Source organism: Arachis hypogaea, chromosome 2 (assembly GCF_003086295.3).
Source record: "Arachis hypogaea cultivar Tifrunner chromosome 2, arahy.Tifrunner.gnm2.J5K5, whole genome shotgun sequence".
Lineage (NCBI taxonomy): Eukaryota > Viridiplantae > Streptophyta > Magnoliopsida > Fabales > Fabaceae > Arachis > Arachis hypogaea.
In genome coordinates, this window is record NC_092037.1 from 19,650,351 (window position 1) to 19,722,439 (window position 72,089).

General features: G+C 36.2%; 5 protein-coding genes and 1 non-coding gene across 6 annotated transcripts; 2 read left to right on the forward strand and 4 right to left on the reverse strand.

Annotated features, from left to right (window-relative positions):
- Nucleotides 1–3,517: 3,517 nt before the first annotated feature.
- LOC112766435 (small nucleolar RNA R71) lies at nucleotides 3,518–3,621 on the reverse strand. The gene has a single exon (XR_003184344.1). It is a non-coding gene; the product is annotated as a small nucleolar RNA R71 (small nucleolar RNA).
- A 29,122-nt stretch (nucleotides 3,622–32,743) lies between these two features.
- Nucleotides 32,744–33,384, reverse strand: LOC112722791 (uncharacterized). Its single transcript, XM_025773957.1, has 2 exons — nucleotides 33,318–33,384; nucleotides 32,744–33,225 (listed from the first exon to the last, which is right to left on the reverse strand). Exons 1-2 carry the CDS (start codon nucleotides 33,382–33,384, stop codon nucleotides 32,744–32,746), a joined length of 549 nt encoding a protein of 182 aa, XP_025629742.1.
- An 8,423-nt stretch (nucleotides 33,385–41,807) lies between these two features.
- On the forward strand, nucleotides 41,808–43,805 carry LOC112740956 (uncharacterized). Its single transcript, XM_025789707.3, has 3 exons — nucleotides 41,808–42,939; nucleotides 43,034–43,283; nucleotides 43,375–43,805. Exons 1-3 carry the CDS (start codon nucleotides 42,140–42,142, stop codon nucleotides 43,555–43,557), a joined length of 1,233 nt encoding a protein of 410 aa, XP_025645492.1. The 5' UTR covers nucleotides 41,808–42,139; the 3' UTR covers nucleotides 43,558–43,805.
- A 349-nt stretch (nucleotides 43,806–44,154) lies between these two features.
- On the reverse strand, nucleotides 44,155–50,516 carry LOC112740962 (histone-lysine N-methyltransferase SUVR4-like). Its single transcript, XM_025789719.3, has 6 exons — nucleotides 49,719–50,516; nucleotides 49,339–49,601; nucleotides 46,680–46,746; nucleotides 46,523–46,573; nucleotides 46,106–46,202; nucleotides 44,155–44,492 (listed from the first exon to the last, which is right to left on the reverse strand). The coding sequence occupies exons 1-6, from the start codon at nucleotides 50,514–50,516 to the stop codon at nucleotides 44,449–44,451; spliced, it is 1,320 nt and encodes a 439-aa protein (XP_025645504.1). The 3' UTR covers nucleotides 44,155–44,448.
- Nucleotides 50,517–50,555: 39 nt separating this feature from the next.
- Nucleotides 50,556–53,768, reverse strand: LOC112740968 (probable inactive histone-lysine N-methyltransferase SUVR2). The gene is made up of 6 exons (XM_025789743.3): nucleotides 53,635–53,768; nucleotides 53,373–53,496; nucleotides 52,223–52,480; nucleotides 52,048–52,101; nucleotides 51,614–51,944; nucleotides 50,556–50,867 (listed from the first exon to the last, which is right to left on the reverse strand). The coding sequence occupies exons 3-6, from the start codon at nucleotides 52,409–52,411 to the stop codon at nucleotides 50,587–50,589; spliced, it is 855 nt and encodes a 284-aa protein (XP_025645528.1). The 5' UTR covers nucleotides 52,412–52,480; nucleotides 53,373–53,496; nucleotides 53,635–53,768; the 3' UTR covers nucleotides 50,556–50,586.
- Nucleotides 53,769–58,362: 4,594 nt separating this feature from the next.
- Nucleotides 58,363–59,412, forward strand: LOC112722796 (uncharacterized). Its single transcript, XM_025773970.1, has 3 exons — nucleotides 58,363–58,662; nucleotides 58,752–58,977; nucleotides 59,078–59,412. Exons 1-3 carry the CDS (start codon nucleotides 58,363–58,365, stop codon nucleotides 59,410–59,412), a joined length of 861 nt encoding a protein of 286 aa, XP_025629755.1.
- The last annotated feature ends 12,677 nt before the right edge of the window (nucleotides 59,413–72,089 follow it).

The following is a 72,089-nucleotide window of genomic DNA, read 5'->3' on the forward strand; positions in this document are numbered from 1 at the left end:
GATAGTGTTAGTCCATAAATAGAAGGATGTGAGAAGAAGGGAAGTGATTTTCGAAAATTAAGTAAAAATTTTGAAAGCATTTTTGAAAAACATTACTTAATTTTCGAAAATGAAAGTGGGAAGAAATAAAATGATTTTTTGAAAAAGATTTTGAAATCAGAAATCAAGAAGATTTGATTGAAAAGTATTTTGAAAAAGATGTGGTTAAGAAGATATGATTGGTTTTAAAAAGATGTGATTGAGAAGATATGATTTGAAAAACATTTTGAAAAGATTTGATTTTGAAAATTAAAAACTTGGCTAACAAGAAAATATATGATTCAAACATTAAACCTTTCTCAACAGAAAAGGCAACACACTTGAAATGTTGAATCAAATCAAACTTGCTTATGTATTTTCGACGGTGGAGTTTCTGCACACCATAGATTAAGGGTGTGGAGCTCTGCTGTACCTCAAGTATTAATGAAATTCTATCTTCTTTTATTCAAATCTCTCTTATTCTTATTCCAAGATATTCATTCGTACCCAAGAACATGATGAATGTTATGAGTCAGATTACCCTCATTATCATTCTCACTTATGAATGCGCGTGATTGACAACCATGTCCGTTCTACATGCAACAGAGCTTGAATGTGTATCTCTTAGATTCCCAACAGAATCTTCGTGGTATAAGCTAGATAGATGGCGGCATTTATGAGGGTCCGGAAAGTCTCACCTTGTCTGTGGTATTCCGAGTAGGATCCTGGGAATCCGGAAAGTCCAACCTTGTCTGTGGTGTTCCGAGTAGGATTCCGGTAATGAATGACCGTGACGTGCTTCAAACTTTAACCTGCTGGGCGTTAGTGACAGACGCAAAAGAGGGATTCTATTCCAGTAGGAGCGGGAACCAACCGGTGATTAGCCGTACTGTGACAGAGTGCGTTAGCATAGTTTTCACTGCGAGGATGGGATGTAGCCATCAGCCATGGGTGATGCCTCCAGACTGGTTAGCTGTGCGAGTGACAGCCGCACAGGATATTTCCCCGTGAGGAATGAAAGTAGCCACAGTTGATGGTGAACCCCTATACAAAGCTTGCCATGGAAAGGAGTGAGAAGGATTGATTAGAAGCAGTAGAAGAGCAGGCGTCCAAGAGCTCTACAGCATCTCCATCCGCTTATCTGAAATTCCTACCAATGAATCTGCATAAGTATCTTTATCCCTTTCATTATTTCTATTTTCGAAAACCCATAAAACTATTTTAATCTGCCTAACTGAGATTTGCAAGGTGACCATAGCTTGCTTCATACCAACAATCTCTGTGGATTCGACCCTTACTCACGTAAGGTTATTACTTGGACGACCCAGTACACTTGCTGGTTAGTTGAACGAGATTGTGAAGGAAATAAACAATGCCCTCAGAGCATAAATCCAATTACAAGAAAAAAGGGAATCACAATTTCGTCCACCAAGTTTTTGGCGCCGTTGCCGGGGATTGTTCGAGTATGGACAACTGACGGTTCATCTTGTTGCTCAGATTAGGTAATTTTCTTTCCAAAAATCTTTTTCAAAAATTTTTCTTTTATTTTTCGTTTTTCCAAAAATATTTTCGAAAAAATTAATAAAAATACAAAAAAATTAGAAAATCATAAAAATCAAAAATATTTTGTGTTTCTTGTTTGAATCTTGTGCTAATTTTTAAGTTTGGTGTCAATTGCATGCTTTTAAAATTTTTCTTGCATTTTTCGAAAATCTCATGCATTCATGGTGTTCTTCATGATCTTCAAGTTGTTCTTGACAAGTCTTCTTGTTTGATCTTGATGATTTCTTGTTTTGTGTTGTTTGTTGTTTTTCATGTGCATCTTTGCATCCATAATTTCCATGCATTAAAAATTTCTAAGTTTGGTGTCTTGCATGTTTTCTTTGCATCAAAAATTTTTCAAAATTATGTTCTTGATGTTCATCATGATCTTCATAGTGTTCTTGGTGTTCATCTTGACATTCATAGCATTCTTGCATGCATCTTGTGTCTTGATCCAAAACTTTCATGTTTTGGGTCATTTTTGTGTTTTTCTTTAAAAATTTAAAAATAAAAAATATCTTTTCCTTATTTCCCTCCAAAATTTCGAAATTTTGGGTTGACTTGGTCAAAAAAAATTTTAAAATTAGTTGTTTCTTACAAGTCAAGTCAAAATTTCAATTTTAAAAATCTTATCTTTTCAAAATCTTTTTCAAAAAAATCATATCTTTTTCATTTTTTTTATAATTTTCGAAAATTTCAAAAAAATCTTTTTCAAAATATTTTCAAAATCTTTTTCTTATCTTTAAATCAAATTTTCGAAAATTAGCTAACAATTAATGTGATTGGTTCAAAAATTTGAAGTTTGTTACTTTCTTGTTAAGAAAGGTTCAATCTTTAAATTCTAGAATCCTATCTTGTAGTTTCTTGTTAGTTAAGTAATTTTAAAATTAAATCTTTTTCAAATATATCTTTTTATCTTTTATCTTATCTTTTTCAAAAATTTTATCTTTTTCAAAATTTGATTTCAAAATATCTTATCTAACTTGCTATCTTCTTATCTTTTTCAAATTTTGATTTCAAATCTTTTCCAATCAACTAACTAACTTTTTGTTTGTTTCTTATCTTTTTTCAAAACCACCTAACTACTTCTCTCTCTTCTATTTTCGAAAATATCTCTCTCTTTTTCAAAAATTCTTTTTAATTAATTAATTGTTTCATGTTTTAATTTTAATTACATTTTATCTCTAATTTTCGAAAATCACTAACCCTTTTTCAAAATTATTTTCGAAAATTCTCTTTTATTTTCTTCTTCTATTTAATTAATTAATTACTAACACTTCTCTTCACCTCTCTTCATCCACAAATCCGAACCTCCTTCTTCATTCTTCTACCTCTTTCTTCTTCTACTAACATAAGGGAATCTCTATACTGTGACATAGAGGATTCCTTTTTCTTTTCTTGTTTTCTTCTCTTTCTTATGAGCAGGAACAAGGATAAAGGCACTCTTGTTGAAGTTGATCCAGAACCTGAAAGGACTCTGAAGAGAAAATTAAGAGAAGCTAAATTACAACAATCCAGAAACAACCTTTCAGAAATTTTCGAACAAGAGAAGGAGATGGCAGCCGAAAATAATAATAATAATAATGCAAGGAGAATGCTTGGTGACTTCACAAAGCCAACATCCAAGTTTGATGGAAGAAGCATCTCCATTCCTGCCATTGGAGCCAATAACTTTGAGCTTAAGCCTCAACTAGTTGCATTAATGCAACAAAACTGCAAGTTTTACGGACTTCCATCTGAAGATCCTTATCAGTTCTTAACTGAGTTCTTGCAGGTCTGTGATACTGTAAAGACGAATGGAGTTAATCCTGAAGTCTACAGACTCATGCTTTTCCCTTTTGCTGTAAGAGACAGAGCTAGAATATGGTTGGATTCACAACCTAAGGATAGCCTGGACTCTTGGGATAAGCTGGTCACTGCCTTCTTGGATAAATTCTTTCCTCCTCAAAAGCTGAGCAAGTTGAGAGTGGATGTTCAAACCTTCAAACAAAAAGATGGTGAATCCCTCTATGAAGCTTGGGAAAGATACAAGCAGTTGACCAAAAGATGTCCATCTGACATGTTTTCAGAATGGACCCTATTAGATATATTCTATTATGGTCTCTCTGAATTTTCGAAAATATCATTGGACCATTCTGCAGGTGGATCTATTCACCTGAAGAAAACGCCTGAAGAGGCTCAAGAACTCATTGACATGGTTGCTAACAACCAGTTCATGTATACCTCTGAGAGGAATTCTGTGAATAATGGAGCCCCTCAGAAGAAAGGAGTTCTTGAAATTGACACTCTGAATGCCATATTGGCTCAGAACAAAATGTTGACTCAACAGGTCAACATTATCTCTCAAAATCTGAATGGATTGCAACATGCATCCAACAGCACTAGAGAGGCAGCTTCTGAAGAAGCTTATGATCCTGAGAATCCTGCCATGGCAGAGGTTAATTATCTGGGTGAACCATATGGAAATACCTATAACCCATCATGGAGAAATCATCCAAATTTCTCCTGGAAGGATCAACAAAAGCCTCAACAAGGCTTCAACAATGGTGGACGCAATAGGCTGAATAATAGTAAGCCATATCCATCATCTTCTCAGCAACAGACAGAGAATGCTGAACAAAATAATTCTAATTTAGCTAATATAGTCTCTGATCTGTCAAAGGCCACTTTCAGTTTCATGAATGAAACCAGATCCTCCATTAGAAATTTGGAGGCACAAGTAGGCCAGCTGAGTAAGAAAGTTATTGAAACTCCTCCCAGTATTCTCCCAAGTAATACAGAAGAGAATCCAAAAGGAGAGTGCAAAGCCATTGACTTAGTCAACATGGCCGAATGCACAAAGGAGGAGGAGGACGAAAATCCCAGTGAGGAAGACCTCCTGGGACGTCCTCCAAGCAAGAAGGAGCTTCCTAATAAGGATCCTGAGGAATTTGAGGCTCATACAGAGACCATAGAGATTCCATTCAATCTCCTTCTGCCATTCATGAGCTCTGACTATTATTCATCCTCTGAAGAGGATGAAGATGTGACTGGAGAGCAAGTTGCTCAATATTTAGGAGCTATCATGAAGCTGAATGCCAAGCTATTTGGTAATGAGACTTGGGAAAGTGAACCTCCCTTGCTCATTAGTGATTTGGATACTTGGATTCAGGAAACTCTACCTCAAAAGAGACAAGATCCTGGCAAGTTCTTAATACCTTGCACCATTGGCACCATGAGCTTTGAAAAAGCTCTATGTGACCTTGGGTCAGGAATAAACCTTATGCCACTCTCTGTAATGGAGAAGCTAGGGATCATTGAGGTACAACCTGCCTTGTTCTCATTACAATTGGCAGACAAGTCCATGAGAGAAGCTCATGGGATAGTAGAGGACGTGCTTGTAAAAGTTGAAGACTTTTACATCCCTGCTGACTTCATAATCCTAGATACTAGGAAGGAAGATGATAAATGCATCATCCTAGGAAGACCTTTCCTAGCCACAGCAGAAGCTGTGATAGATGTCAACAGAGGAGAGTTAGTCCTTCAATTGAATGGAGAATACCTTGTGTTTCAAGCACATGGCAATCCCTCTGTGACAAAAGAGAGTAAGCATGAAGAGCTTCTCTCAGTTCAAGGTCAAGAAGAGCCCACACAGTCAAACTCTAAGTTTGGTGTTGTGAAGCCACAACCAAACTCTAAGTTTGGTGTTCAAACCCCATATCCAAACTCTAAGTTTGGTGTTGGGACTAGACAACATTGACTTGATTGCTCTGTGGCTCCATGAGAGCCACTGTCAAGCTATTGACATTAAAGAAGCGCTTGTTGGGAGGCAACCCAATTTCATTTATCTAATTTTATTTTATTTTGTTTCTTTGTTATTTTTGTGTTTAATTAGGTACATGATCATGAGGAGTCACGAAAAAAATCAAAAAAAAATTAAAAACAGAGTCAAAAACAGAAGAAAAAATTTTTCACCCTGGAGGACGCACGGGCCGGCGTTCAGCGCCCAGAAGATGCATCTGGCCAGCGTTCAGCGCCAGAACAGAGCATCTTCCTGGCGCTGAACGCCCAAAACAAGCAACATCCTGGCGTTTAACGCCAGGATGCGCACGCAGAGGATAATCTGGCGCTGAACGCCAGAAACAAGCTTGAAACTGGCGTTCAACGCCAGAATCAAGCATCACATGGGCGTTTAACGCCCAGATCAAGCATCACATGGGCGTTTAACGCCCAGAACATGCACCAATGGGCGTTTGAACGCCAGAATGGTGCATGAAGGCAATTTACACGCCTATAGGGTGAAGGAATGGTATTTCTTTTCACCTCAGGACCTGTGGACCCCACAGGATCCCTACCTCAGGATCTGTGGACCCCACAGGATCCCCACCTACCCAATTCTCACCTTCCCTCTTAATCCTACTTTTGTGATTTGAATATCCATGTCACAATTCCCAATTACCCCATGCACCATTCACATCAACCTCCTCTTCCCCATAAACCCCACCTACCTCCATTACATTCAAATTCAATTTCCCACCCTTTCCCACCCAAAATGGCCGAAACATAACCCTCCCCCCCTCCCTATAAATACCTCTCATTTCTTCTTCATTTTCACACAACACTACCCATTCTTCTCTCATATAGCCGAACCCACTTCTCTCCCTCTCTTCCAAATTCTCTTCTTCTTCTTCTACTCTTCTTTTCTTTTTGCTCGAGGACGAGCAAATCTTAAGTTTGGTGTGGTAAAAAGCCTAGCTTTTTATTTTTCATTCACCATCAATGGCACCCAAGACCGGAGTTTCCTCAAGAAAAGGAAAAGGGAAGGCAAAAGCTTCCACTTTCGAATCATGGGAGAAGGAGAGATTCATCTCCAAGAGCCACCAAGACCACTTCTATGATGTTGTGGCAAAGAAGAAGGTGATCCCCGAGGTCCCCTTCAAGCTCAAAAAGAATGAGTATCCGGAAATCCGACATGAGATCCAAAGAAGAGGGTGGGAAGTCATAACCAACCCCATGCAACAAGTCGGATTACTGATGGTTCAAGAGTTCTATGCTAATGCATGGATCAAAAGGAACCATGATCAAAGTATGAACCCGAATCCAAAGAACTATCTCACAATGGTTCGGGGGAAATACTTAGATTTCAGTCCGGAAAATGTGAGGTTGGCGTTTCATCTACCCATGATGCAAGGTGATGAACGCCCCTACACAAGGAGGGTCAACTTCAATCAAAGGTTGGACCAAGTCCTAATGGACATTTGTGTGGAAGGCACCCAATGGAGAGTAGACTCCAAAGGCAAACCGGTCCAACTAAGAAGACTGGACCTCAAGCCTGTAGCTAGAGGATGGCTGGAGTTCATCCAAAGATCCATCATCCCTACAAGCAACCGATCTGAAGTTACTGTGGATCGGGCAATCATGATTCATAGCATCATGATTGGAGAGGAAGTAGAGGTTCATGAAGTCATAGCCAATGAACTCTACAAAATAGCTGACAAGCCTTCATACATGGCACGGCTAGCCTTCCCCCACCTCATATGCCATCTATGCTATTCAGCCGGAGTTATCATAGATGGAGATGTCTCCATTGAAGAAGACAAGCCCATCACCAAGAAGAGGATGGAGCAAACAAGGGAAGTTCCTCACGGCCCCCAAGGAGAACATGAGGAAGTTCATCAACAAATGCCTCATGGAATGCACTTTCCTCCCAACAACTATTGGGAGCAACTCAGTACCTCCTTAGAAGACTTGAGCCAAAACGTGGAACAACTAAGGGTGGAACACCATGAACACGCCCTCACTCTTCAAGAAATAAGAGAAGATCAAAGAGCCATGAGGGAAGAGCAACAAAGGCAAGGAAGGGACATAGAAGAGTTGAAGAACATCATTGGTCCTTCAAGAAGAAGACGCCACTAAGAGGTGGATTCATTCCTTGTTCTTTATTTTCTTTCTGTTTTCGGTTTTTAAGTGTTATGTTTATTTATGTTTTGTGTCTTTACTTCATGATCATTAGTATGTAACCATGCCTTAAAGATTATGAATAATTCCATGAATCCTTCACCTCTCTTAAAAGAAAAATGTTTTAATTCAAAAGAACAAGAAGTACATAATTTTTGAAATTATTAGTGAATTTAATTTAATTATATTGATGTGGTGGCAATAATTTTTGTTTTTTGAATGAATGCTTGAACAGTGCATATTTTTGATCTTGTTGTTTATGAGTGTTAAAATTGTTGGCTCTTGAAAGAATGATGAACAAAGAGAAATGTTATTGATGATCTGAAAAACATCATGAAATTGATTCTTGAAGCAAGAAAAAGCAGTGAAAAAGCAAAAGCTTGTGAAAAAAAAATGGCGAAAAATTGAGAAAGAAAAAGAAAAAGCAAGCAGAAAAAGCCAATAGCCCTTAAAACCAAAAGGCAAGGGTAGCAAGGATCCAAGGCTTTGAGCATCAATGGATAGGAGGGCCCAAGGAAATAAAATCCAGGCCTAAGCGGCTAAATCAAGCTGTCCCTAACCATGTGCTTGTGTCATGAAGGTCCAAGTGAAAAGCTTGAGACTGAATGGTTAAAGTCGTGATCCAAAGCTAAAGAGTGTGCTTAAGAGCTCTGGACACCACTAACTGGGGACTTTAGCAAAGCTAAGTCACAATCTGAAAAGGTTCACCCAGTTATGTGTCTGTGGCATTTGTGTATCCAGTGGTAATACTGGAAGACAAAGTGCTTAGGGCCACAGCCAAGACTCATAAAGTAGCTGTGTTCAAGAATCAACATGCCTAACTAGGAAAGTCAATAACACTATCTGAAATTCTAAGTTCCTAGAGAAGCCAATCACTCTAAACTACAAAGGAAAAAAGTGAGATGCCAAAACTGTTCAGAAGCAAAAAGCTACAAGTCCCGCTCATCTAATTAAATTAATATTCATTGATATTTTGGAATTTATAGTATATTCTCTTCTTTTTATCCTATTTGATTTTCAGTTGCTTGGGGACAAGCAACAATTTAAGTTTGGTGTTGTGATGAGCGGATAATTTATACGCTTTTTGGCATTGTTTTCATATAGTTTTTAGTAAGTTTAAGCTACTTTTAGGGATGTTTTCATTAGTTTTTATGTTAAATTCACATTTCTGGACTTTACTATGAGTTTGTGTGTTTTTCTGTGATTTCAGGTAAATTCTGACTGAAATTGAGGGATTTGAGCAAAACTCTGAAGAAGGCTGACAAAAGGACTGCTGATGCTGTTGGATTCTGACCTCCCTGCACTCGAAATGGATTTTCTGGAGCTACAGAACTCCAATTGGCGCGCTCTCAACGGCGTTGGAAAGTAGACATCCAGGGCTTTCCAGCAATATATAATAGTCCATACTCTATTCGAAGATTGACGACGTAACTTGGCGTTAAACGCCAAGTTCATGCTGCTGTCTGGAGTTAAACGCCAGAAAAACGTCATGATCCGGAGTTGAACGCCCAAAACACGTCATAACTCGGCGTTCAACTCCAGGAAATGCCTCAGCTCGTGGATTGATCAAGCTCAGCCCAAGCACACACCAAGTGGGCCCCGGAAGTGGATTTATGCATCAATTACTTACTCATGTAAACCCTAGTAGCTAGTCTAGTATATATAGGACATTTATCTATTGTATTAGACATCTTTGATCTCATCTTTGGTCTCAGTTTTGTTTTATTCTTCATCTTAGGAGATCATTGATCACGTTAGAGAGGGCTGGCCATTCGGCCATGCCTGAACTCTTTGCTTATGTATTTTCAACGGTGGAGTTTCTGCACACCATAGATTAAGGGTGTGGAGCTCTGCTGTACCTCAAGTATTAATGAAATTCTATCTTCTTTTATTCAAATCTCTCTTATTCTTATTCCAAGATATTCATTCGTACCCAAGAACATGATGAATGTTATGAGTCAGATTACCCTCATTATCATTCTCACTTATGAATGCGCGTGATTGACAACCATGTCCGTTCTACATGCAACAGAGCTTGAATGTGTATCTCTTAGATTCCCAACAGAATCTTCGTGGTATAAGCTAGATAGATGGCGGCATTTATGAGGGTCCGGAAAGTCTCACCTTGTCTGTGGTATTCCGAGTAGGATCCTGGGAATCCGGAAAGTCCAACCTTGTCTGTGGTGTTCCGAGTAGGATTCCGGTAATGAATGACCGTGACGTGCTTCAAACTTTAACCTGCTGGGCGTTAGTGACAGACGCAAAAGAGGGATTCTATTCCAGTAGGAGCGGGAACCAACCGGTGATTAGCCGTACTGTGACAGAGTGCGTTAGCATAGTTTTCACTGCGAGGATGGGATGTAGCCATCAGCCATGGGTGATGCCTCCAGACTGGTTAGCTGTGCGAGTGACAGCCGCACAGGATATTTCCCCGTGAGGAATGAAAGTAGCCACAGTTGATGGTGAACCCCTATACAAAGCTTGCCATGGAAAGGAGTGAGAAGGATTGATTAGAAGCAGTAGAAGAGCAGGCGTCCAAGAGCTCTACAGCATCTCCATCCGCTTATCTGAAATTCCTACCAATGAATCTGCATAAGTATCTTTATCCCTTTCATTATTTCTATTTTCGAAAACCCATAAAACTATTTTAATCTGCCTAACTGAGATTTGCAAGGTGACCATAGCTTGCTTCATACCAACAATCTCTGTGGATTCGACCCTTACTCACGTAAGGTTATTACTTGGACGACCCAGTACACTTGCTGGTTAGTTGAACGAGATTGTGAAGGAAATAAACAATGCCCTCAGAGCATAAATCCAATTACAAGAAAAAAGGGAATCACAATTTCGTCCACCATCAAGCCTTAGCAGATCACTGCTCCAAAAGCAAGATTGATAGAAATCAACAAGCTCTTGTGATGATAAGTTGAAACCTCGGTCCAATGAGATTAGACATGGCTTCTCAGCCAGCCAGATTTCAACAAATCATCATGAAACTCTAGAATTCATCTTCAAGAATTTCGAAAAAAAATATCTAATCTAAGCAACAAGATGAACCTTCAGTTGTCCAAACTGAACAATCCCCGGCAACGGCGCCAAAAACTTGGTAGCGCGAAATTGTGAACAATACTTTTCACAACTCTCATAATCCCCGGTCATGAACCCCAAAAACTTGGTGTTCAATACCATGGCATTACACAACTTCGCACAACTAACCAGCAAGTGCACTGGGTCATCCAAGTAATAAACCTTACGCGAGTAAGGGTCGATCCCACGGAGATTGTTAGTATGAAGCAAGCTATGGTCATCTTGTAAATCTTAGTCAGGCAAACTCAAATGGATATGGTGATGAACGCATAAAAATAAAGATAAAGATAGAGGTACTTATGTAATTCATTGGTAGGAACTTCAGATAAGCGCATGAAGATGCCTTCCCTTCCGTCTCTCTGCTTTCCTACTGTCTTCATCCAATCCTTCTTACTCCTTTCCATGGCAAGCTTATGTAGGGTTTCACCGTTGTCAGTGGCTACCTCCCATCCTCTCAGTGAAAACGTTGCCTATGCTCTGTCACAGCATGGATAATCATCTGTCGGTTCTCGGTCAGGCCGGAATAGAATCCATCGATTCTTTTGCGTCTGTCACTAACGCCCAGCCTGCTAGGAGTTTGAAGCACGTCACAGTCAATCAATCATTGAATCCTACTCAGAATACCACAGACAAGGTTAGACCTTCCGGATTCTCTTGAATGCCGCCATCAGTTCTAGCCTATACCACGAAGACTCTGATCTCACGGAATGGTTGGCTCGGTTGTCAGGCGAGCACTCGGTTGTCAGGCGATCAACCATGCATCGTGCAATCAGGAATCCAAGAGATATTCACCCAATCAAAGGTAGAACGGAGGTGGTTGTCAGTCACACGTTCATAGGTGAGAATGATGATGAGTGTCACGGATCATCACATTCATCAAGTTGAAGAACAAGTGATATCTTAGAACAAGAACAAGCGGAATTGAATGGAAGAACAATAGTAATTGCATTAATACTCGAGGTACAGCAGAGCTCCACACCTTAATCTATGGTGTGTAGAAACTCCACCGTTGAAAATACATAAGTACAGGGTCTAGGCATGGCCGAATGGCCAGCCTCCCAATGATCTAAGAACTAGACGTCCAAAGATGATCTAGAGATCTAAAGTGATCAAAAGATGAAAATACAATAGTAAAAGGTCCTACTTATAGAAAACTAGTAGCCTAGGGTGTACAGAGATGAGTAAATGACATAAAAATCCACTTCCGGGCCCACTTGGTGTGTGCTTGGGCTGAGCAATGAAGCATTTTCGTGTAGAGACTCTCCTTGGAGTTAAACGCCAGCTTTAGTGCCAGTTTGGGCGTTTAACTCCCATTTGGGTGCCAGTTCCGGCGTTTAACTCTGGAAATCTTGAAGGTGACTTTGAACGCCGGTTTGGGCCATCAAATCTTGGGCAAAGTATGGACTATCATATATTGCTGGAAAGCCCAGGATGTCTACTTTCCAACGCCGTTGAGAGCGCGCCAATTGGGCTTCGGTAGCTCCAGAAAATCCACTTCGAGTGTAGGGAGGTCAGAATCCAACAGCATCTGCAGTCCTTTTCAGTCTCTGAATCAGATTTTTGCTCAGGTCCCTCAATTTCAGCCAGAAAATACCTGAAATCACAGAAAAACACACAAACTCATAGTAAAGTCCAGAAAAGTGAATTTTAACTAAAAACTAATAAAAATATACTAAAAACTAACTAGATCATACTAAAAACATACTAAAAACAATGCCAAAAAGTGTATAAATTATCCGCTCATCAGGGTGCTCTACCGAGGTGAACTGATGTTTGATTTTCATACTGGCTACTAAGCTTCTGAAGGTGGCGTCAGTGAATTGGGTTCCATTGTCTGTAGTAATGGAATAAGGTATCCCATATCTTGTGATGATATTTTTGTAGAGGAACCTGCGACTTCTTTGAGCGGTGATAGTGGCCAAAGGTTCTGCTTCTATCCATTTTGTGAAGTAATCTATTCCCACGATCCGGTATTTGACTTGTCCCGGCGCTTGGGGAAAAGGACCTAGCAAATCCATTCCCCATTTTGCAAAAGGCCATGGAGAAGTGATACTGATGAGCTCTTCTGGTGGAGCTACGTGGAAATTTGCATGCATCTGACATGGTTGGCATTTTTTCACAAATTCTGTGGCGTCTCTCTACAAGGTCGGCCAATAGAATCCTGCTCGGATTACTTTCCTGGCGAGTGACCTTGCTCCGAGATGGTTTCCGCAGATCCCACTATGTACTTCCTCCAATACCTCGGCGGTTCTTGAGGTCGGTACACACTTTAACAATGGTGTCGATATCCCCCTTCTATAGAGGATATTTCTCACCAAGGTGTAGTGTTGTGCTTCCCTTCGGATCTTTTTGGCTTCTTTCTCCTCTTTAGGGAGGATGTCGAATTTTATGTATTCGACTAAGGGGTTCATCCATCCGAGGTTTAAACCGACTACCTCAAGTACTTCTTGCTTATCCTCTGTTTTTGATACCAAGGGCTCTTGGAGGGTTTCTTGAATCAGGCTTCTGTTGTTCCCTCCTGGTTTGGTACTTGCTAACTTGGATAGGGCATCTGCTCTGATATTTAGATCCCGAGTTATATGTTTGACCTCGGTTTCTGCAAAGCGCCCAAGGTGCTCCAAAGTTTTTTCCAAGTACCTCTTCATATTAGGGTCCTTTGCCTGATATTCTCCACTTATTTGGGAGGTCACCACCTGTGAGTCGCTGTATATCATCACCTTTGTAGCACCGACTTCTTCTGCCAACTTTAGTCCGGCAATCAAGGCTTCATATTCTGCCTGATTATTTGAAGCCGGAAATTCAAATTTTAAAGAAACCTCTATCTGGGTTCCTCTTTCATCTACCAATATTATGCCTGCGCCGCTTCCCGTTTTGTTGGAGGATCCGTCTACATAGAGTTCCCATGTAGTCGGCTTTTCCTCTTGATCTCCTGCGTATTCTGCGACGAAGTCGGCGAGGCACTGAGCTTTAATTGCTGTCCGAGTTTCATATCTCAAATCGAACTCGGAGAGTTCTATTGCCCATTGAACCATTCTCCCTGCAACATCCGTCTTTTGGAGGATTTGCTTCATGGGTTGGTTCGTACGGACTCTTATGGTGTGAGCTTGAATGTAAGGTCGTAGCCTTCGTGAGGCTATTACCAAGGAGTAGGCAAACTTTTCTAGTTTGTGGTACCTTAGTTCAGGGCCTTGTAGGACCTTACTGATGAAGTAGACTGGGTGTTGTCCGACCTCGTCCTCTTTTATCAGGGCTGACGAGACAGCCCTGCTTGCTACGGATAAGTACAGAACGAGGTCTTTCCCTGGTACTGGTCGGGTTAGGATAGGAGGTTGGCTTAAAAACTTTTTGAACTCTTGGAACGCCTCCTCGCATTCTGGAGTCCATTCAAATTGGCACCGTTTTCTTAATAGGGAAAAAGGGGAAGGGACTTTAGTGCCGATCCTGCCAAAAATCTGGAGAGGGCTGCAAGTCGACCATTGAGTTACTGGACTTCTCTCAAACAAGTCGGGCTTTTCATTTCTAGGATGGCTCTACACTTATCGGGATTGGCTTCAATCCCTCTTTGTGTTAGCATAAATCCTAAAATTTTTCCTGCCTCCACCGCGAAGGCGCACTTGGCGGGATTTAATCTCATCCCATGCAGCCTTATGGTATCGAAGACTTGCGAGAGGTCTGATAGGAGGTCGACCTCCTTTTTCGTTTTTACCAGCATGTCATCGACGTATACTTCCATTAGGGTCCCTAGGTGAGGGGAAAACACTTTATTCATCAACCTTTGATATGTGGCTCCTGCATTCTTCAATCCGAATGGCATGACCACGTAGCAAAAGTTAGCTCTGGGTGTGATGAATGATGTTTTCTCCTGGTCGGGCTCGTACATCGGGATTTGATTATATCCCGAGTAGGCGTCCATGAATGATAAGTATTGGTACCCCAAGCTGGAGTCCACTAGGGTATCAATACTTGGTAGGGGATAAGGGTCCTTGGGACATGCCTTATTTAAGTCGGTATAGTCGACACACATTCTCCATTTACCATTCTGTTTTTTGACTAGCACTTCATTGGCTAGCCATGTTGGGTACTTGACTTCTTTGATGAAGCCGGCTTCTAAGAGCGCATGTACTTGTTCTTCTACTATTAGGGCTCGTTCTGGGCCGAGCTTGCGTCTTCTTTGTTGTACAGGTCGGGACCCTGGGTAGACCGAGAGCTTGTGGGACATGAGCTCGGGGTCAATCCCTGGCATGTCAGAGGCCTTCCAAGCGAAGAGGTCGGAATTATCTTTTAGGAGTTCGGCTAGCCCTTGTTTTAGAGTTTCCCCTAGGTTGGCTCCTATATAAGTGTTTTTTCCTTCCTCGTTACCGACCTGTATCTCTTCGGTTCTTCCTCCCGGTTGTGGTCGCAGCTCTTCTCTGGCCCTTGCGCCACCGAGCTCTATTGTGTGAACTTCTTTGCCCTTTCCTCTCAGATTTAGGCTTTCATTGTAGCATTTCCTTGCCAATTTCTGGTCTCCCCTTACTGTGGCTATCCCCGCTGAGGTCGGGAATTTCATGTAGAGGTGGGGAGTGGATACCACAGCTCTGAGCCGATTAAGGGTAGCTCTGCCGATTAGGGCATTATATGCTGACCCCACGTCGATGACTATAAAGTCTATGCTCAGAGTCTTTGATTTTTCCCCTTTTCCAAAAGTGGTGTGAATGGGCAAAAATCCTAGTGGTTTTATTGGCGTGTCCCCTAATCCGTATAGGGTGTCGGGGTAGGCTCTTAACTCTTTCTCATCTAACCCTAGCTTGTCGAAAGCAGGCTTGAAAAGAATGTCCGCCGAGCTTCCTTGGTCTACTAGGGTTCTGTGGAGATGGGCATTTGCTAGGATCATAGTTATTACCACTGGATCATCGTGCCCAGGGATTATTCCTTGCCCATCTTTGTAATACCCGGTCTAACCGAAATTAATTAAATAATGAGTTAAGTAGGAGCGAATATGGTTGAAATATTTGGCAATTGGAATTTGATGATTTAAATATGATTTTTGGATTCAGTGAATTTTTCCGAGTCGGAAGACATAGTTTTCTGCGTAAAAGCGCGCAGTGGAATTTTGACCGGCAGTACCGGCTGAGACCTGTCTGGTACTGCAGCTGAGAAAATTGATTATGAGTAAATAAGATTAAGAAATGAGGGATTATAATTAGGGAGGTAGAAATATTTGAAGTGCGATTTAGAGCGCTAATCTTAAAGGTTTTGGTCCAAAATTGGGCCAACGGACAAAAATAAGTGAACCGGGCCTAAGTGGGCCCAAGACCCAACATATATAAACATTAGTTATGAGCATTTCAGCTCATTTTGCCCTAAAGAAGATGTGTGGGGCGCTGAATTGAGAAGAGAGAAGAGAAGAGAGAAAACCTAACTCTCTTTGATCTTCAAACCACCATAACTTGAGCTACGGAGCTCCGATTGACGAGCCGTTTGCGGCCACGCGTCGCTCTTCTCATCCTCTACAATTCTATCTAAGTTTTGTGGTGAGTATTCCATTCATCTCTGCCCAGTTTTCGAAATTTCCCACTGTTACACGTTTTTGGGAAGTTAGTGTTGAAATCTTGTGATTTTGGGTGTTTAGGGATACTCCAACATGGATTCTAAGTGGGTTCTATCCCTACTTCATATGGGCTGAGGTAAGAAGTGCTCAAACCCTTGTGATTTATCATATTTATGAGCCCTAGGTTGATGTATGTATGTAATATTGGTTATGTTAGTGCATTTGATGGTTTTGGTGCATGATTGGGAGATTGGTGTTGCTTGAGGAGCTTTGGTGAGGCTTGGAGCTAAGGTTGGTGGAGACTCCCAAAGAAGAGGCTCAATTGATTTGGCTACAAGAGGTACGGTTTAAGTTTCATTTAAGTACCGTGTGGTGTGATGAGAATTCCTAGGCTAGATGCCCCTAGGATTAAGTTTGGATTGTGTAAATGGTTGGTGCTAATATGCATAGTTGGTATGTAATGTGAATTAATGATTGGGTTGAGAATTGTGTGGCCTTGTATGTTTGGTGTATTGAGAATTAAATGTATGGGGTAATGAGTATTGATTTGTGGTTTATGCTTTTAAATTGTGAAATTGGGCCAGAGGCCGTGAATTTTGAGCCGGAGGCCGAGAAGAGGTAAGGAAGGTAAGTTGATGTGTGCATTGTATGATGACACAAGTGATTGGATGAGTTTTAAATAATGAATGTATGAATGATTGGGTTGATTGTTGAATAATAAGGTTTGAGGAGTTGAAGTGTGGAATTTGGTAATTTTGGGTGAAATTATGTAGATGAGGTATGTTTGGTTTTGGGTTGAGAAATATTATGTGGTCATATATGTGATTATGATTATTGATGTCTTGATGGTATGATGATGCAAGAGAGGTATATATATTGTGATATATGCTTGAGGAATGATTAAGGTTGATTTGTGGGAGAAACCACGTGATAGTGATTATGATATTGATTATGTATAATGATGGTTGATTGGAAATAGTATTGTTGGAAATTGAGATGAGGAAGGATGTATGACATGTTGATGTGTTTGTAATTTAGCCATTTGTTTGAAATAGGTAAAAATGGTTATATGGCGGTTTTGTGAATCGTAGTAAAGTGTTAATGTATGAGTTGAGGAGGCTTGGTATTGAATTTGATATATTTTGATTGATTTCAAAGAAAAGGGATGAAATTGGCATGTTTTGATTGATCTTGAAAAGAGTTGAAAATGACTTGTTTTGAAAATGGCACTTTGTGGTTTTGCATGAAAAACATGGTTTTTGGGCATACTTTGATGGGACATAACTTGGACTACGGATCTCTGTTTTGTGCCAAACTTGTTTAGAAATGAAATTGGATCCGGGATGTCCATGCCGTTCGAAGAACGGGTGAAAAATGATTTAAAATGAGGAAGTTATGTCCGTCAGAAGATTGGGGGTTGAATTTGTAAATTCTGCAGCTTTTAACTTATAAAACTTTTAGCAGAATGACCCTCCACGCGTCGTTCTTTAAGAAGGCACCATCCACGCGTGCGCGTGGTGTGCGCGTGCGCGTCGATGCGCTGCACCCATTGCCCAGCCATTTTCCCGAGAGTTGTGCCAGAGTTGTGCCAGTCTTGTGCCTGGGGCGCAAGTGTACCCACGCGTACGCGTGGCTGACGCGTACGCGTCGTTATCTATTTTTCAATCCGCGCGTCCGCGTGAATGGCGCGTATGCGCCGATGAGTTTTGTGGCCATCCACGCGTGCGCGTGGAGTACGCGTACGCGTGGCCCTGTTTTCATCCCAAAGTTGATTTTTGAGTATTAAAAGCCAAATCTCATACTTCTAAGCCTCTGATCTCACCCCTTATGTATTAAATCATTATGATATGCCTAGCAATGAGAAAGGAGCTAGGGGATATGGTAACTTGCGAGTGAAGCAAAGGGAAAAGTTATGATCAATGATGATCAACGATGATTATATGAGATATGGAGGATGACGGTGGGAGTACCGTGTATGTCATGAGCCGAAGGGCTATATTTATTGATAAATGGCTGGTTCTTGATTGGACCATGAGCCGGATGGCTGAGTTATTGCCGGGTCACGGCAAAGCCATTATTGATTATGGCTGAGTATAAATGCATATATGATTAATGAATGAATGTGTTAAATGGATAACAGTGGAAGATGTTGAAATGTGATGTGTAACCCCGGGTAGTAGGCAGTGGCGTTGTCCACTTGCTCCGGGTATGAGACGGAAAAGGATGTTTATGATAAATGAGTTAATTATGGAGTGTTGAATGAATGTAACTCTGATACCTGGGTAGTAGTAAGGGTTGGGGTCCGTCCCACTTGCTCCAGGTTAATGTTTGAGTTTTGATAACAATGAGGATTGATAATATGAATTGAGATTGAATGAATATATGTTTGAGATACCTGGGCAGTAGCAAGGGTTGTGGTTCGTCCCGCTTGCTCCGGGTTAATGTTTAAGATACCTGGGCAGTAGCAAGGGTTGTGGTTCGTCCCACTTGCTCCGGGTTAATGCTTAAGATACCTGGGTAGTAGCAAGGGTTGTGGTTCGTCCCACTTGCTCCAGGTCAGAGATTGTGACGCCTGGGTAGTAGCCGCAGTAGTGGTTGTTCCACTGGCTCCAGGTTGAGCTTTTAAACACCCGCCTGGGTAGTAGCCGCAGTAGTGGTTGTTCCACTGGCTCTGGGTTGAGCGGGTAGTAGCAAGGGGGTTGTAGCTCAAACCTACTTGCTCCGCAAGGGGTGTTTCTGTCCAATGATTAGCTACCAGGACATGTCGGGTTGGCTATATAACCGACAGATGATATCATTAGCCATAGGGCAGGCATACATCATTTGCATATGTTTGAATTGTTTGGGTTTGCCTATTTGTTTTGGATTTCTATATCATACATGCTATGTTACCTGATTACGTGCTACTTGTTCTACTTGTACCTTATTTGTGTATTACTTGTCTGTATTGCTTGTGTTTGTACAACTGAGAGATCCCTCATGTTGGTGTCGGTGGATATTGGTGGCTGTTCTTGATGAGATGAATTGATAATGCGATTGCATGATGATGATGATTTTTGAATGAGATAATTTGAGTCCCCTGGGTAGACGCAGTGATGTGATTTCACTAGCTCCAGGCGAGGGTATAACGTATTGATATAGAGTTGCTGAGACAGAACAACTGGTGATGGTTTTGCTTATGATTCTGAGTCTGATTCGTGTAAGAATCAGCGAGTTGGGAAACATGTGTAACATGAACTAGATTTAGTATCCCCTTACGACAGATGCCTATTTATGGATTAGTGAGAATCTAGGCTGGATACTTGGTGAAAAGGAGTTTAGGATGCTTAGTGAGTTTTTATTGCAGTGCATTGTATTTATTTGGCACTTTTACCGTACTGGGAACCCATGGGCCCGGGGTTCTCATTCCGTATATATCTCTTGTTTTTCAGATACAGGTCCAGGTGCTCAGAAGTGAGCTGTGGTTCGTCTGAGAGCCGGCGAAGATCTTTATTTTCTCCACTTTGTGTTTTCCTTAGAATCTCTCCACCTTTGTTTTGAAAAGATTATATTATGTGTTGAACTCTTTTGGAACTTGCCTATAGAGGCTCTTATGTTTCCTTTGGGAGAGATTAGGATGTACTGTTGTCAGTTACTTTCATACTGTACCCTATCCGGCCTAAACTTCGCGGGTCGCGACTAGTGGCTATTTACTTATGTTATATATATCTATCTGTTATCTATCTCTTAATCTCCTTTATGCCTTGTCCATATATCGCTTTCGGCTTCACGTTTTATCTTTTTGTTGTCGAAACGTGAGTGATACGTCTTCGCGATTTTATTTCTACTCTTTTCAGGCTTCTCGATTAATACTCCTTTCGAAATTACCTACGTTTATATATAAAAAAAATCCACCTGAGAGTCGTACCACCGTAATATCATTGACTTATGACTCGAGCATAAGGATTTGAATATTAGGGTGTTACAATCTTCTTTTGTGAATGAAATGGTAGGAAGGTCGGGTGACTCTTCCCCGACCTGGTAGACTCTTTTGAGATGTCTTTTGCGAGAGGATTTGGTGAGTCCCCCTCCCACAAATCCTCCTGAGATCATATGGATATGTCTCTCTGGGGTCTGCGGTGGTGGGTCTCTTCTATCCATATCATCTCGCTTTCTCTTTCCATGACTGTCCGACCTTTCTATGAGATATCTATCAAGCCGACCTTCTCTAGCCAGCTTTTCTATCACATTCTTGAGGTCGTAGCAGTCGTTTGTGGAGTGACCATATATTTTATGGTACTCGCAATAATCGTTGTGGCTCCCCCCTTTTTTATTCTTAATGGGTCTAGGGGGTGGCAATCTTTCAGTGTTGCAAATCTCTCTGTATACATCCACTATGGAAACTTTTAGGGGAGTATAAGAGTGATATTTCCTTGGCCTCTCGAGACCGAGTTCTTCCTTTTTCTTAGCTTCCCTTTCCCTCTCTTTAGTTGAGGGAGGGGGTCCAGGTCGCCAACTCAGGTCTCTTAATTTGGCATTCTCCTCCATATTGATGTACTTTTCAGCTCTTTCTTGTACATCACTTAGAGAAACGGGGTGTCTTTTAGATATGGATTATGAGAAGGGACCTTCTCTGAGCCCATTGACTAACCCCATTATGACTGCCTCGGTGGGCAGGTCTTGGATCTCCAAACAAGCTTTGTTGAACCTTTCCATATAGGCTCGTAAAGATTCTCCGACCTCCTGTTTTATTCCCAGGAGGCTCGGTGCATGTTTCACCTTGTCTTTCTGGATTGAGAACCTCATCAAAAACTTCCTTGAGAGGTCTTCAAAGCTAGTAACCGACCTCGGGGGGAGGCTGTCGAACCACTTCATCGCTGCTTTTGATAGAGTGGTCGGAAAAGCTTTGCATCGCGTAGCGTCGGAAGCATCGGCTAGATACATCCGACTTTTGAAATTACTCAGGTGATGCTTTGGATCCGTGGTTCCATCGTAGAGGTCCATGTCAGGGCTTTTAAAGTTCTTCGGAACATTTGCTCTCATTATGTCCTCGCTAAAAGGATCCTCCCCACCTAAAGGCAGCTCTTCTTGTTCATCACGGGAGTTACGACCTTTGAGGGAGGATTCTAACTTCAAGAGTTTTCTTTCCAACTCTTTTCGTCGTTCCATCTCCTCTTTTAGGCTCTTTTCGGTTTCCTTTTGCCGCTCCCGCTCGTGTTCTAACTGTTCCAGGCGGCTGTGGATTAGCCCCATAAGTTCAGTTGCATGGGATGGTTCTCCTTTTTCTGATTCGCGCCCTTCTGAGGAATTTACCTTCGGGTTCTTTACTCCGGAGGTGTCTTCTCTATGCTGATTGTCAACTTCCTGGTGGAGGGCGAGGTCCGCATTGTTATTGCCCGTGTCCAGATTCTCTTGTTCAGAATCTGTCTCCACATGGCCTTCTTCGTGGGATCTGTCCGCCATCAATGGATGATCTCTCGGGTCCCTGGCAACGGCGCCAATGTTACGGTGGGTAACCGGAGATTAATAGAATGGATGACGTTGGCTGGCCCAAATATGTGAGGGAGGAGGTTTTCGAATGAGTATGCAGCTCGGGAGACTCCGTCCGACTTGTTTGAACGAGGAGAGGGGGTGGTACCTGCAAAGATACTCCGATACCTAAGTTAGCAAGGGTGTGAGCAGGTCTAGAGAGTATTGGGCTTGGAGATACCTGAGGGGTGTCAGTGTATTTATAGTGGTGAGCCAATAACCACCGTTGGAGTAGTGCCGTATCTTTTGGGTGTTAACCGTCCCTTTATCTTAGGGAGGTTAAGATATGGCTCGATGAAGCGGTTAGAGAGATTTTAGGGGCGGTTACTCATTTAAATGAGTGTTTATCCGCCAGCTAACCTCACGTCCGACTTCTTTAGCGTAAGTCGTAGTCGACACCGACTTCTTATATGAAGGTCGGTGATTAGCTAGGCTTAATCCTTCGAGTTAGGCCTTTTTATTTGGATCTGGGCCTTTATCATTGGGCCAACAATACCCATCCTTTCTCTTCTCTAATTCTTCTCATTGTTTTTCATTTTGTTAGTTAACTTTAAATAAAAAGATTTATAAAATTAGCATTCTAGTGTTCCACTAGAATACTCGACATCGAATCTTACTTATCTTTTGCCCATTAAAAGAGTTCATTTATCCTCTTGTAACATTAATAAAAGTTTAAATACTTGTTATCCACCTCTATTTCTCATCTTTCTTAATTCTTGGATTGCTTATTTGTTATTAATAAAAATATTTTTTTATTAATTTATTTATCTTTAATCTCTCATTTTGTTCTTTCTTTACTTAACCTATTTTCACAAAATTATACCCCAATTAACTTGTAAGAAACCTTTTCTTCTATGTTCTTATTCGCTGAACTATTAGATCAAATTATTTCTTATATATCACAAAAGAAATTATAAAAATGGCCAAATGTAACTTAAAAATCTGGCCATTTATTTGATGTGAATCTTTGCATCACTAGAAACATTGAAGATGATGATAGTGACGGTAACAGACCTGAAGATTGTGATACGAGATCAATTTCAAAGAGCTCCACAAAAAGAATTTGTTGTAGAGAATCATGTGCCAACATATAATATTCATTATTGGTGCGACTGAAAATGTAAGACAGACGTTACTATTTAGTTCTTTTCAACATTAAAGGAAGATAAATTTGGCGAGCATCACTGTTAATTTGTCGAAAGAATTTTTTCAATTTTTTTTATTTTTTCTTTTAGTGTTTTGTAGTTTTTATTTATTTTTTATTTACAAATATTCATGATTGTATTATTTACCTGTATGTCAATAAAAATTGGTTTATTAGATTTTGGACGGATTTATAATGATCACAATGTATATCAAATCAGAACTATCTTATAGTGATTCAGAGTTAAATTAGTAGTCAATGTTATTACTAACAAGATATAATTTATATGTTAATGATTATTGCAGTAAATATGATTAATTATTAATTAAAGTAATTTCTTATGCGTATCTTATACATTATCTCCTATTAAGGACGGATCCAAAAATATTATAATAGTGGGCCAATAATATATATAATATTAAAAAATTATGTAAAAAATTATATAATATAAGATGTATTATAAAATTATATCGATAGAAAATATATTTTAAAATATAAAAAATATGTATGTACTTTTTACTAACGAAATAGTCAATTTTTCGTATCATAAAATTCATCGATAATAGAATCTGTGTCAAAATTTTCAGCAATATTTTTTAATATAATTAAAAGACAATTAACAAAAAATTCATCTTTCATTTTGTTTCTAAGTCATTCTTCATAATATTCATAACTAAAAAATATCTTTCAGTTGTAGTAGTTAAAATAGAAAGAATTAATATCAAATGAATTAAGAAAGACGATCACAAAAAAAAAAAATCATTTTATAAAATTTAAAAAATTTTATTTAATTAAAAAATATTAATAATAATATCTTTTTCATATTTATTTAATATTGTTACTTATTTTATAGATATTAAAAATAATTAATATTTAAGTTAAATTAGACTTTTATTTATATTAGACTAAATATATATTAAATAAATTTTTAAAAAATTTAATTATACTTAATAATTTATTATTATTAATTTTTTTAAAAAAAGCTGAAAGTCTGAGACCTCCGCTCACCCTCGTAAGTTCGTCCCTATCTCTTATAGTCCTATTTAAATAATTATTTAAAAAAATAAATTAATACATCGAATATGGTTAATTCTTTTCTTTACAAAACAATAAATTATGTGTATCTTACACATTTTACTTTTTGAAACTGACTTTTACATTCTAGAATAATGCATTAACAAATTTAATATTATAACAAATTAAAGTAAAAGATAAACAATTATGTATATACTTTTTGTTAAATTGTGAGAGAAGTTATTAATCTTCTACCATTCAATTTTCAAATAAATAAACACTACTTTTAGGATTTTCGTTAGCATTTTGGGCATATATAAATTTATGCATACTTAAATTTGATCTCTTTAAATGATACTCCCCAAAAATTATCTTTTTACGTTAATTTTTTATATTAAAATAGTATTATCCAAAAGATGGATAGATATTTTTATTTTTAAATTTTGAGACAAAAAAAAGTTTAAAATATTTATTAATAATACACCTTTAAATAAATTATTTAACCTTTGTTTTATATAGAAATTATTTAAGCTTTTATTTTTGGTCAATATTTTTGCTTTATTATTATCGCTAAACTATATAGTATAAACAGAATGGAAATTAAAATTTTACATTTATTTTTCTATTAGGTATTTTCGAAGTCGAGTTTCTTGGACACTTGGCTCATAATCAATTTAAGACATCAGTTTTTCTATTAAAATTTGTTTTTCGGCTTTCAAATTATTAGTACTGTAAATCCAAAAATAAAAAAATACCAATAAGACAATAACCATCACAATAAAAATAAAATAAAATAAAATACAATAAAAAAATAATATCATGAAAGAGATTAAGAGAAGAGTGAACAGATCGCCGTCATGGTTATAGCGAGACGGTCAAGAAGGGAAAGATTATGTAACTGCTCCGCAGAAAAATTACGTAATTTAATTTTCAAATTTATTACAATCTAATCTAAATTTTTTAAAAGAATTGTCCTATATAGCCATAGCCATTAGCCAAAGAGGCACAGTAAACAAAATATTAAAGATTCAAACAGTTTAATTTCTTCACATCTATTGCTAAAACTATAATGTTCTGTAGCTTTTTTTCCCTACTTTCCAATATTATTTATATCGGTATGTCAATAAAAATTGATTTTTTTTTTAGATTTTTACCTTGATTAATAACTATGAATGGAGGATATCAATCGACCGTTTAATAAAAAGAAAAGAAAAAAAAGGAAAAACAAAAAAGATAAGTTTTAAACTAATAATAATAATAAATTATGATGATGATTAACTTAAAAGGCTTGTTTTAGTACAATGACTAATTTATACATACTGATAAAAGTGAAACTAATTAAATATAATTGCTGTTAGATAGACCTTAATTATTAATGGGTTCATTTTGACAGCACATTTGTGATTAGATTTTATCTGACTATTTTATAAATATGAATTTATTAACTATGAATTTTATGTTTTTTATGTAAAAAATTTAATGAAAAAAATGATCACACATATACAATTTATTTCATAACACTTATAATTTACAAAATTTAACATTAATAGCTGCTATTAAATATCATAATACTTTAACATTAATTGCTATTAAATAAAAACTGATTTGTATCGATTTACAACGATCAATCTTCATGAGTCGAGTAATTAATTTAACTATAAATAAAAAGAAAAAAAAAGTACTAACTAAAAAGATAAAGGTAATGCTAGGGAGACAAAGAAAACATCCAATGTTAAATAAGACAAATTATGATTATTTTTGGGTGATTTTCTTTAGTTATCAAATATTTTCGAAAGATAAATATTAAATTAAGTTATTCTGATTGATCAACTTAAATAAGGTATTTAAAAAAATTTGGTGCTAAATTATTAAAAAATTAAATAATTAATATTTATTAATTTAAAAGTATAATACTTAATAAATTTTAAATATTTAAAATTTATTATAAAAAATAAATTAGATAAAAATTAAACACCAAATAATAAACATTTTAGAAATAAGCAATATTAAATACTTGCTCTTTCTAGTTTCTTTTCTGTGTTTCTATTTCTTAGTTTGTTATACAATAAAATAGCTTCAAATTCCCAACTTATTTCTTTATTTTTTCTCAATCTATTGTTTGGTCATGTTATAGTGTTCATAATTAATTAAGTTAAACTATAATAATAGTCATGCTACTATTGCAGTAGAATCCTAAATAATATAATTTTGGTGATTTTAGACATTACACGACTTGAATAGTTAATAACCTGTCTTCTATTTTTTAATTTTATTGTTTGTCATATAACATTTTACCACACAAAATTTTATGTTTAAACTATAAAACAGAGGTAGTATGGTATTAGAATCCTTAAAATAAAATATATACATAATAATATTAAAAATAATACAGTATACGAGGAGTCTTGAAAATCGATAAACAAAATTACAAATAAAAAGCGCAACACTCAGGAACAAGATTACTTATGTACAAAGAAATCTAAAGTTCACTACCATACTTAGCTTACACAAAACATGAGAGTAGAGAATCAAGGATACAAAATAACAAGCTCCTAACTCAGCCTGCGAAATTAAGGCTGACTGAAGAATATATATATATATATATATATATATATATATATATATATATATATATATATATATATATATAACCCAAAGTCCCAAAATGACACATACATAAAACCCTAGTTCTCTAAAATAACACAAGTATCTATAAGGAGAATCCATATAAATACATGTATCAAAATGATCAAAAGAAAACTCAAAAAAATATCCATTCCGCTGTAGAAGCTCCAGATGTCTAGCGAGGTGTCGCTCAACCTGCATCTGAAAAATAATAACATAGTATGGAATGAGAACCGGAGGTTCTTACTATGGTAAAGGTGCCACGCATATAAAATATAAGGTCGTGGAAATGTCAGAGGCAATCCTAGAACGCCATCACTCGGATATAAAGCTTAAGGAACTAAAAACAAAAGCCATAAGTGGGTGGTCATCTAAAGGTTCTCAAACCTAACTAAACTTAACCTGTACATTAAATTTTTCCACCTTTTCTCCGTTCCTCCATCTCCTATGAGTTGCACAGACAAACAAGCAAAACAAGGCAAACACAAGTAGTTCACAAGTAATACAGATAACAATTATAACAAATAGTATATTATAACCACGTAGGCAATCCCATATATTTCACAAGCAAGCAAATCAGACAATATGCACATGATGTATACCTATCCTATGGCTGATGAGTCTCATCTGTTGCTTATCAAGCCAACCCAACAAGTCCGACTGCTAAACCCTGGACTGTACCCCGTCACGCATCCCCATGTGTCTATGCATAACTTTTTCACATATATAAATATCAATTGCTCAATGGGGGTACCATTTCTGGGAATTTATACGTGCCCGATCACCCTTATGATGTAGGGTCAACAAAGTATCGAGTTTCGACCTGGAACACGCAGCGGCAAGCTATAGTACTTCACACAGGAAAACTCGTATCACAGATAATTGAGTGCATAAGCCAAATAATAATTGCATAATCATATCATATAAGCCATGATACCATATACACTCCAAATATACACATTTTCATGTTTAATTCATCACTTTTTCCACTTTACTTCTCCCCCAAGTTACCTCACTTTCCTAACTCCATATTTCTACTAGAGTTACTACTATGATTTGGGGCTAAAAGAATGAAAATAGAGGTTTAGAAGTTTAAAATTTGATTTAAAAACACAAAATCTATTTTTGCTGAAATAGGGGCCACGCGTTCGCATGGAAGTGCATCTACTGAGAGGTCATGCATATGCATGGGCCACGCATACGCGTTGATGTGCGAAAATCCTTGCTCGCGGACGCAAGCACCTTCCTCGCGTACGCGAGGATCCCAACCCGAAAGGGTTGGTCGCGTCACGTGCAGGTGGTCGCGTACGCAACCCCTTAAAAATCAGTGTTCGTGTACGCTGATGCGTGAGCATCTTGTCTATCTTTTCCTAGTGAATTTGCATCTAAATTTGTTGAGTTTAATTAAGAATTAATTATATTTTAACCACTATGGATGCTATTTTAAGTTTTGTGCAAAATTATTTAACTTAGGTAGCATTCGGATGGGTTTGATGAAGTTTCTGCAGAGAAAGAGAAGAAGCCAAGGAGATGACCAGCGAATACCGACGCGGACGCATGGCTCACGCGACTGCACGGAATGGAGGAAATCGTAATGACGCGAACGCGTGGACGACGCGGACGCGTCACATAAGCGATATGCAGAATTAACAGAAAATGTTGGGGGCGATTTTTGGGCTGTTTTAACTCAATTGTCAGCCCAAAAAACACAAATTAGAAGCTGCAGAATGGACAGAACAAGTGGTCCCCACCCATTAACTGAAGATCTGTTAATTAATTCAAATTTAAATTCAAATCTTAAATTAGGAAAAGATATTATTTTAATTTTTAGTTTTAGATATTAGATTTTAAATTTATTAGGATTAGTTATAAAAGGAAGAAGCTTTCCTTCCTTTGGAGAGGTCCTAGGGAGGATCCCATTCCATTCCAATTTATAATCCTAGTTTTTTACTCTGAACTATGAGCAACTAATCCTCCACTGTTAAGGTTAGGAACTCTGTCTATTTCTATGGATTAATTTTATTGCTTTTTCTATTTTAATTTATGTATGGATTTATAATTTAAGAATTCTGTTCGCTCTTTATTTTATGAATTTGGGTGAAACGGAAGTATGACCCTGTTTCTATTTGAGTTCTTATAAAACTTGGAAAAGCTCTTTACTTGAACAACAGCTTGAAAACATATTCTCCTAAATGTTAATTATCTAGATTTAACGGGGTATGTGACATATAATCCTTTTATTTTTGGATAATTAGAGTTTTTGTGGCATATAAACTGGAAATTGATCATCACCATCTAATTGGAATTAATTGACCAAGAAATTGGCTGTTGATGAATTTTATAGGAGACTAGGAAGGTCTAAGAAATTAGGGTCTAGTTACATATAGTTTGCCATAAATTAAATCCTACATAATTAAAATAGTTAGTAAGAAAAGTAAATCCAGAAAAATAGATAACTCTGAAGTCTTAATTGTTTCTCAATATTTGATTTCCAATTTATTTACGTGTCTATCTTTTGATTTTCTGAGTTACTTCTCAAACCTTTTGAACATCTCAAAACCATTTTCTGTTTGTCTAACTAATCCTATCAAAAGCTATTGTTGCTTAATCCATCAATTCTCGTGGGATCCACCCTTACTCACGTAAGGTATTACTTGGTACGACTCGGTGCACTTGCCGGTTAGTTTGTAGATTATAAATACCGCACCAAATTTTTGGCGCCATTGCCGGAGATTAATTATGATTAACAACTATTAATTGTTTGATTGTTTAGATTAGACATTTTAATTTTAATTTTATTTAAATATTATTTTATTTTTCGAAAAAAAATTTCCCTGTACGTTCATAACCCCTCCCCTTTTATTCTGTCGTTGTTTTTATTTTATTTTTTTATTTCTTTCTTTCTTTACGTCATTTTTTTTTTCTTTGCGTTTCTTTCTTTTTTGTTAGCTCCTTTCGTTTTCTTTTTCTTTTCTTTTATTATTTAGTTTTTTTTAAAAAGAATAATAATAATAATAAAAAATTTAAAATAAAAAATTAAAAAAATAAAAAAATTATATATATAATTAAATTAGGAATATTTTTTTTAATTTCTAAAATTAAGTTTGGTGTTTCTTAATTAGTTTTATTTTAATTTTTTTATTTTAATTTTTAGAATTTTGTTCTTTCTTCTTTATTTTTCTGTTTACCACATGGTACATTTAATTCTGTTTGGTGTATTGTGCTAAGAAAAAATAATGGAGAGAGATCATATGGATTACTACTCACACCCGAGTAGTGATTCACATCATTATGAATGGGGAAACTACCCAAATCTTGGTTGGCAAAGTCAAAACCAAAGAAACTTCAATGCTCCATGTTCCAACTACCAAGAACCATCATCTTTCTACCCATATCAAGAGCCACCATCAGATATTGAAGCTCCTCAGAAGAAGAGTGTTATGGAAGTAGAAACTTTTAATGCTATTCTTGCTCAGAACAAGCTTATGTTTCAGCAATTAAATCTACTTACTCAACAAATGGGGAGCATGCAAGTTTCAGCTATCAACACCCAAAATCCTCTTCAAGAGGTCAATTACATGGGGAGTGCTCCTAGAAATCCCAATAATGATCCCTATTCTAAGACCTACAATCAGAGATGGAGAAATCACCCAAATTTTGGGTGGAGAGAGCAACCTCAGAGGTCACAAAATTTTAATCATAGTTCTTAGGGTGGCTTTCAACAGAATAATTTTAACAACTCCCAGTTTCAGTCATCTCAGCAAGCAACTTCTCAGCCCCAACAGAACGATGATTTGGAAGAAATCTTGGCAAGTTTTAGACAGGAAACCAGAGCATCAATCAAGAACTTGGAGATTCAGATTGGTCAATTAGCCACAAGAGTTAATAAAATTGATCAGAGCACCACTAATAGCCTTTCTGGTAACGCAATTCCAAACCCAAGAGAGGAAGTTAAGGTTATCACCTTGATAAGTGAACAAGTGGCAAGTATGGAAGCACAAGTTAATGAGGAGCCAGTTGAAAAAGATTGCTAAGGTTAGGAGCTCTGTCTATTTCTATGGATTGATTTTATTGCTTTTTCTATTTTAATTTATGTATGGATTTATAATTTAAGAATTGTTTTCGCTCTTTATTTTATGAATTTGGGTGGAACGGAAGTATGACCCTTTTTCTATTTGAGTTCTTGTAAAACTTGGAAAAGCTCTTTACTTGAACAACAACTTGAAAACATATTCTTCTAAATTTTAACTATCTGGATTTAACGGGATACGTGACATATAATCCTTTTATTTTTGGATAATTAGAGTTTTTGTGGCATATAAATTGGAAATTGATCATCACCCTCTAATTGGAATTAATTGACCAAGAAATTGGCTGTTGATGAATTTTAGAGGAGACTAGGAAGGTCTAAGGAATTAGGGTCTAGTCACATATAGTTTGCCATAAATTGAATCCTACATAATTAAAATAGTTAGTAAGAAAAGTAAATCCGGAAAAATAAATAACTCTGAAGCCTTAACTATTTCTCAATATTTGATTCCTAATTTATTTACATGTCTATCTTTTGATTTTCTGAGTTACTTCTCAAACCTTTTGAACATCTCAAAATCATTTTCTGTTTGTTTAACTAATCCTATCAAATGCTATTGTTGCTTAATCCATCAATTCTCGTGGGATCGACCCTTACTCACGTAAGGTATTACTTGGTACGACCCGGTGCACTTGCCGGTTAGTTTGTGGGTTATAAATACCGCACCATACGCAAACACACTGCTCGCATACGCAAGCAAGCAAAGCCGTAGAGTTTGGTCGTGTTGCGTGTAGTGGTCGCGTCGCGTGCAGTGGTCGCGTATGCAAGCTGTGTAGAATCAGTAAAATGCCAAAAAATGCAGGATTTTCAGTCTTGCCCTCCGAAATTTCAATGCGCATAACTTTTTCATTTTAAAACATTTGTCATCTATTCTTTGAATGGCGTAAACTTCACGGATCCAATTTTCATATGAAATAAGTTTGAAACTTTTTGGGGGTCCGGAAGCCAAGTTATGACTCGCCGAAGTTCGACCAAAAATCAATTTTACAAAAAAGACTCCAAACCTCAATTTTCTTGGAACCTAAACTCATATCCATAATTTTACACCGAGATTCAGCACAATATCATATCATAGCACATCAACACAACACTACATTCTTCACATCACACCACCTTCAACCATACTTTATAATTACACAATTTCAAACCTCAATTCCTTGTTTTGCATCAACAATATTATCAACAACTCACTCAATACACATATAATCATATCATCACATCATCCATCACCAATTCATCAATTAACATACTATCATCAGGATAAGCAGCAACCATCCAACATACACTCAATTCATATCATCATATTTATCACAGGTGCTAAGCATCAAACATTTTCTTACATTCCAACCTATCCTATGGTCATCTAGCCTAAGTTTTCACAGAACATTATATATTAAATACGTGAAACCTAAACCATACCTTAGTCAATTTTCACGTATTATCCAAGGCAACCCACTTAGGCAAAAAATTTAAGCCTTCAACACCACTTTTAAGCAACTTAGCTCCAAAACCCAAGCTTCCAAAGGCTCCAAAGACTTCATATCATACATACATACACACCTAACACATATATACACGTATATACCCAAAGACTCAATACCCAACATACTCAAAACAAGAAATAACTATGGTTAATGATCCTTATCGCACCCACGAACCAAACGAACTAAGCCCAACAAGCCCCGCAAGCTAAATTGAACCTATAACATCAAAGCCAACAAATTCTCAACATGTATGCTCAAGATTTTTGAAATTAAAGGGGTAGAAAAACTGGGGTGATAGAGTGGCTTACCTATGAAATTGTTCTGATAGATTCGTAGAGCTTGACGTGATGATTGCGTGGCCGCAAATAGTGTGGTGATTGGAGTTCGGAGAGAGGAGATATGGTGGTTTGTTCACAAGGTTAGGGTTTGAAAGCTTTTCCCCTTCTTCCCTTGTTGTGCAGCATGAATGAAAAGGGAAGAGAAAGGGGAAGCTGTGTTCATTAAAAGTTAATGGGCCGAGTTGGGCCTTGGGCCCATTCTGGGCCCGGTTTGTCCGGTTCGGCCCGTTCGGCCCAATCTTGGGCCAAATTCTTTGAAATTAGTGTCAAAATTCTCGTTTTAATTTGCTCTATACTATTTTAATATAAAATTCACATTTTAAATTTTCTTTATTAAAATTTAATTTTTTTGATTAATTATTCACTAATTCTACGAGGTTTACATCCTACCCACCTAATTAAGAATTTTGCCCTCAAAATTCATATTCAATTACTTGAAAAAAGGTGTGGGTAGTCCTTCCACATATCCAATTCGAGCTCCAAAGTATACTCTTCAATACCAGCCCGAATCCAAGCCAATTTCACTAATGATACTTCTTTTCCGTGCAAACGTTTGATACTAGTGTCATCGATCCTAACTGTGATTACTGGAAGCGTCAGGTCCTCTCTCACTTGATCTGATTCTGGCTCCAATACATGACTTGCATCTGGAGTATACTTTCGAAGCTGTGACACGTGAAATACGTCATGCAAGTTTGAAAGATGCGGCGGTAAAGCGATCCTATAAGTCACCGGTCCAATTCTCTTCAGAATCTCAAATGATCCGATGTAATGGGGATTAAGTTTCTTTGTTTTAATGGCTCTTCCCACTCCAGTTGTTGGAGTAACCTTTAGAAAGACATGCTCTCCTTCCTCAAACTCCAAAGGCTTCCGCCTTTGATCAGCATAGCTCTTCTGACAGCTCTGAGCTACAAGAATTCAGCTTCAGATATTCTTTATCTGCTCAATGATTTCACCTATCATCTCAGGCCCTAATAAGCTCCTTTCTCCAGCTTCATACCAGTATAGCAGAGACTGACATTTCCTCCCATACAGAGCCTAATACGTAACCATTCTGATGCTCGCATGGTAGCTATTGTTATAAGCAAACTCCACTAGTGGCATATACCAATCCCAACTCATTGGCTGGTCCAAAACACAAGCCCTTAGAATATTGGTGGACGAAATTGTGATTCCCTTTTTTCTTGTAATTGGATTTATGCTCTGAGGGCATTGTTTATTTCCTTCACAATCTCGTTCAACTAACCAGCAAGTGTACTGGGTCGTCCAAGTAATAACCTTACGTGAGTAAGGGTCGAATCCACAGAGATTGTTGGTATGAAGCAAGCTATGGTCACCTTGCAAATCTCAGTTAGGCAAATTAAAGTAGTTTTATGGGTTTTCGAAAATAGAAATAATGAAAGGGATAAAGATACTTATGCAGATTCATTGGTAGGAATTTCAGATAAGCGGATGGAGATGCTGTAGAGCTCTTGGACGCCTGCTCTTCTACTGCTTCTAATCAATCCTTCTCACTCCTTTCCATGGCAAGCTTTGTATAAGGGTTCACCATCAACTGTGGCTACTTTCATTCCTCACGGGGAAATAACCTGTGCGGCTGTCACTCGCACAGCTAACCAGTCTGGAGGCATCACCCATGGCTGATGGCTACATCCCATCCTCGCAGTGAAAACTATGCTAACGCACTCTGTCACAGTACGGCTAATCACCGGTTGGTTCCCGCTCCTACTGGAATAGAATCCCTCTTTTGCGTCTGTAACTAACGCCCAGCAGGTTAAAGTTTGAAGCACGTCACGGTCATTCATTACCAGAATCCTACTCGGAACACCACAGACAAGGTTGGACTTTTCGGATTCCCAGGATCCTACTCGGAATACCACAGACAAGGTGAGACTTTCCGGACCCTCATAAAACACCAAACTTAAAGTTTGGCACAAAATTCAATCCAAGAAAAATTATTTTTGAAAAAGGTTCCAAAGGGTATAACCAATTATCAAGAACAACTTGAAGATCAAGGAAGAACCAAGAACACTAACACGAAAATTTTTAAGGAAAATATAAAATATGCAATTAACACCAAACTTAAAATAAGACACTAAACTCACGAAAAATTAACAACTAATTAAGAAAAATAATATTTTTGACAAGAAATTTTTGAAAAGAGACTATCCTATCAAAATTTAATGACTCTCTAACAACAAAAATAAATTATTCCTAATCTAAGAAATAAAATATGCCTTCAATTGTTCAAACTCAATAATCCCCGGCAACGGCGCCAAAAACTTGGTGCACGAATTTGTGATTCGCACAACTAACCAGCAAGTGCACTGGGTCATCCAAGTAATACCTTACGTGAGTAAGGGTCGATCCCACGGAGATTATTGGTTTGAAGCAATCAATGTTTATTTTATTAATCTTAGTCAGGAGGCCAATAAGGTTATTTGGATTTAATTGTAAGAAGTCAAAGTATTTAAAATTGTAAGAAGAAAAAGAGAATAATAGTGTTACTTGTTGTGCAGTAATGAGAAATATGTTGGAGTTTTGGAGATGCTTTGTCTTCTGAATTTCTGCAATGTAATATTTAACTCAATTGTTTGTAAAGCACGTCTACGGCAAGCTGCATGTAGGGTGTCACCATTGTCAGTGGCTACTTCCCATCCTCTCAGTGAAAATGTTCCTATGCTCTGTCACAGCACGGCTAATCATTTGTCGGTTCTCAATCAGGTTGGAATAGAATCCATTGATTCTTTTGCGTCTGTCACTAACGCCCAGCCTTCAGGAGTTTGAAGCTCGTCACAGTCATTCAATCCCAGAATCCTACTCGGAATACCACAGACAAGGTTTAGACTTTCCGGATTCTCATGAATGCCGCCATCAATCCGGCTTATACCACGAAGATTCTGATTAAGGAATCTAAGAGAAGTTCATTCAATCTGATGTAGAACGGAGGTGTTTGTCAGACACACGTTCATAGATTGAGGGAGGTGATGAGTGTCACGGATCATCACCTCTTTCACAATTAAGCGCGAATAAACATCTTAGATCGGACCATACACACGTTTGAGTGAAATAGAAACAATTGCATTAATTCATCGAGACGCTGCAGAGCTCCTCACCCCCCAACAATGGAGTTTAGAGACTCATGCCGTCAAAGTGTATAAAATTCAGATCTGAAAATGTCATGAGATACAAGATAAGTCTCTAAAAGTTGTTTAAATAGTAAACTAGTAACCTAGGTTTACAGAAAATGAGTAAACTAAGATAATTGGTGCAGAAATCCACTTCTGGGGCCCACTTGGTGTGTGCTGGGGCTGAGATCAAAGCTATCCACGAGTAGAGGCCTTTCTTGGCGTTAAACTCCAGGTTATGACGTGTTTTGGGCGTTCAACTCCGGATCATGACGTTTTTCTGGCGTTTAACTCCAGACAGCAGCATGATATTGGCGTTCAACGCCAAGTTACGTCGTCTATATTCGCGCAAAGTATGGACTATTATATATTGCTGGAAAGCCCTGGATGTCTACTTTCCAACGCCATTGAGAGCGCGCCAATTGGACTCCTGTGGCTCCAGAAAATCCATTCCGAATGCAGGGAGGTCAGGATCCAACAGTATCAGCAGTCCTTTTTCAGCCTAAGTCAGATTTTTGTTCAGCTCCCTCAATTTCAGCCAGAAAATACCTGAAATCACAGAAAAACACACAAGCTCATAGTAAAGTCCAGAAATATAATTTTTGCCTAAAAACTAATAATATTCTCCTAAAAACTAACTAGAACATGCTAAAATCTACATGAAATTACCCCCAAAAAGTGTATAAAATATCCGCTCATCATCCGTCACTGTATATGGATGATGATTAATTACATGGGCTGCTAATTTTTTCAAGACAAATTGAACTTTAATGAAGTTTGAAAATGATGCCAATGTATGCCTATAAAGTATAAATAGAGAACCAAATATGAAGTAACGTACAAGGAATAAAACAATTTTCTCTCCTTTCTTACGTTACAAATATTTCTTTCTCTCTCTCTTTTATCTTTGCGTGGTTTTAAACTACAATATTTATAATATTTATAAATATATAGATTACTTATATTATAGTGAGATAAGAGCATATTTATATTTCTCTATTTTATATTTATCCTTCTTACTTATTTATTTTACAACACGTTATCAGCACGAGATTTTGATCAAATTTTTTGAAGACTCGGGTAACAAATTTTCATTATATCGAAACTCTCTCATCTTGAATTCAATGCTCTTTATATATCTGGAAACAATTATTTATCATGGATATTAAATGCTAAAATCCATCTTGATTCAATAGATCTTGGAGATACCATTAAGGTTGAAAATAATGCATCCCAAAAGGATAAAATCAAAGCCATGATTTTTCTACATCATCATCTTGACGAAATATTGAAAAATGAATATCTCACATTAAAAGATCTTGCAGATCTTTGGAAAGATATTGAAGAAAGGTACAATCGTCAAAAGACGGTGATACTTTCTCAAGCCCGATATGAATGGACGCACTTGCGTCTACAGGATTTTAAATCCATAAATGAATAAAATTCGACAATATTTCGAATCACCTCACGAATGAAATTATGTAGGGAAAAGATATCTGATAATGATATGTTAGAGAAAATTTTCTCAACCTTCCATGCCTCGAATGTGCTCCTGCAGCAGCAGTATCGAGAAAAAAGAATTTAAAAAATATTCTGAGTTAATTTTTTGTCTTCTTGTTGCTGAACGCAACAATGAGTTGCTCTTAAAGAATCACGAAGCGCGCCCTGCTGGCGCCGCCCCATTTTTTGAAGTAAATGCGGCAAATCATTACCCCAGAAGAGGTAAATGGCAAGGCTTTAAGAATAAGAAAAATTATGGAAGGAAGAATAATTATATTCACAAGAAAGGATCTCACCAAAAGTGGGATAAAGAAAGAAAACAATGGGCAAAGTAAATCAATTGAGGATAAATGCTTCCGTTGTGGTGGAAAGGGCCATTGGTCACATACTTGTCGTACCCCAAGACACCTAGTTGATCTTTATCAAGTATCCTTGAAAAAGGATGTTAAAGGAAAGGAAACAAATTTTATTTCAAATGATGAAAATTTCACCACTCATTATTATGTATCTAATTTCTTTGAGAATTCTGAAGGAAATATTGGGTATTTGATTAATGATGGAATAGTTTAATATGTGTGTTTGGTAAGTATTCATGTGAATAATTTTACTGTGCATGTACTTTTACTCATTTTGTTATTATTATTATTTGTTTTTGAAGAAAATGGCAAGGATATATAATGAAGATGTATGCCTTGTGGATAGTGCAAGTTCGCATACCATTCTCAAAAGTGATATATATTTTACCCATTTTGTGCCAAAAGAAGAATATGTTAATACTATTATTGGCTCAGGCAATGTGATAAAAGGTTCCAGAAGAGCTATAATTTTGTTTCCTGAAGGAACAAAATTTATAATAAATAATGCATTATTATCTACCAAGTCTCTGAGGAACTTGTTGAGTTTCAAAGGTATTCACCGAAATGGATATCATATTGAAACAATGAATGAGAAAAATCATGAGTATTTATGTATCATAACTCATGATTTAAATAAAAAGGTTATATTAGAAAAGTTACCCTCACTTTCATCTGGGTTGTATTATACCAAAATTAGTACAATTGAATCACATGCCACTGTAAACTAGAAGTTTACTAGCCCAAATGAATTCATAACTTGGCACGACCCATTGGATCTTCCGGAAACAACTATGATGCGGAGAGTTATTGAAAACTCCCATGGACATTCACTAAAGAATCAAAAGATTCTTAAATCTAGTGAATTTTGTTGTGCTGCATGTTCTCAAGGGAAGTTAATTTAAGGCCATCACCAGTAAAGATTGGATTTGAGTCCCCTAAATTCCTAGAAAGGATTCAAAGTGATATATGTGGACATATTCATCCACCATGTGGATCTTTTAGATATTTTATGGTCCTAATAGACGCATCTTCGAGATGGTCACATGTGTGCTTATTATCTTCTCGCAACCTGGTGTTTACGAGATTACTGGCTCAAATTATTCGATTAAAAGCACAATTTTTAGAAAATCCAATCAAAGTAATTCGTATTAATAATGCTCGTGAATTTACTTCCCAAGCTTTTGATACTTATTGTATGGCTAATGGAATAAGTGTTGAACATCCAGTAGCTTATGTTCATACACAAAATGGGTTAGCAGAATCACTTATTAAGCTCCTTCAATTAATTGCTAGACCCTTAATTATGAGAATAAATCTCCCAACCTCGGTTTGGGGCATGCTATTTTACATACCGCAGCACTTATTCGTTTGAGGCTAACGAGTTACCATCAGTTCTCTCCTATGCAATTAGCTTTTGGCTAGCAGCCAAATGTCTCCCATTTAAGAATATTTGGGTGTACGATATATGTTCCCATTGCACCACCTAATCGCACCAAAATGGGACCCCAAAGAAAATTGGAGATATATGTTGGATATGATTCTCCCTCTATAGTAAGGTATCTTGAGATACAAACTGAGGATGTACTTAAAGCCCGATTTGTGGATTGTTATTTTGTTGAATCAAAATTTTTAACATTAGGGGGAGAGAATAAGCTTCCTGGAAAGGAACTTAATTGGAATGCATCATCCTTGATGCATTTAGATCCTCGATCAGGGCAATGTGAACTAGAAGTTCAAAAGATTATACATTTACAAAGAATAGCAAATGAATTGTCTGATGCATTTTTCGATACAAAGAGGATAACCAAATCTTATGTACTAGTGAAAAATGCCCCAATTCAAATTGATGTCCTAATAGGACAAGAAGCCACTAAAGCAAATTCACGCCAGAAGCGTGGCAGGCCTGTCGGTTCCAAAGACAAAAATTCTCGAAAGAGAAAAGAGGTAAATATTATTCCTGTTGAAAAAGACATAGTAAAGACACCTGCAGTTGTCCAAAATTCTGATATAATGCCAGAAGATGTTCAGGTACCTGAAAATTGTGAAAATGACGAGATCTCGATAAATTATGTCTTTATAGAAGAGAAATGGGACCGAAATAAGACAATTGTTAATGAAATATTTGCATATAATGTGGCATTAAATATCATGCATGAAAGTAAGGATCTTGAGCCAAGATTAGTCGAAGAATGTCGACAAAGGAATGGTTGGCTAAAATAGAAAGAAGCCATGAAGGCTGAATTAGACTCACTTGCAAAACGTGAAGTCTTCGGACCTGTAGTCCGTACACCAGAAGATGTAAAACATGTTGGATATAGATGGGTATTTATGAGAAAACAAAATGAAAAAAATGAAGTTTGCGCTATAAAGCCCAACTTGTGGCACAAGGTTTTTCACAAAGACCCGATATAGATTATGAAGAAACGTATTCCCCTATAGTGGATACGATAACGTTGCATTATTTGGTCAGTTTATCTGCATATCATAAACTGCATATGCATTTAATGGATGTGGTAATAGCCTACTTATACGGCTCATTAGATGGGGATATCTATATGAAAGTCCTTGAAAGACTAAAGATATCTAAACCATCCAATGAATATTCGCAAGGGTTATACTCAGTCAAATTGTAGAGATCTTTATATGGTCTAAAGCAATTTGGATGAATGTGGTATAATCGTCTTACTGAGTATCTGACCAAAAATGGATTCAAGAATGATGATATCTGTCCATGTGTTTTCATAAAGAAATCTGCATCTGGATTCATTATAATTGTTGTGTACGTTGATGATTTAAATATCATTGGGACTCTTGAAAAGATTCCAACAATTATAAAAACTCTAAAAGAAGAGTTTGAGATGAAAGATCTTGCAAGGACTAAATTTTGTCTCGGCTTGCAGATCGAGCATATGAAAAATGGGATCTTTATTCATCAAATAACATACACAGAAAAGATCTTGAAGAGATTTTATATGGATAAGTCGCATCCATTAAGTACTCCAATGATTGTAAGATCTTTGGATGTGGAAAATGATCAATTTCGTCCTAAAGAAGAGAATGAAGATATCCTTGGTCTTGAAGTATCATATCTTAGTGCCATCGGAGCGCTAATGTGTCTTGCTAATAATACACGACCCAATATATCATTTACTGTAAATTTACTAGTAAGATATAGTTCCTCTCCAACCAGAAGACATTGGAGTGGAATTAAACAAATCTTTCGATATCTTCATGGAACGGTTGATATAGGATTATTTTATCCCTATGGATCCAAGTCACAACTAGTTGGCTATGCAGATGCTGGATACTTGTCTGATCCACACAAAGGGAGATCTCAAACAGGATACTTATTCACATATGGTGGTACAGCTATATCTTGGAGGTCCACGAAACATACGATAATAGCAACCTCCTCTAATCATGCCGAAATACTAGCGATTCATGAAGCTAGTCGCGAGTGTTTTTGACTCAAGAGTCTGATCCAATATATTCTGTCATCATGTGGACTGATTAATCATAAGATAACTCCAACTGTTTGAAGATAATACAGCATGCATTACTCAACTTAAAGGCGGATACATCAAAGGTGATAAAACAAAGCATATTTCTCCCAAATTCTTCTTCACTCATGATCTTCAAAATCAAGGGACAATTGATGTCTAACAGATCCGCTCAAGTGACAATCTGGCAGATTTATTCACAAAGTCACTCCCAAAATCCTCCTTTGAAAGATTGGTACATCATATTGGGATGCGTCGATTTCGAGATGTTAAATGATATCGACAAGAGGGGAGACTGTACTCTTTTTTCCTTGGTCAGATTTTTTCCCATTGGATTTTTCTTGATAAGGTTTTTAATGAGACAGTTCACATCACAAAGGATATTGTACTCTTTTTCCTTCACTAAAATTTTTTTTCGTTGAGTTTTTCTTTAGTAAGGTTTTAACAAGGCAATAATCCTAAATGGTCATCCAAGAGGGAGTGTTGTGATAAGAGTTAATGTGGATGACCATTGATTACATGGGCGGCTGATTTTTCCAAGCCAAATTGAACTTTAATGAAGTTTGAAAATAATGCCCACGTATGCCTATAAATAGAGAACCAAATATGAAGTAACGTACAAGTAATAAAACAATTTTCTCTCCTTTCTTACGTTACAAATATTCATCTCTCTCTCTTTTATTTTTGTGTGGTTTTAAACTACAATATTTATAATATCTATAAATTACTTATATTATAGTGAGATAAGAGCATATTTATATTTCTCTATTTTATATTTATCCTTCTTAATTATTTATTTTACAATAGAATGTACTTCTAGCATTAAAGACTGAAATATTAAAGGATTAATTAATATAATTTGATTGATTGTATAAAAAGTTTTTTTTTTCAAAGTTATATCTTTTTATTACTATAGGATCCTGTATTGGTTAGTTTTTCCAAGACTAAGGTAACTTTTTAAAATTATAAAAAGAGAAAATAAAAATTTAAGATTATGGTTATCTAATTATATTATAAATTATACATATAAATTATAAATATTTTTAAATTAATAAAATAAATAATGTTCAAATTTACTATTTAAAACATTCTACACACACGTAATTTTTTTTTTTTTTGGTGACTACACGTAAATTTGATTGAATAAGAATATAAAACTCTTGTAATTTGTAAAATTAAACTCTCCTTTTTTTTTTAATACAAAATCTAAGGCAATGCAAAAGCTCAACTGAGTTCCTTTGTGAAAAGACGCATATGCCCTTTAGCTTTGCGAAAGTGATGCACCATTTCCTCCCTCGCTCTGTTTAGTCGCTCCATGCTTCTCCCCACCAAGAAACGATGCCGTGTTATGCCCCTTCTTTCTGTCCCTACCTGGTAACTCCCCCGTCCACCTCCGTCCACCGCGGTTCCCGTCACCGGAGACCGACCAAACGCAACGTCACCATCCACTACCCAAAAATGTCCCTAAACAACAACGATAACACATCAAACCCTAACCCCTCTTCCTTGCTGACGTCGCTTACCAAACTCCTCTGGGGACAATCACTTCCGCCGGGCCTCCTAGTTTCCACCGCGCGTGCCACGTGGAATGCCACGTGGCGCCTCATGATGTCACAGCTCGCTCCCTCCGACCCCTCAGGCGGTTACGCCAGGCCGGCCTCCAAGTTCCGCTTACCACAGAAGAACATCTCAAGCCCAACGAGCCTGCACCTCTACGTGGCCCTTCCATGCCCGTGGGCCCACCGGACACTTATAGTCCGGGCCCTCAAGGGCCTTGAGGACGCCGTCCCGGTTTCCGTAGCATCCCCAGGCCAGGACGGGTCGTGGGAGTTCAAACAGGCCAATGGGCCGGGTTTAAGCCCGGGACTGGACAAGGCAAACAGGTGTAGAACGTTGAGGGAAGTTTATGGGATGAGAAAAGGTGGGTATGATGGGAGGGCCACGGTGCCTATGCTGTGGGACAAGGATTCGAAGGAGGTTTTGTGCAATGAGAGTTATGACATAATTGAATTTTTCAATTCCGGGTTGAACGGGTTGGCCCACAACTCGGGTTTGGATCTATCGCCTTCTGAGTTGAAGGGGAAGATTGAGGAATGGTATAGTGTGATATACCCAAATGTGAACAATGGTGTTTACAGGTAAAAAGCTACTATTATCATCATATAAAAATTGTACATTTTATTGCACTAGTATTTTGTGTGTGATTTGAGTGATATTTATTTGCAATTGCAGGTGTGGATTTGCACAGACACAAGAAGCTTATGACAGAGCAGTGAATGAGTTGTTTGGAACATTAGACAAGCTGGAGGATCACTTGACCAGTTCCCGCTACTTATGTGGAGAAAAATTGACCCTTGTAGATATATGTCTGTTTACCACTCTAATTCGGTTTGATGTTGCATACAATGTTCTTTTTAAGTGTACCAAGAAGAAGTTATGTGAGTATCCAAATCTACATGCCTACATGCGTGACATTTATCAGGTATATACTAAAAAAAAGGGCTATGATTCTTGCATTGTGTAGTAAATTATTATGGTGAATACTAAGGCAGCATGTTCTTGCTAATGAACAGATGCCTAAGGTTGCAGAAACCTGCAATTTTTCAGAAATCATGGATGGTTATTACAAAATACTTTTCCCTCTAAATCCAGGGAGCATAAGACCAATCATGCCTTCCACTTCTGAGCATGAAATCCTTTGCAGACCTCATGGTAGGGAATCTCTATCAGCAGCTTTACCTGTCTTTGTTAAATAGTCAACCAGCTCCCATGCACAAAGGGTGTTTCTATTTGTAATATTATATGTGCAGCACAATTTTTGTTTTGAATGTATAGCATAGTTTCTGGTATTGTATTATTGTGTATTATTTATGTAGCTTAGTCCATTTGAGAAACTGCTTAATGTAACGCTTCCTCATGTACGTGTTAGTAACAAACCAAAATCCGATGTATAGTTCTCTTAGATGGTATTACTACTTATAATATTTTCTCTTTTCCCATCCAATATCAAAATGGTGGCATTTGTAAATGATTGCGATAAATGTTCAATAATGTAAATTCATCATTCAAACATAGGCTGAAAAGCCCTTCTAATAAAGCAGTTAAACCGTAAAAGTGAAGCCTTCGTAAACATCTATTGATAATCTTTTTAAGATATTTTTTTTTCCCTTTATGTTGATTCTCCAAAATAACCAATTTTATGTCAAATCCATTTCTTTCAGGTATCTATTGTTTGAGAACCAAACAAATCACTGATAATTTTGAAAAAACAAGTCATTGTCTATTTTTCATATATAGTCTTCAGAAAGCTATGCTAAAGCAACTAGTACCCAACAGACTCGCAAAGACCACCATTTCATAGAAGTGCCATGATGTTATAACCTTAACGAATCCAGATAGTGTTTCCATGACAACTCAATCAAACTGGTCCTTAAATGCCATTTGTTGGAGTTGACTCTCCAAAATGACCAATTTGATGTCACAATTCAACATTAAAAACATTTACATGTATATGTATCTACTTCTGGAGGACCAAAATAGTGACACGTGAAATATCATAAAACTACACTTCCTTTTTGGTTTGGCTGCACCAGTATAGAAGGTTAGGTTTCATACAACTCATCGAGAGTTCACAAAAGGTTGGTTGTTCAAAGAGAACATCTTGCATTTGATGGTGAAGACCTCACTGACCCTGCATCACGAAGATAAAAAAATTAATTGCTAATCTTGCAAATCACAATATCTAGAAACTATAAAAGAAAGCAAGACACATCAAATGTAAGATAACAATCAACAATCAAAAGTGTAGCCATTAAAGAGCTCCACTAGTATTCTACCAACAACTTGCATCAAACTCATTGACATATGTCTAGTTACCCAACAAACAGTTTATGCACATTTTAGGAAATGGGTCTGCGTGAAGTCCTAAGAGGCTAAGATACTTCTAGCAAAAAAATTCACCAACATGCAAGGAAAATTCATAGTCTTCCTTCAAATATCAAAGCACTTGTCAGTTGAACTTAAGTACTCCTCTTTCAAGGTAGTAGCACAAATTATTACCTAATCACTGACTAACAGTTCACACATGTGGAAAGCTCTCAACATTTGCATCCCCAATTTTCCAGTGTGACCAATGTTTCTCAAGTACTTTGTTCCAAGAAATTAAATGAGTCCAGCACCAGCAATTAAACAAAGGAAAAGAAAATAAGAACTCCAAAGTATATTAATTTTATCCCCTAAAAAATGGAAACATTAACCCAGATGTATAAAAATGAGATATTTTATAAAGCTCTAAAAATTTAAATTGCAAATTCCATTTTTGTAAATGACCTGAGTTTTCCTAACAAGTTAATGGTCAAAATGGTCCCCAAAAGATTACACGTCTATCAATTTGGTTCTCGAAAGATCAGATACCACAAACTAGTCCCTGAAACTACAAATTGATTCAACTTTGATTCGTTGTTATCTTACAGAGACCAATTCCAGGCGTCAGATCTTTCAAGGACTACATTGAAGCACATATCATCTTTCATAGACCATTTCTTTCAAGGACTACATTGAAGCACATATCATCTTTCATAGACCATTTTGACTATTAATCCCTTTTTCTAACCATCAACCAGCAGAAGAGTGAGTAGAAACATAACATAAGGCTACAAGAGTAAGGATCAACCAAAACTAGCATTCATGGCTTCAAATAACCTTTTTTGAAGATCCATGACTTTCAACCAGTTATGATTTCATCTTAAATGATAGCATCAATTAAATTCATCGGATGATTGCATAAAAAAAATATAACCCCAGACCAAGGAAGAGGATGATTATGCCATGTGTCATCAATTATCTGATGGAAGGATCAATTTGAAGAGTCTAATCTTTTGAGGACCAAATTGATGTAAATGTGATTTTTCAGATACCATTGACTATTAACCCTTTTCCTAACTAATAACCACCAATAGTTATTAGAACATACAGCATAAAGCATAATGCTACAAGAGTAGGGATCAGCTAAAACTAACATCCATGGCTTCAAATAACATTTTTAAAGCAGATCCACAATTTTTCAACATTTATGATTGCATATTAAATGATAGCACCATTAAGATTCATCGGATGATTGCATCAAAAAAATATAACTTCAAACTAGGGAAGGGGACGCAAGTGAATTTCATAGTCATCAATGTAATTGAAACTATAAATACAAAACGTAAAACATATAAGCAAGCAAGGTTACAGAATCAGAATCAACAATATCCAGAGAACAAATTTTTGCACAATGCTCACAAATAACATATTGAAACTTACTATTTGAACGCTTCATATTCCTACAGAATTTACTTCCACATTTGCACTGGAACGGCTTGATAGGGTTATCATGGTCATCAAAGTCAATGCCATAGTCCTTCAAAAATACCATGAGAGGAAAAAAAATATTCCTATTTCTTATATAATTAATTGAAAAAAAATGAAGTGTGTAAAATAAACATTTACCAATACTGAATGCTCTGCCAACCCAAAATTACATAGCATGTTTTCAATACAATAGCCATAACAAATCATAGAAAGCTTCAACAATGAATATCAAATGATTTCAAACTTAGACTTCATAGCTACTTTTATTCCCTATAGAAGAGATTTATGATTAATAAGTGCCATAAAAAGTTGATGATGTTTATGCAACATGGGAGTTAGGACCATTCACCAAACACCAAAAGTACTCACCCAAGTGAGCTCTTCCTTTGCTGCTACTTTTCTGCAAGTGAACAAGGCAAACTGCACAAGTCGTCATATTAAACATGTGAGTAAGCAATTAGAGTTTGTCATGAAACAAAAGGTAATCAAACAGAAACTGGAACTTCAGGGGTTTCAGACTTCTCACATGATAGTAGTGATGCCCTGGGCCTTCAATTTCAACAGGGATCTCAACCAAGTTAGAATCATAACACCTGGATGAATGACATAAAATCAATGCAGAATCTATTAGATTCCCAGATTCTAAATATTATAAGTCAGATGCACTGCCTAGCCACTATATTTCATGAAAGTTCCCAGGGGTGTGTGGTTTGTTTTTTCATTTTCTGTTTCGTTTTTAGTATTTTCTGGATTTTGTAAATGAAAAGAAAAAAAATAGTAAAAACGATAAAATTCTGTTTTCTACTTCCACCTCCAGTTTTCTCTTTTTTCTTCACAAAATTATGAAAACAGAAAACACTGGAAATAGAATTATAAAATGAAAATAAAAAACAAATGCACAAAACTATATATAGCTTGCAGACAAAAGAATCAAACTTTGCTTATATGCATTTATTAATTTCTTGATCCCTATCCTTGGACAACTATTATTTATTATCCTGATCCTGCTTCAAGCTCTTGTATTTGGTACTTCTAACTAAACAGGACAAAACAATTTATTTCTCAATTATAACAATTAGAAGTGCATGTCCCATGAATTACCTCCAATTTAAAATATTGTTTATGTTCATATAAATACATATCAAATTCTATTACATTTTCAGTTCTAGCCCTACTGTCTACTTTTTGGTGGTCAATCAATTTTACCCTTATGATTTATACTCATCATCACCATCAGGCATCACCATCACCATCATCATCATCTTCACCACCACCATCATCATGATCAATACTACCCCTCATCCCACCCCACAACCACAACCACTGCCACCCACAGCTGCCGCCACCACCACAACCACCGTGAGCCACCCCTCACCCACAACCACAACTCAGCCACTATTCTACTCTAACAACCAACCCCTCACTTCAACCTACGACCACCACCCCATATTCCAATCACATTATTATGAAACTATAATATGGCACTTCAGAAATGTTACTTGGAAGAGAGATTGAATTGAAGAGATGCAGATCTTATGCTGCTGTGTCATTAATTTTCCTTCAATGAAACAATCAATTAGTCGTTTTACTAATTGCCAATCAACCTCTGTATCAAGCCCCTTAATTTGATGAGAATAATAATGTTAATTGAAATATCGAGGCAGTGGCTGTGGATTGAAGTGAGAGGTGGGGGTTGGAGTGGGACAAGGGATAGTTTTGCTGATGATGATGATGGAGGAAAGGGTGGTGGTAGTGGGGATGGTGGTGAAGATGATGATGTGTATAACTATAGTGAGTAAAATTGGAAAAGAAGACTTAACTAAAAGTTTATTGTTAAAAATAGAGTATGAACAAAATTAAAACTTATTTCAAACATGAGAGAAAAAATTGAATCAAATTAAACATTAACGGTATTTTTAAAACTTTTCGAAAACTTTAAGGATAAAAATTTGAGTTTAAATTTAGGGCAAGTTACCAAAATAAATTATTTGCACATAATCAATATTAATGAATTACAACTTTTAAATATGGCATACGGAAATGCAACTTTCACATATCTATGGAAACCGCGAGAGGGGTTGAGCGCATTAGGGATTACATGTAAACTGCTACAGGGGTATAGCGAACGCGGAAAAGAAGAAACCGTGGCACCCCTCCAGCGCTTTCTTCACGAATGCCAAACCTGCATAAACCGCGAGAGAGGTATAGCGATTTATGCTTTGCCTATAAATCCGCCAAACTCAGTCGCGGATTCTTCTTTCGACTGAGTACCAACCATTTTAGAGAGAGAAGTTGTTTGTTTAGAGAGAGAAAATTGTGGATTGAAAGGGAAGGAGGAAAAAGCTCTTTGAAATAAACATCTAAATAAAGGTTGCTCGAATATATTGTATATAACATTCTAAATCATCAACTAGTCATTGTAAAAGCCACAATAAAGTACATAAATGAAAAATTTTTAGATACAACTTCCAAAACAATGACATATATAAAAATCTATTATTACATACATCATTTATGCAGTTTTGGCATAAACCGCTGTACCTCTCTCGCAATTTATGCAGTTTTGGCATTTGTGAAGAAACCGCTGGAGGGGTGCCATGGTTTCTTCTTTTTTGTGTTCCAACGTAAACCGCTATACCCCTCTAGTGGTTTACGTGTAATCCCTGATCCGCCAACCCCTCTCGCGGTTTCCGTAGATATGTGAAAGTTGCATTTCCGTATGCAATGTTTAAAAGTTGTAATTCGGTAACATTGGTTTGCAAATAATTTATTTTGGTAACTTGCCCTTAAATTTATGCATTTAGACGAGTTTTTTAAGTAATGGGTTTGAAAATTAATTATTTTTTATTATGCAACAATACACGATTTGGTTGTCTGTGTAAAACTTTCACATGGACCATGCATTAAAATTAAATCATAAAAAATATATTTTCCTGAAATTCAAATTATTAGTTGTTGAAAATTGTAGAGACAACTTAGATCTATACTAGATAAGGGCAAAGGGAATATTTTTGCTTCAAACAATGCAAGTTGCAACTGAACTTAGAATTTTAGAATTTGAATATAGAGAAATCAGAATTTTGCTTTGTTTTGCAGCAAAAGATTCCCTCAGTAAATTACATGATTGGTTCTCCTATACTTGAACCTTAGGATGCCAAATCTGAAAGAGAGGAGAAATTCAATACCTGTGATTGATAAACCTAGCAGCATTACCAAAGGAAGCAGCATCCAAGCTTAGAGCTTCTTCATCCTTCACAAATCTTGAACCCCAATCTGCATCCAGTAGAACCGGGTATGTATATTCCCCAGTTACAGCATGTTTCATGTTCCTCTCATGCAACTCTTTAATAGTTAATATCTCTCCAACAAATTCGCACACAAATGCACCTTTTGGCAGCTCTTCTAAAGTACGAAGACCCCATCCTTTTCCTTCCGGAGTGAAAAATACCTAAGTCACAAGTCATCATTATTGATAATATTTGGATATTCTATTATCTATTTCCGTCAACTCGACATTGAAGAAAATATATTTGAATACCAATGAAAAATTTAATTAAACACAAACCTGCAGATTGCAAGTTATTCCACGCTGAACAATCCGATTGCCACACTGTTTCCCACAGCCACATTTGCTCCAACATTCTTTAATAAATTTCCTCTTCAAGTGTCCTTTACATGGTTCTAAACAATCATCATTCTTAGATCTTTCAATTGGGCAGTCTTTGCAAAAGGCGTAATATCGTTTAGGGTTACGGCTGATGGCAATGCACCCTTCCAAAAAGCCTTCCTTCAATAGGCCTCGTGCATTATATGCAAATTCCCCTCCATTTTTGTTTGCACAGGCACAGGGTGTAGGTGATGAGACACAATTTCCCACACAAGATGAGCAACAGTCCTCATCCCCAATACGAGATAGCAAAATGTTCACAGAAGCATTTTGGAACACAAGGTTTTGGGGTATGTAGTGAAAAGGGGGCAGGAAATCGTTAGTAACTTCATTGACCCATGAAATTTGAACACTTTCCTCTGCTTTTGTGAGGTCATTAACATCGTGAATCGACCGTATATCATCAGCTGTAAGTTCATGCTGTGGAACAACCACTAAACTGCGTGAATTTGAGGAAGTAGGATCCTCCAACTCCATTCCATCATCATTTTCTGACAAATGATGTATAGCATCCCTGGAAACCAGTACAGCATCAACCTGACCAGTGCGGTTGGCAAGAGAAAAGGGATTTCGGGGAGATGGCAAGGTGGCAGAAGACTCAACATGAATTGTTCCACTTGGTGGAAGAGAAAGCGCATCCAAATCCTTATTTCTTGTGACACTCAGTGTGCCATGTGTCTCAGATTCCTTTAACATATCGTCCCGTGATCTTATGAGAGCTCCTTCCTGGGAACCATCTGAATAGATTTTGAATTCCAGGACACAGTCATATATCTTTCAACAGTTTCGGAACAGAAAAATTCGGATCAGTGATTTTATATGAATGCAGACATTTATCCTCCATCATTTTTAGAATTTGATCTTGACTAGGCATATGAAAATCTGGTCCCCCAACAGCTGAGCTGCAGCTCAGAGAAATTTTTACCTCTCCCTTAGTAGACGAGGCTATCTCTATACTAGATGTAGCTCTTTCATTTGAGGAAGGAAGAATATCTCCAGCTGTGGATTGTGATGATGCCATATTGACATGACCATTTTGCTTTCCAGCTGCATTTTTGTTCAATGATGAGCCCCCAACACTTGATAGCTCTTCAAAAATAGAATAAATAAAAGAACCATCAAACAATTTCTTTACAAAAATGAATATGATCTGGCAACACAATAACTAAGAGGGGGAAAAAGTTAGAAGACAACTACTAATCACATCAGATCAGAAGTTATGCAGCCAACTAAGATCAAATTAGGAATACAACACTTTCAAGAAAACATAGGTTTACATATTGCATGCCGGTATTGGGCTCACAGTGCCTGAATTCCATTGGTTTACATCTGACATTATCAAAGTATGCAAGCATCACAACTAAAATACTGCCATAGCAGGGTAAAGAAATATTTGGCTCAGCTAAAGTAAAATATGTTTACAACCAAACCAAGATGTGTGTAATGGATTCTTTCTTCCTTTCGGGTAGCAAGAGCATTGAAGTTTCTTGATGTATTTTCCTAAGTAAACATTCCAATCTAATCCTAAGTATTACCAAGAAAATATAAGGTACTTATTAATAAATTGATTAAGTTCAACAAAATTTAACTAAATGAAACATTGCCACTAAGATGACACGTCAAGGCAGCTAAAACAGAAAGTAAATTAGTAAGCAACATGGAAGAAAGTTGTCATCTAGGAAAGGTCGGTTGAATACCAGGAGGAATCACTGCAATGAGAACGTTATAATCAGGCAATTCATCAATAGGCTCACCCGTGGGTAAGAACATTTCATGATTATGAGGCAGCAAACCTGGTTTGGCTGTTGGATCTTTAGAAGGGACTGATTGGGATGCTCTTTCGGATTCAGATATCAATCTCCTTCTTCTGGGATTAAGATCGGGTGACACGGGTTGTTTTCCCTTGCCAACAATAACATCTTGTGTTGGAGCTGGGTGCACTTCAGTTCTCAAATTTCCACCAGATGTGTCAGATTGTTTTGATGGGGAGGTGGCAAGTGTGGGGGAACAGCTAGCTGTAGGATGCAAAGACTGACTCTCTTGGCCTCTTAGACGCACTCTCTTCAAAGGGCGGGCTGACTCCAAATTCATCTCAGCTTCTTCTTCGTTCTCCATCTCTTCTTCCTAGTTGTTTGAAAATACAAAACAACATTTCAGCCGCCACACATAAAATTAACAAAGTAATGCAGACTAACCCAGATAACATAGAATAATGAGAGTCATGTACGTTAACTTTCTTCTTTTTCTTTTTCTGTTCTGGAACCCTTTTCTGGTTTAGGACCTGTTCAATAATATTCAACAATGGAAGTAAGTATAAGACCAACAATGTGGAGGGAAAAAAAAAACATTACAAATAAATAAATTTAAAAAGAAAAAGGCAGATAAAGTGGGAGGAAGTTCACCTGATTTTCGTCATCAGGCTCAAATATGGCATCTGCCAGAGCTCTATAATTCTCTTCTTCAATAAGTGCCCAATTTTTATCATACAATTTAAGGAGCTTCTTTAGTACTGGTTTCACTTGTGATTCAGAAATCCCAAGACCTGCCATCGCACGATAGGCCGCTTTCACATTTGCATTGGGTGGTGCCATTTATGATCAGCCAACAGCCACTTTTACCACAGACCCCAGATATAAACACCCCCCAAATTTCAAAGATTTCTGAGATGTGAAATACCACATATAATGTGAGTAATTTAGCCAGAAATCAAAAGCAAAAGTAAAGAAAAATGTAAAAATATCCCCTCAATAACAGGAAGGTTAAGAGCATAAACCCAAAATCCAGACAATAATAGAGACAGAAAAATAAATAAAATAACAAGAAAACTTTGTATTTTGACTAGTAGATACAAAACTCAAAAACTCTTTCCATCAATCGAGTAATACTTAATGAAACAAGTTACACAAAACTGTCAAACACATTGAGTGGAAGAACCAGTAAATGCACTGAAATCTCTTTTGGATATGCCACAACGGAGAGCTTTCAAGCAAGAGCTAAGGTAAATCTTTTTGATTTGTTAATTTGGATTTACAAGAAGTTGATACACTGAATTTGGACTACAGGGAAATTTCATGAAAATTAATAATTTTTAGTTTGATCAAAGATCATGTATAGCTCTATTATTCCTTTCATTGAAAACAAAATAAAATCTTACTAAATTGAAATAGCATTCTTAACCAACAACAACCTCATTCCCAGAGAATCTTCCAAAACAAAAGCTTGAACAAAAGTGATTTTGAAAAAAAAAAAAAAAGAGGGGAGGGGGGGTTTCTAGAGACTGTACAGTTCACACATCTGTTCAAAACCAAAGCTACAATTAGCTACAAAGCAATGAAAGTGAGAATCTAACAGATAACACCAACATGCAATGCAGAATTTGCACACATTGATTAGACATTAATCTTACACCAACTCATATTAGGGCATTTAGCACCAAAATGAAAATAAAAAAACCTGGGAATGACCCAAACCAACATAAAAAAAATCCATTTAAAACAAAAAGATAAAAGTTTTACCAAAAAATAAATAAATAAAGTTAGAAGAATCAAAGACCTAAAAGAATCGAAGTGAGAGTATTTCAAGAAAGAGTAACAGCAATGTACTGTGACAGGTTCAGAAGCAGAACGGCATGCGTCGAATACGAAAGCAAAACGCCGCTTCAAATATGAAACTGAAACTGAAAAAAGAAGTGACGAAATCAGAAAAAAAAACGTCATCAGCTTGAAAACAAAACGACACCGAAAACGAACAAAACGAATAACAAAATTAGAGTGATAGTGAACAGAAGCGTTTGCTGAGTATCGAGAATATTTACCTGCATTTTTGGATGATCATCATTCTTTTCAAAAATAAAATCTTTTGATTTTCGGAGTGGAGTGTGGAGAGGAGAGTGAAGAGTTGGAGAAATGTATATACTGTGTACTGTGTAGGGCAGAAGACGAAAAAGTTGACCTCCCCTTTTTTTAAAAATTAAAATAGGAATTTAATTTTGATGCAGTTTCAGTGTTAAAACTGTTTTACTGGTATATCTTACCAAATATTATATTAATAAAAATAATTATTTTTTATATTTTTTTACCAAAAATTAGAAGACTTGAATCTGCGACTTCTTAAATAAGTATGAAGAGATTATGCTATTTGAACTATAATTCATTAGTTTAAATATTCTTTTTTAATCAAAGATAGAGAGACTCGAACTCACAACTTCTTAAATGAGTATGAATAGAATATGTCATTTGAGCTATAATTATCTTTTATATTAACCGTATGAATGATCATCAAAGAGAATAATTGTAATTGTACGACTATATAAAATATCAAAAATATTATTTATACATCAAAATCAGCTACTAATGTATTTGTATATAAATATATATGTGGTTTGATTCATTTTCAATATGTATTTATATTCTAACATATATTTTATATTAGTAACTAATTTTAGTAGCTGATTTTAATGTACATATAATATTATTCATAAAATATTTTATACTATTAATACATAAAAATTAAACTCTTAAAATAATACTATATATTTAAATTTTTTATTAACCAAATCTAATTAAATTAATTAAATATAACAAAAATCAGTTATAACATTATTCTAAATTTAATTATTTAACTTAGTTTGACTTTAGTACCTAAAAAAATTTGAATTTGTAACGTTACTTCTTAAATTATTATTCACTAATTTATATTTAAACCCTCGCGAATCCTGAAAAGTTTAATTAATTTTGTAATGTAATGAAGCTATACTTATAGGCTAATAGCACTGTTTTACTCCTCTTGAGAAAAAGAAATAAACTTGTTTGAGATAATATATTAGTTAAATGGTTTATTTTTCTTAAATATTCTTCTAATTATTTTCTTTTTAATATTAAAAACATTCATTCTATAATTTTTTAATTTAATTTGATATATTATGAGTATAAAATAATTTTATATAAATATCTAATTATATAATATTATATTATTAAAAATAAATTTTGATTGTATAAAATATTTTACATATTCATTTATTTTTATTCATTTTTTTAATAATCATTTATATAATTAATATACAAATAATTATTTATTACATAACAATACATAATTAGATTTATAAGTAAAACTGGTTTACAGTGACGGATCTAAAAAATTTTAATAGTGAGGGTAAAATATATATAACATTATAATAATTTTTATGATAAAAATATTATGTTTACATAAAAAATTAGCTATCAAATAATCTACTATAAATTTGTGTATAAATACATATATCATTTAACTTATTTTTAATATGTATTTTATATTTTAAAATTTATATTTTAAGATTTATTTTGTACAAGTGATTATTTTATGTATACGTACCATAATTATTATTATAATTATATTTTGTTATCGTAAAATATGATTATGTTTCAAAATATAAAATTACAATTAAAATACTAAAATAGTAACTTAAATAATAACATATAATTTAAAATTTAATTTTTTATATTTCATATTTTGAAACCTTGACAATATAATTAAAATGTCTTTTTTTGTATATATCGTTAAACAATTATTTAAAACTCAACTTGCATACAATTAGCTTTTGATGATATTCATAGTTAAAAAGGTTCATTCAATTAGAGTAGTTATTATGAAAAAAAACTAAAGCTAATTTTAAAAGAAGAAACACAAATGGATAGATAATATTTTTTCGAGTCGATTTCTAAGAAAGAACACCAATCTTATTTAAATTTAAAAATTGATCATTATAATGGACATCTAATATGAAATTCTCAAATTGGCTATCAAGTATCGAAAGTTGAATAAAAAATTATTATGGAATCAAATTTAATAATTTAGTGGAGACAAATAAATATTATTATTATATACTACTCAATAAAATTCCAAATTGTAGTGGGGTGCTTGCCCCCACACTCACATGAGTGGATCCGTCCCTGCTGATTTACATAAAATTTTTATATTAAAATAAATTTATCACTAATCAAAATACTTACAAACGAACAAATAATTAACTATTGCATAAATATTATTTGATTATGTGTGAAATAAGATTAATTTAATTTTATGCACTATCAAATTTATATTATTATTTAAATAAGCATAATTTTTTTATGTAAATGATTATTTGAATGGAATGTGTAAAATATCTTAACTAATAATTTTTTCAATAAATTAAAAAATATATTATTTCCTAAAACAAAATAAAAATTCATTGACTAATGTTTCGGCAAACTACGTGAACATACTTCAGTTTGCTTAATAATTCAGTGAAATACACATATTGAAGATGTAATTCGCCTAATGATTTGGTAAATAGCATGGAGTCCATCTAATTATAAAAGGCGTTCCTCCCTTTCGACATTTTCATTTTCACTTTCACTTCTCTCTCAAAATTTCCTTTACGCTGTGTTTGTTTAGATGAAAATTGGGGGAATTGAATATGAACAGCAAAAAAAAGAAAGGAAATATGATATTTCACTTGTTTGAAAATGAAAGAAAATGTAAAGAAAAAGAAAGAACAGTAACAAAAAACTAGTGGAACCCACCAAAAACTTTCCTCTCCACCTAAGGCGAGAAAATGGAAAAAAAAAAACGCGTTGCAGTGGCTCATTTCCGAACTCTATCCTCTTTTTTTTCTGAAGACTCTTCTTCAACTTAAGATTACGCTGTGCATCCTACCCACTTTGACACTTCCAACACTATCAACCAGTGCAAGTGTTACCAACGATCCATTTCTCCACCACTTCTCAATCATTCTGATCACGGCATCTTACATCTACGGATAAAATCTGGTAAGTTTTCTATCTTCCTCTTATTTCACCTTTCATTCTTTATTAGGTTCATAGATCTGTGGGTCTGAGGTTCAATTTTGCAGTATAAGAACAAAGATTACATTTTATTTTGAATTATGAGTTTGTTAATTTTCATGTCTATAAACTGTTTGATAAAATGTTCAAGTAAAAACATGCAAAGGTACTGATTTATAACTTAACCAGAGTTGAAAGAATTGATGTGTGTATATTCTATAGATAAGTTTTTTCTGTTGTTCATACTTTTCATTTGACGCCGTGTATTGATGGATCTGTCTTTATGATTTAATTTTGAAGTATATGGACAGAGATTATATTTTAATTTGATTTATTTCTTTGTTAACTTTTATGTATGTAAACTGCTTGATGAAATGCTCTGATAAAAAAATGCTAACTCATACTTTGTAAACTTTTATGTCTATAAATTGTTTGATAAAATACCCCATTCAAAATATAACTGCTAAACTATACTTGGTTTAGGTAAACTAATTGATTTCTTATGACAGAGAAATTATTATTTGAGAGCTCAGTTATTAAAAATGATAGAAATTAACAACTTATCTTTCACCGCGAAATAAACTTATTCCACAGCAATTGTTCACAAATTTGCTCTATAATCTACCCTTTTATAATCATTCAGTTATTTCATTTACTTGTACACCAACTTCATAACTAATTCTCACATTGACAAATGTTGAAGTTGATTAAAATAATTTTTTTAAATCTAAAAAGGACAAGCAGAAAAACATTAAGTAATTTTAAAGGATTTAAATAACTTAATTTATGATATAACATATAACAAGTTAATTACTATCTTTATGTGAATATTCTTTATACATAAAAAAATTATATTTCTTTGGGATGACTATCAAAGAATCTATTACTTTATCTGTTTGAAGTTCAACAAGTAATTTTGGAAAATTGTAAGTTGCATATGCCTTCTCTGACCAAATTCAAGTGTAGCTTAGATTTTTTTTGCCTGTTTTTCACTAGGATAAGATGTTCAATATGGTTTCTTGTTTAGCACTTTTCTTCTAAGATACTGTTTTCTACATATCCATGAGATTTTTTTTTATGTAAATTTATATCCAAAACCACGTTAACACCTATTACTTGCTATTTATTTTCTGTGTTTTTAATTTTTTTATTTTTTCTTTCAGACGTAGTTTATTTTTAAAATTTTTTGAAAAGTATAAAAAATTGTTATCTTTCAATTGGTTGAGATTCTTGAGCAATTAATTATATTCTTCGATTAGGAGGTCATATATATGAATACTAGTTATTAACTGCATTGCTTATATTTTACATATGATGCTATCTTTTTTTTTTTTGTTGGTGCTGTAAACCTACGATTTGTACATTTAAAACTACAAAGTGCTTGTTAAATGGATAAGGCTGATCATGAAGAAAGTTTTTTGGTCCCCAATATGGAAGACTTCTTTAATTGTGATTTCCCACTAAACCTTTCCTTTAAGTTCGGGGTCGATAATCAGGAAAATATGTTAACCCTTGAAAGCCAAGAACATATATTAACAGTTTTGAGGGAGGATTGGAAAAGACGACAAAAATTTTGCACAATAACACTGATATGTTACATCGTGCATATGTTATATTTATTGAGATTTATGTCTACACGGGTTGACAAATCCATCTCCCATAAATTGGTTGGGCGAGACCAAATTCGAGCTACTTTAATGCAACAGTTAAGAGAAACTCATAAGTGTCGCGACATCCTACGCATGGGCCCTGATGCATTTCTTCAATTGTGTGAAAAATTAAGAGCAACACGTCAACTGAGGGATACAAAACATGTTACAGTAGAGGAGCAAGTTGCTAGGTTCTTGTATATAGTAGCTCATAATGTGAAAACTAGAACCGTTTCTTTTTTCTACCACCGGTCTGGAGAAACTGTTAGCCGCCACTTCCATGCTGTGTTACGGGCAGTTATTTTACTAGAAGATGAATTTCTTCGACAAACATCTGCATCCATTATATCTCCGGCGATCCTTCACAGTCATAGATTTTATCCTTATTTTAAGGTATGGACATGTACACATATGTGAATAAATAGTTTTGGTTGAAATATACAATTTCATGTTACTTTATTAAATAATGGAATATTATTTAGGACTGTATTAGAGCTATAGATGGAACACATTTTCGTGTCAAAGTACCCATAGCGGACCAACCTAAATTTCGAGGGAGAAAAGATTGGCCGACACAGAATGTATTAGCTGCATGTGATTTTGATATAAAGTTCACCTACGTATTAACGGGTTCGGAAGGAACAGCATCTGACTCAAAAGTTCTTAAGAATGCATTATCGAGGGATGATAATCTTAAACTTCCACGAGGTTAGCATGTAGATAAAACTATATTGTCTCGTTATTAGGTAAAGATTAATAGTTTGTGTGTCTATACTTAATTATTCATTTTCAATGATGGATTCTGTAGAAAAATTTTACCTTGGGGATGCTGGATTTATGCTTAAGCATGGATTAATTACCCCATATCGAAGTGTAAGGTATCACTTAAAAGAGTATGCAAAATATGGCCCAGAAAATGAAAAGGAATTATTTAATCTTCGTCATGCTTCATTGAGAAATGTTATCGAAAGGTCATTTGGAATTTTAAAGAAAAGATTTGCAATAATCACAAGTGGCACTGAACCACATTATGACTTTGAAACTATGACGGAAATTGTGCTAGCTTGTTGCATATTACATAACTTTTTAATGGGTGTAGATCCTGATCCACATCTCATAGCTCAAGTTGACCGAGAACTATAAGAAAATAATCCAGAAGAGGATGAAGTCGTCCGACATGAACAAGATGAAGACTATAGGCGGGGTGCCATACTAAGGGATGAAATAGCTGCTCAAATGTGGGCTGACTATCAACTAGGGATCTGATCACTCATTTACAAAATTTTGCAACCTAAGTTATTAGTTGTATTATCTGTGTGCTGAGTTGATTTTATAACTATGATTTGTTATTATTAAATTCATGTTACCTCTTGAAGTGTTATCATATTCTGTTTGAGGACTTTGGTGTGCAATTATTGAATTCCCTTTGTCACATGTTGTACTTATAGAGTGTATCGAATCTTTATTTGTTGAATAAGTCATAAGATAGTTTACAAATGGTTTTCTTTAAGATTATGGATGTTATTTCTGTGCACTTGTTTTGTAGATTGAGAAGTGTCAATGGCAAAGAGAGCATCATGCCAAGGTGAGGCCACTAGTCGGGATACTCTAAGATGGACCGATGAAATGGATACAACCTTCATTGATGCTTTGATCGAAGAATGTCGCAAAGGTAATAGAGTGGATGGTACATTTACTACAATGGCATATGACAACATATTTTCACATTTGAGATCTATCTATGGTAACCACATCCGCAAAGAGAATCTTAAGAATAGACTCAAGACTTTAAAAGATCTATCTATGTTAACCTTCTCTCTCAATTCCCTCTTTCCTTCTTTCTCAACTCACCTTTCATTATTCATCTTTTATCAAGTTAGTTTTCTTCTTTTTGCTCTTATTTTTATATATTGTTCATATTATATTATTTATATATTTAGTTTAGATAATATTAATAATACTATAATGTGAATCAAAAATATTATTTGTTCACCAAAATTAACTACTAATATATATATATATATATATATATATATATATATATTTTGTGACTAAATATATATATTATTTAATTTATTTTTATTGTGTATTTATATTTTTAACATATATTTCATATTAATAATTGATTTTAGTGTAAATTTAGTAAAGTTGTATCTCAATTAAATTATTATTATGTAGAAGTAGTTATTAATTATTATATAGAAATAATATTTCAAAATAATTTATAATTTTAGAATTGATTTATATAATATAGTTTTTAATTATTATAAAATAAGTATTTTAGAACATATTACAATATATAGAAATAAATATATATCCAATAAAATTGTTTGTGATTTAATTTAAATTTAAAGTGTAGTTAGAATATTATAGTATAATTTATATTATAGCATTACGTGGATATTCTTTATTATTAATCTAATATGATAATATATTATAGGACAATTTACTATAATAAATAAAATGCAAATCAATTTTACTAGAATGCACAAAATAGAAAATGGATATAAAAATGTATTTTTTGCATAATCTATGTAAACCATGACAGGAGTCCTGTGGTTTACAGAATACACGTAATCCGCTATAGAGGTGTCGCAGATTACGTGCAAGGAGAACTGATTATAAACTGTGACAGGGGTGTCACGGTTTACGTATGGGCGTGAATTATGTATAAACCGCGATAAGGATGTAGCGGTTTATGCATTACTATAAATATTTATATAAAACATAAAACATAGTGTGTGGTTAACAAAAAACATGCATTACATACACCTAATTCAATGGAAATAAACCAAGTACAAACACATATAATACAAAAGTACATGGTAAATCCGACATACATAGGTATCATCAATGGAAACATAAAATAGTAAGCTACGGCCCCTGCCTATCCTCATCCTCGTCGGCAGAGTCATGTCCAAATGCGTCCAGGAGATGCGACCCTGTACCACATCGAGCGGCCCGTCTCACTCTGGTGGGGCTCTGGCGCTGCTGTGCTGGAGGATCGACCGGCATGCCCACGTCATATACAGATGCAGGCGTCCCTCCCATGCCCAACCAACTGTCATACGGACTGCTAGCAGGCTCATTCAGGTCTACATGTAGCTGGGGTTGGAATCCATGAGGGTCAGACATCTGTGGCTGGTACCGCTGCATATCATCCATATCCGGGCGGTACCTCTGCACAATGTCCATCTGGGGTTGGGTCTTAGGCACCTGATCTTGTGGGGTCTGCTGATGAAAATTTGGAGAGCCATCATCCCGGATGAGATCTACAAAGTCGGAATAGAACTGTGAACTGCCAACCTCGTGGTCCATATCCATTGTGAAAGTCGGACCCGCCAGGTTATCATACATCTGGCCATGGATGTCGTGGTATATCTGGGAGCTGAAAATATGTGTAAGAGGAACCTCCTGGGTCTCCGCCACTACATGCTCAGCGGGTCTATCACTAGGACCAGTGACGGAGGATAAATCGTCGGTAAAGATTTTCACAAAGATAAGCGCGTTGCAAGTATAGATCTAAACCGACAATTAAACCTCAATCAAATTTAATATGTTTGTCACTTAAGCAAACCCAATAAAAATCAACCGAAGTATTTAAATATCGGGTCGTCTCTCAAGGAATTGCAGGAAAGTGTACTTATAATTGGTTATGGAAAAGTATTTTTGGGTTTTTGTGATAAGAAACAAGAAAGTAAAATGGCAAGAAAATAAATCAATAACTAAGAAAGCTCCTAATAAGGAAAGAGAATTAGAAGTCATATCCTAATTATCATTATCAATTATGATGGTAATTGTCTTTTGCTTTTACTTAGTTAACCTCTAACAATGAAGAAAAGTCATGTGAGCAAAATCAACTTAGGTTCACAAGTCCTAATCAAAGACTAGATTTAGTGAAGTCTAAGCCAACTAGCAAGTTTCAATTACCAATCAACAAAAGACTTTTGATAACTCAAGAGTTTCTAAATAATCAATCTAAGTTAAGAACATAAAAATCTAATTTAAAATCCTCCCAAGCATTTCATCAAACACTTGGAAGGCACAAAGTAAAAACATAGAAAAGTAATGAGAGAATATTAAATCTAAACAACCAATTACAAACCAACAAATGAAGAAAGAAATAATAAACATGAAATACCTCAATTTGCATTAATAGGAAACTGAATCCAACATGAAGAATTCATAAACCAAATTAGCAAAATAAGGATATCACAAAAGGGAAATAGATAACTAAAGTACTTGAATAATAGAATGTAGAAGAAAAATTAAATTAAAACAATATAGAATTCTGAACTTGAGAAGAAATAAACCTAAAAACCTAAAACCTAAAGAGAGGAGAGAGCCTCTCTCTTTAAAAAACCTACATCTAAACCTTAACTAATTGTGAATGGAAGTGTGAATGATTCCTTCCCCCATTCTGCTCTACTCTGCAGCCTTTAGTCTGTGTTTTTGGCCTTGAAACTGGGTTAAAAACGGGTAATTTTTGATACGTGCAGCACGTAACACTTTGTCGCGCGTATGCGTCACCCACGTGTACGCATCGCTTGTCTGTCACACCATCCATGCGTATGCGTCTTACCATGCATGTGCGTCACCTAATTGCAAGGAAACTATAGAAAATTGCATATTATTTTGAAGCCCCGGATGTTAGCTTTCCAATGCAACTAAAACCGCCTCATTTGGACATCTGTAACTCAAGTTATGATCGATTTAGTACGAAGAGGTTAGGATTGACAGCTTAGCAGTTCCTTCGATTTCTTGTATTCCTTCCACTTTTGTATGCTTCCCTTCCATCCTCTAACCATTCCTACCCTATAAAACCTAAAAATGCTTAACACACATATCACGACATTGAATGGTAATAGAAGAGGATTAAAATTAGCAAATTTAAGGACAAAGAAGCATGTTTTCAATCATAGTACAAAATTAGGAAGGAAAATGTAAAACATACAAATTATATAAATAAGTGTGAGAATAATAGATAAAATCCACTAAATTAAGTATAAGATAAACCCTAAAAATGAGATTTATCAAACTCCCAACACTTAAACATTAGCATGTCGTCATGCTAAGCTCAAGAGAAGCTATAGAAGAGTAAAGAGGGATGGTGGAATTTATTAAATGCAACATATCTATATGAATGCGACTAAATGCAAAATGCTTTTACCTACTTGGTTAAAAGTAAATCAAATCCTCCAAGAACAAATATGAACTGGATTCCACTAATTCAAATCATAAAATGAAGTACAAGTAGACTTGCAAAAGAAGAAAGCTCGTGAAAGCCAAGAATAAAGAATCGAGTATCGAACCCTCACCGGAAGTGTATACACTCTAATCACTCTAGTGTTTAAGGTTCGATTCTCTCAATTCTCTACTAATCTTGCTTTTTAAAACTTGTTTTTCTTCTAACAATCAACAAAAATTTAATGCACCAATACACATATCAATAGGTCTTTTCAAGGGTTGTAATAGGGTTAGGGTCAAGGTAGGATTGTATTTGGTCAAGTGGACTAAAATTTGAATCCTCGATTAACCTAAACTTCCCACCTAACTTAAGACAATCCATGTAATCAGAATATAAAATCTAACTACCCATTAACTATGTTTTCATCATATTCATGCATCCCAATTTTGAGTACAATACATATACATTGCTATTACCATTTACTTTGGGGCATTTTGTCTCCTTTTATTATTTGCTATTTTTCTTTCTTTTTTTTTCAATGCATGTGATTAAGGTATTGAGTGCAAGAATATGTGCTTAATTATCTTTTTCACAAATTCACCAAAAATATACAATACCCAATTCTCAAGCCAAATATTTCCAACCCAGTTTTCCCACACTTAAATCATGAACACTCTCACTAGTCTAAGCTAACTAAGAATTCAAATTAAGGACATTATTATTTTTTGCTTAGAGTTAGTGATGTGATAAAGTAAAGAACAAAGGGGGTAAAATAGGCTCAAAATTGGTTTGCAAGAGATAATGAAAGGGTAAGGCCATATGGGTATGTAAGTTATAATGAAACAAGGCCTCAATCACATAAGTGCATGTATACATCAAACAATGGAAATATAGAATCAAGCAAGACAAAGATCACAATTTTAGAGAGAACAACACACACTAAAATAAAACATTGGTTGATAAGATGCAACCAATCAATTAGGCTCAAAGTCTCATACGGCTGTGTGTTCGAGCTCTAAACCATGTTCCAGAATAAATTTCTTCAAACAAGTTTAACAAAAATTTTAATTCAAATTAGTGAAATGCTATAGAGTAGTTTCTTAGAAAAGAATTCATCACTTCAACCAAGTAGTACATACATGCAAGCAACTAATTACACATGCAATCTATCATGCAATGCAATAATTAACTACACAGAAGATTAAACATTGGTGTTGAAAAGAAAGTAACTAATCCATGGAAGTCGGTATTGACCTCCCCACACTTAAAGATTGCACCGTCCTCGGTGCATGCAAAGATGTACAAGTGGACGGGTTGCTATAACTGATGCTTTTTCTCCAAAGATTGTGCGACGGACTTGTTTATTACTCCAGTTAGAAACTTTTCATTTTCCCTCTTGGTGGCCATCCTGAAAGAAGAAAAAAAAGGAAGGAAAAGAACCCACAAGCAAAGATATGAAAAGAAATAAAATATATGTGGGCTAGTGCTAAATAATAAGGTTCTCAACTACATGGTAGCTACAACATGTAGGTGAGAAGACAATAGAAGCAAAGGGCATGTCAAATAAATAGCAAACAAGTCAAGAAGCACCCAAAATAATGCACAAAATAGGCAACAGTTGAATAAGAACAGTCAACACCAATAGTATAATGTCGAACTTAGAAAAAGCAACAAAGTTAAAATGTAATAAATGGAAGTATGCAAATGCAGTAAATGATGGAGAATAAAGATGAGAAGGGAAAAAATGGAAGAGTAAGAAAGGTAGAAAGAAAGAAGAAGGAGAGAAGAAAGAAGAAGAAATGAGAGAAAAAAATGAAAAATGGAAAACAGGAAACGACGCGACGCAGGCACATGCATCAAACAGGCATCTGACGCGTAAGCGTCGTCCACGCGTGTGCGTGGATGCCCCAAAAATGAAAAATGACGTGTGAGCGTCAATCACATGTGACAACTGTTCGTGCCAGACGCATGGTTGCAGCACACCTCCAGCCCAACTCTCTGTTCAATTACAAAATTGTGCTGATTTTCATTCCACGCGTACGCGTCCCTGACGCTTGTGTGTGGATTGTCAAAATTGCAGGTGACACATACACGTGGGTTACGTGTACGCGTGCGGTTGCTTGTGCGTCAAGCACCCCTCCCACGCGGTTTTAGCCTAACTCTCTGTAACTTTTTATTAGAGAGCGAAGTTCACATCGACGCGTACGCGTGGGTCACGCGTACGCGTCAAACTTTTTTTTTTGAATCAAGGTGACCATGTAGAACTGAAAATTAATACTGAAATAAATAAAATAGGACTAATAAAAAGGGAAGATCATACCATGGTGGGTTGCCTCCCACCTAGTACTTTTCTTTAACGTCCTTAAGTTGGACATGTGGTGAGCTCCTTGTCAGGGTGGCTTATGCTTGAACTCTTCCTTGAATCTCCACTAATGATTGTAATTCCAATAGCCTCCGGGATCCCAAACTAGGCGCATAGAGCCATCAAGCAAGTTAAAGCAAGTGACAAGACTCCAAGAGTGTTGATTGTTGGAATGAATTCCGGGGTCCCAAACCTTACTTTTACACCGGTCTTCTTATTGATCATCATTTCTCCACTTGGGTGGTAAGCAAGATGAATTCTCAATGAAGCCTCTAAACAACTTCCTAGACACATTCAATATAGCATGACTCCAACCTTTACAATTCAACCTTGATGGTCCAACCATAATGAACTTCGGTTGTTGTTTCCAACCACTAACCCTCTCTCTTTTACTCTTAAAGCCATAAATATTCTTAAGTTGACCATCCGTCTCAAATAAGCCATACTCACGTGGGACAATAAAGTTAATAGAGATGAGCTTTACCCACTCAAATGGAGGATTAGACGGCAACCTAGGTAGAAAAGTTTCCAACGATCTTGATAAAGCATATTTAACTCCCGTCCAACCTTGTCGAAGGACTTCCGCCTTTTGAAAAGATTCTTCAACTTCAAGTTCTTTCTTACCGAATTCATCCAACTCTTCTCCGTCACTAGAATTATAAATATAAGGTGGAGAGAAGTCTACTTCAATGTTTCTTTCAATCTCATCGAGAGAAGGTTGACTTGATTCATGATCATTATCACCAAGGAAACTTACTTCTTGATCTATCCTGTCCAATTCTTCATAAGGAACATGCCTTGGAGGTTGTGCACTATCCTCCTTGACATCAATTTCAAGCTTCTTGGAGGAATACTCTACAACTCTAGATTCTCATTGCGGTTCAGCATATCCTAAATCTTCAACCACTTCTTCCTCTTCAACAATTACGGCTTCCTCCAACTGTTCCAATACAAAGTCGCATTCCTCACTTTCCACCAGAGTTTCTAACTTCTCCTTCATGCTACGTTCTTCATTACATTCTCCACATGTAGCTATGGGAGTTCCTTGAGTGTTGAAATACAGTGAAGCTAAATTATCCACTACCTCTGTTAAGGTAGCTATGAACTCTAGTGTCGTCCGTTGCATCTCTCTTTGATCTTGAAGAAGAACACCAATAGTGTCATCCATTGGAGATTCTGGTGGATATAAGGGTTCATTACTTAGGAGGAAGGGTTCATGATAAGAGAGTGGTTCATCATGATAAGGATGTGGCGGTTCAACACTCTCCATCTTTTTCACTTGTTCCACAACACACTTCAGTCCCTTGTTCTCAAGTTGAGATTTATTATCCATGAGAACTTCGTGTGCTTTTCGGCTTTTCTCTAGCTCCATTTGAGGGATAGTTGCTTGAAGTCGATCCATTACTTCCTTGAAATAATCCTGTGGCTCTTGTTCCGCTTAGATATCATAAGTAGGATCATAGTACTCTTGGATTGATGGATGTGGACACTCTCCTATGGAGGGTTGTGGTAGTAAAGAAAATTCATCTTGTGGTTGAAAATTTTCATACATTGGAGGTGGTGTATATGTCGGTGGTGGTTCTTGGAAGAAATTAGGTTGGAATTGTGGTGGTTCTGTGTATGGTCCATATGGCTCATAAGGTGGTTGGTATGGTAGATATGGGTTAGGGTCATATGAAGGTGTTTGGCAAAATGGGGCTTGTGAGTATGGTTATGGACTATATTGAGGAGGGGGTTCATAGGTATATTGTGGTGGGTGTTGATTGTCACGAAGAGGTCTATGACGTTAGGATTTTTGCCAGTAAAGAATTTCATAAAAACAGCCGCGTTGTAGATATAGTCTCTAAACCGACAGAAATCCCTTCGTACAAACGTTTTGGTTGTCACAAGTAACAAACCCCTTTTAAAATTGATAACCGAGTATTAAAGCTCGGGTCGTCTTCTCAAGGAACTGCGAGGAAGGTATGTTCTTATTATTGGTTATGAGTTTGTAAATTGGGGTTTTGGAAGTAAGGTGGGAATATGTTATATGACAAATAATTTAAATGGCAATTAAAAATGAATAAATACTGTAAAGCAAATTTTTGGGTAAGGTATGAGAAATTGGAGGTCCAACGTAGTTATCTCTCTCAACTATAAGGAAAATTGAATCTAAACTCCACTTGGTCAACCTTTACTAAAGCAAAGGAAAGTCAAGGGACTAATTAAATTGAACTTTGAATCCTATTTATTTTCTAAGAAAAGGTTGGGATTACTTAAGTTCAGCTCAATTAGCAAGATAACGATTATCAAATATGTTGAGTTTAATAACTGTTGAGTTACTGATTTCTTAACCAAAACCAAAAGGGGAAAAAGTAAAATTGCTAGAATAATAGAGGTGACCTTAGATGGAAGGCAATAGTAACTTAAATCAAAGAGAACAATCTTAACTGAAAATACTTCAAATATCATTAATTCAAAATAGAGATCTGTAACATGGAATAATTCATAAATCAATTCAAATATTAAAAGCAAATAAATAAATAAAAGTAAACTGAAAATAAAAGAACATTAAACCTGGATCCAGAGTTACTCTCAAAACAAGAAGAAATCCTAAATCTTAAAGAGAGAGAGAGAATCTCTCTCTAAACTAAATCTAAATCATGAAAACTAGAAATTGGCTAGCTCCCCCTGAATGGATGCATTCCTCCATTTTATAACCTCTAATCTATGCTGTCTGTGCTTGGATCTGGGCCAAAAAGGGCTTCAGAAATCGCTGGGGGCGTATTCTGTGAATTCTGATACGTGGCCTCTGTCACGCGTCCGCGTGGGTCACGCGGTCGCGTCGTCTGGAGCTTTTCCTTGCCATGAGGTCGCATCGGTCACGCGTCCGCGTCGTGGGTGTTCTACTTGAGGCGCGCAGCCGCGTCAGTCATGCGGCCGCATCGCTGCTTCTTCGCTTCTGGCACGCGATTGCGTCGTCCATGCGATCGCGTGGATACCAGTTTTCTTAAAGCTCCATTTTGCCTTCTCCTTCCATTTTTGTATGTTTCCTTTTTCATCCTTTAAGTCATTCAGCCTTAGAAAACCTGAGACTACTCAACACACTAATCATGGCATCGAATGGAAATAAAGGTAATTAAAACAATTAATTTTAAAGCTTAGGAAACATGTTTTTCACAATATGACATAATAAGGAAGGGAAAGTAAAATTATGCAATTAATGTGAATAAGTAGGTGAAGGATTGAATAAATCACTCAAATTAAGCACAAAAGGACTCATGAAATATGGGTTTATCAGTCTACCATAACTATTGTCTTGGTATGCATCTTGGAATGGCTCTTACTCATAGTATGTTGGAGGCGGTTGTTGCCAAGAGGGTTTATCAAATCCTTGTGGGTCCTCCCATCTTTGATTGTCCCATCCATAATGTAAGCCTTCATTGTAATCTCTACTTTCTACAACATAATTGTAACTACACTCGTAGCCAAAGGGGTAAGAATTTATAGTAGCAAATAAAAACAAAAACTAATAAAAATAAGCAACAAACTCCTAAAACTAACAAAAACTAACAAAAAAGTAAAAAGCAAATATTTACAATAACCAATAATAAGGCACACGTTTGCAACTCCCCGGCAACGGCGCCAAAAATTGACGGAGGATAAATCGTTGGTAAAGATTTTCACAAAGATAAATGCGTTGCAAGTATAGATCTAAACCTACAATTGAACCTCAATCAAATTTAATATGTTTGTCACTTAAGTAAACCCAATAAAAATCAACCGAAGTATTTAAACCTCGGGTCATCTTTCAAGGAATTGCAGGGAAGTGTACTTATAATTGGTTACGGAAAAGTATTTTTGGGTTTTTGTGATAAGAAACAAGAAAGTAAAATGGCAAGAAAATAAATTAATAACTAAGAAAGCTCCTAATAAGGAAAGAGAATTAGAAGTCCTATCATAATTATCATTATCAATTGTGATGGTAATTGTCTTTTGCTTTCACTTAGTTAACCTCTAATAATGAAGGAAAGTCAAGTGAGCAAAATCAACTTAGGTTCACAAGTCCTAATCAAAGACTAGACTTAGTGAAGCCTAAGCCAACTAGCAAGTCTCAATTACCAATCAACAAAAGACTTTTGATAACTCAAGAGTCTCTAAATAATCAATCCAAGTTAAGAACATAAAAATCTAATTTAAAATCCTCCCAAACATTTCATCAAACACTTGGAAGGCACAAAGTAAAAATATAAAAAATAATGAGAGAATATTAAATCTAAACAACCAATTGCAAACCAACAAATGAAGAAAGAAACAACAAACATGAAATACCTTAATTTGTATTAATAGGAAACTGAATCTAACATGAAGAATTCATAAACCAAATTAGCAAAATAAGAAAATCACAAAAGGGAAATAGATAACTAAAGTACTAGAATAATAGAATGTAGAAGAGAAATTAAATTAAAACAATATAGAATTCTGAATTTGAGAAGAGATAAACCTAAAAACCTAAAACTACATCTAAACCCTAACAAATTGTGAATAAAAGTGTGAATGATTCCTTCCCCCATTCTGCTCTACTATGCAGCCTCTAGTCTGTGTTTTCAAGCTTGAAACTGGGCCAAAAATAGCTCAGAAATTGCCCCAGCGATTTCTGATACATGCAGTACCTGAGGCTTTATCGCGCGTACGCGTCGCCCACGCGTACGCATCGCTTGTCTGCCGCACCATCCATGTGTATGCATCATACCACGCGTGCGCTTCACCTAACTACAAGACAACTATGGCAAATTACATATCATTTTGAAGCCCCGGATGTTAGCTTTCCAACGCAACTAGAACCGCCTCATTCAGACCTCTGTAACTCAAGTTATGATTGATCTAATACGAAGAGGTCAGAATTGACAGCTTAGCAGTTCCTTCAATTTCCTGTATTCCTTCCACTTTTGCATGCTTCCTTTGCATCCTCTAAACTATTCCTGCCCTATAAAACCTGAAAACACTTAACACACAAATCACAACATTAAATGGTAATATAAGAGGATTAAAATTAGCAAATTAAGGACAAAGAAGCATGTTAATTAGGAAGGAAAATGTAAAACATGCGAATTATATGAATAAGTGTGAGAATAATGGATAAAATTCACTAAATTAAGCACAAGATAAACCTTAAAAATGGGGTTTATCAACCAGCTTCAACCAGCAGATGTGCCCCCTGATGAACCACCCTGACGCTGAGGACGGCCACGCTGGATACGGTGATCGGCATGTCCGATTCCGTCGCTACCGAATCTGTCATCCTGAATATGTCATCCAGCCATGGACACTCCCGGTCTGTAGCCCAGTTACCAACGCGTCATCGCCGCTTGATGCGCCTGTTATCTAGCACATCTGGCATGGGTACCCTCGGAGGAGCCTGTGACGACCCTCTCTGAACAACATCCTGTGAGATCTCCTCGGCCCTAGGATCGACAATCAAGGAATCTGGCGACAGAAACCTAAGAGCTACTTTCTACCACAATCGCAGGAAGTCTGCGGACGGCCCGGGATCAGGCACCTGGGGGATACTCAGGACAGCATCGAACTTGTTCTGCCAACTAAGGTGCCATACCTGGTAGTAGCTTGGGAACCATCTGTCCCCACCCCCGCCATCCTTGGCATGGAACCAATCAATGTTTGATGCCGGCTTAGGCTTGTGCTGAACGCCACCCAGCTGTGGCAGCACCCTATCCACCTGGTGCCACTCAATGACGGCGAAGTATATCAGGCAAGTACATGCATGCTATAACCGACTATGCTCCTTGGTAAGAATCTCTAGATGAACAACAGCCATCACGTCGAGCGAAGCATATGGCTCCCAGACAATCTACAGATTTTGATAGAATACATTAATTAGTTAAGTACTACATCAAAATTGACAGAACAAATTAACTAACAAATATATAGTTAAGTACTACATAAAAATTGAAAGAAAATGAATGAACTTACTCATTGCGAAGCTGGATGACTTTCTCCTCATTGCGGTCGGATGAAGGTAGATATGTGGCCCACCTGAACGTAAAAGGCGTTATGAAAAGTTAACAGGCATAACCATAATAAAAAAAGTTACAGTCTCAAGCATAACTATACAAATATGTATAACTAGATGCCAATAGGAAGGAATATGTGTCGAAACTCCGCGGTCTGATGCTAGGAAACCACCAGAAAATCCATGACTGCAGTAGCTGAAGGGGTCTTGCCAAGTTCGTCACGTTTCTGTTGACCACCTCACACATGCACCGATATAGC

Excerpts from the sequence above, each read along its gene's own strand:
- LOC112722791 (XM_025773957.1), bottom strand. The coding sequence starts at position 33,384 with ATGCGAGCATCAGAATGGTTACGTATTAGGCTCTGTATGGGAGGAAAT. Across the intron at positions 33,226-33,317 it reads TGTCAGTCTCTGCTATACTG|CTCAGAGCTGTCAGAAGAGC; the intron begins GTATGAAGCTGG and ends GAATTCTTGTAG.
- LOC112740956 (XM_025789707.3), top strand. The coding sequence starts at position 42,140 with ATGCCGTGTTATGCCCCTTCTTTCTGTCCCTACCTGGTAACTCCCCCG. Across the intron at positions 42,940-43,033 it reads GTGAACAATGGTGTTTACAG|GTGTGGATTTGCACAGACAC; the intron begins GTAAAAAGCTAC and ends TTGCAATTGCAG. Across the intron at positions 43,284-43,374 it reads ACATGCGTGACATTTATCAG|ATGCCTAAGGTTGCAGAAAC; the intron begins GTATATACTAAA and ends GCTAATGAACAG.
- LOC112740962 (XM_025789719.3), bottom strand. The coding sequence starts at position 50,516 with ATGTTAAAGGAATCTGAGACACATGGCACACTGAGTGTCACAAGAAAT. Across the intron at positions 46,747-49,338 it reads GCTAGGTTTATCAATCACAG|GTGTTATGATTCTAACTTGG; the intron begins GTATTGAATTTC and ends TCATTCATCCAG. Across the intron at positions 46,203-46,522 it reads CAAAGGAAGAGCTCACTTGG|GACTATGGCATTGACTTTGA; the intron begins GTGAGTACTTTT and ends GTATTTTTGAAG.
- LOC112740968 (XM_025789743.3), bottom strand. The coding sequence starts at position 52,411 with ATGGCACCACCCAATGCAAATGTGAAAGCGGCCTATCGTGCGATGGCA. Across the intron at positions 51,945-52,047 it reads AGAAAAAGAAGAAAGTTAAC|GAAGAAGAGATGGAGAACGA; the intron begins GTACATGACTCT and ends TCAAACAACTAG. Across the intron at positions 50,868-51,613 it reads AGATCCAACAGCCAAACCAG|CTGGAAAGCAAAATGGTCAT; the intron begins GTTTGCTGCCTC and ends ACAAAAATGCAG.
- LOC112722796 (XM_025773970.1), top strand. The coding sequence starts at position 58,363 with ATGGGCCCTGATGCATTTCTTCAATTGTGTGAAAAATTAAGAGCAACA. Across the intron at positions 58,663-58,751 it reads GATTTTATCCTTATTTTAAG|GACTGTATTAGAGCTATAGA; the intron begins GTATGGACATGT and ends AATATTATTTAG. Across the intron at positions 58,978-59,077 it reads TAATCTTAAACTTCCACGAG|AAAAATTTTACCTTGGGGAT; the intron begins GTTAGCATGTAG and ends TGGATTCTGTAG.